Here is a 72089-nt window from a genome sequence, read left to right as displayed (position 1 = left end):
AATATGAATTAGTTTTCATAATAAAACATTTAAGTTAAATTGTACCTTGCCTCATATATACATACTTGAGCTATTTATTGTTGAACAGAATTGTGGACATTTACGTCAAATTCATGTGCTAAATTGCTTTAAATATCTTCTGTAGTTTGATTACAAGTTTTACATGGACGGATAGACGAACGAACAAAGCTAAATCGACTCAGAAATCGACTCTAAGCCGATTGGTATACTTTAAGGTGGGTAGGTAGGAAATTGGAGCATCCGGACTTAATTTCATCAAAAGTAATAATGGTCTCCACCAGAAAAAGTTTTAGAGTTTAAATGGTCTCCACCAGTGTATATTTGAGTTTAAATGGTCTCCACCAGGTTATATCGTGAGTATTTTATGGTCTCCACCAGTTAAAAACATAACCTCAGTTATACGAAGTAGTGCATTAAATTAGTGCGGGGTGAAAAGTAATTCTGTCGAAAGCCCAGCAACAGGCACAGGCCTGACCGTCCTTAAGAAATGAAAACGATGACGCGAGAGTTGTTCCCCAACTCAGACCTGAATTACAACTGTTTAAAAGTCTTATGAATTTTATTTATTGTGTTTACACGATTGGTATAAAACAATAACAAAGTAAGATGGAAACAGCTGTTTCACTTTTTTTGAATGTGTTTACATAAAAATACATCCCTGATCTAATGCTACTTGCTTGATTTTTTTATTTCATTTCAAAAAATTAAGCAAGCCATGTCAAATTTTCTATCCGTATTTTCTCTCATTGTGTGATGGTTTCATTACATATTTCGTTTAGACGATCCCATCCGTATTCTTCTGCACAACATTTTGACAAATCATATTACTTGTGTGCTCGTGTGAAACCGTCTTTATATTGTGGTTTTCTTTTTGGAATGAAATCGATGTGGTATTATGCTAACACACAGCTCATTGTATAAATTTCGGTACTTTTCTACAGCTTTTTTTCCTCTTTGTACAACATGCCCAATAGTACACTAGGAAAATTTCATCGGATTTGATGTAGTATATATGTATTAAAGTCAAAGTAGTAACATATATCACAACCTGTGTCGTGAATAAGATAATTAAGATGATGTTGGGAAAATTTTGTTTGGTGAGAGCTTGGTTCAATAAAGAATCGATTTCTATAGATTTAGAAAGAGTTTTCTAATAACAAGTTATTTTTTCTTAATATCAGCGATGCCTTTTCTTCCCCATAGAATGTTGACTCTCCGCAACAGAATAATCTAATATTATATCACATTCTATCCGAAGTTTTAAGAAAACTATTCCAATATCTCATCCTTTAGTAAACTTTAAGGCAATTCAACTAAAGTGTAGTTTTTAAATGATACGTTTATGACACTATTCCCTCTGAAAACTGTATTACATAATATTTGTCACACACATTAATATAAATATTTTAAATCATAATTCAAAGATGTTAGTTTGTGTTGATAGTTTTGTTACTGTTGTAGTAGTTGTTGTTGCTGCTGCAGCCGCTTTTGTAGTAAATAGTTGCAGTTGTTATCACATTCATTGTTTCGGGATGTCACATATGGGTAACTGTCATTAAAATAATTTAAGTCTAAATTAGACATGGCTTAAATGTGTCGAAAATCATGAGCATGCAACATTTCTACTTAACCATTAAGTGTAACTGACGAAAACATGGTTGCAGTCAGCAACTGAAATTGCAACCAACAAACAACCGTACAAAGATGTAAACAGACAAACTAAACAGATAGTATTCATGTTCGAGTGGCAACATCAGCAGCAGGTTATAAAATAAAATGAGAAAAAAACTGAGACAAAATTTATTTAAAATTCAAAATAAATACTAAAATAAGCGAACTACAAATTTAAGCATATCAAACCAGTAGAGTTTTATATATATGCATACATATACATATACATTTTTTGTAGATAAACTAAAAATTTTTCATACTAAACTTGTAAGAGGTTTTTGTTTTTTGAAGACAGTGGCACTTGGTGAATGTTTTATTGAATAAGAAACATTTGAAGCTGGTAGCCATAATTTTTGGTGTGCAACATTTATTTGATTATAGAGTTGCCAAAAAAAGTTACAGTAACACTTTCTAAGTAGAAGTTAGGTTTCATAGGTCGCTATCGATATTCTTCAAAGGTTAACTGGCACATACGGAGATTAGGAGAAACCTGTAATTGTGTTACATATAGTACTTTTCCGACGGTCCATGTTTTGAAAGAAAATTAAATCTAAATTCATAGAATGTACAAGCTCTTAGGAAGAACACTGGGAGGTAATTTAACTAATTCCTTATTGGTTTTTCTTTGGTCCGAAAGAATTTCTAACAAATTCGATTAGGGTAGAAGGGGTACCATAAACCACTTTTTTTTGAGGCGGCACAATACATATTCTCAATTTTTTCTTGGTTCGGATACTTTAGCTTTAGTTTTATTCCTTTCAATCTTTCCTAAGTCATACATCAATCCTTCAGTAAAGAGTAGTTTCACAACAACCGAAGAAATGCGGCAAATGGACCATCGTTGTCCCAGATTATCCAATGCTCTGATTAGAGATCATGTCAAATCATGTTAAGGCAAAACTGAGGGTACATTTGATCATCAGCATATTTTAGTCCCAACAGATTAGAGATATTTGTGGCACCTCTATACCCCAGGATTGCAATAACATTAAGATGGAGATTTTATTAAGGTAATATGTTGGAACAGAAAGTGAATATAATTGTAAATAATTTTCGACGAGATGCAAGACTTTCAACATATATTGTTATGGCTGACGTTTCGTGATTTAGCTTTCGGTTTTATTGTAACTCAATCTTCGAGCGTGTCAATGTATTTTGGAACCCAAAATTTCTAAGATGGTACAGAAAGTGAATGAAATTTAAAGCACATTTTGGAACAAATGTCATTGAAGATCTAGAACTATACCCAGCAAAAAAAGAACTTCTAAAAAAGCGAAAGAGAATTAGAATTTACTCCATGGATGTACCGGAAAATACCTGAAGAAGTTGTGATTTTAACACAGGCTTATCAAAGGAGGGATGTCCTTTTAATTTGATTCCAAAGTCATTACATCTGATGTCATTCTCAGGAAGTAATTTGTATGTCCTTTTTTGGAAGTTATTTGGAAGTGAAATTGTAGTATTATAGAGTACAACTAATTTTCACTTAGTGCTACATTTAAAGTGGTGATAAATGATATTCTTTTGGAAGTACTCTGTTTTATTTTTGCTGGGATATGTTAAAGATCACAGATTTGCATTAATTAAAATATTTATTTGGGTAGAGATCCCTATTAGTTGATGGGTCTCCCAGAACGATCTCTGGGGGACCAGCACAATTTGTTCGTTATAAGCTAAGTTAGTTTTAAGACGGATAAAGCTTATTGTCTGCCTTTCGGAACTTCGTTCGCCTTATTTTCTCATATGGAGCTGCTAACTAAATTTAGTATTCGATTACTTATTTTAGAAGAAGGAAATAGCGTTTTCCTCTAGTTTCAGGAGTTACAAAGACAAACGATTTCAATCCACCAACTTTCTCAACTTTGACATTGTTTGGCAACTCTAAATTGGATTTTTTTGTTTACAATAAGGCGGAATATATTCCAGTCCATGTGCAACAATTTGCTAAAGCTTTATAAAATGGATCAGTTACGGCAAAGCGATTCAAATTCCCCAGAGTGTATTTATTATACTACAAGGCAGTTAAATTTAAATGTTTATAGGACAATAAACCAAAATGTTTTTCTTTTACTTTTTTTGTGAACTCAGTTTTTGTTTTTCATTTTATTTAGTTTTTACGCTGCTGTTTTATTTAGTATTTTGTTTATTTATTTGGTGGACAGTTAATGACAACAAGTTTCTTTATGAACGGTCGGGACCATTGAACGAAACAGTCGAAGAAGACGAAGACAAATGAAGTTGTTTGCAAATGGCATGTTGTTGAAATCCAAAGAATGAACTGAAAAGGATTTATGAGTATGAGCTTTAGTTTAGTTATGGACAAGGATTTTATGTCTGTAAATGTCAAACGTTTGTTATTTGGCATCAGGCTTAATAAGCAGAAATGATTTAAAATAATTAAACGCAAATGGTGGTATATATGTATGTATTAAATGTGTTTTAATGTTTGCCACAATTTTAATGATATAAAATTAAATTATTTTTATTCAACTCTATAAATCCTTTTAAACACTTTATATGATTTAAAAAGTTATTTAAATATTGTCCATCAGCACTTGTTAACATTGCTAAATTGCAAGTGTTGGCTCTGCTTAAGCTGGGTTACCATTTAAATGCCACAATTTAATTTGCAACAATTCCTTGCCACCAGTTATTTGTTATTTTTTCCTATCCTAAATTCAGTTATTTGATCTGTTTACCATTTTCAAAGTTTATTTAAATTCTGGCATGCAAACGATGTTGCATGTATTTTTTTATTTAGTCTTTACTTCTGGTTTATTTAGCTTTACTTTTAAAATAGGCAAATAAAACTACTTGTATATATTTCATCTATTCCTTGGTAAGCTCTATCAGTATATGTACCCATACAATACCATTCTATTCCACTTCACCATCATCAATCAGTTAACCTTAAATGGCAACTATAATGACATAATTTGTACATATGGCATCACAAATATTCAAAAGATTTAACTTTTTTAACAATTGTTCGCTTGCTAATGCCAAACGTCTGTGGAGAGTAGTTACTGAAGTTGAGGGGAAAAAAACTATTCAAAACATTACATTTGACAAAGTGGATAACAATCAGTTATTTAAACAAGAATTTGTTAGCAATTGTTAGTTTATATATGTAGTATATTTTTTTACTGTAAGCATGTGTGTTTAACGATCAGCTAAAACAACAGGTCAATTAGGGATAGTCACTGTTTGTGAGAAAATTTGATAATATGCTTAACTTATATTGAAATAGATATTAAATAAAACTCAGAAACTATTGCAAATTACTACCGGAAATTATTTCATTCTGAACACTTTGTATCTTCTAATGAAGTTTATCAATAGAAGAAGCTGGTAATCGAGTGAGTAAGGCGATATGTGATCTTCAAAGAAAACCCTCGAATTTTTGGGTTTTAATTAAGTTCGCGGTACACTAAGCACTTATATTGCCAGGTTATCGCACGTTTGTCCGGAGAAAACCCCACCAAACGACCTATACCTTCATCCGAACTTAATATGTAAACCGCAATCAAAATCTGGGACGTTTTCAAGATCACAAGCATATTTTGAAGATGGCAGTGGTCTTTGTCATAACTCAATATATCCAACTAAAGGTGCCCATTTGTGGTCCTGAATGGTGGATTAGCGTTACTTTTTTAATTTAAGTGTAGTGGAGAATATCTCTGGACAGGCGATAGATTTTGAAATCTTCAAGCTAGATTAATAACTTGCAGCGGTTGCAATCCGAGGAAAAAAGATGCTATCAGTACATTTGGTCTGTGGGACTATAAACTGGTGATGATCAAATGGAAAATATAATAAACACACCTTATACCAAATTGACACCGAATTTTTCAATATCATCTTTTGTCAAGTATATATATACGTACGACAACACTATGCAATGTTGACAACGCAACGTTGTCGATGTGGAACCAGACGTGTATAAATTTGTTTCCTCTGTGTTTACATGGCCTTTGTATATAATGATTTGAGGTCGAAACAGAGAACTATAAATTTTGATTACACGAGAACTCGTAGCACACATGACAGATTTTCAGATTTTGTCTTGTCCCGGTTAAGGGAAAGTTCCCTTTGTACATGTAATGGGTAAACCCAAACTCGCGGAAAGAGAATATTGCTTAAAATACTGATACACAGTGAAATCTATATTTCAGGATAAGTTCAGTGTTGTTACCAAAAAGACATAAGATACTCTACCGAGGAGTGAAAGTGGAACAAAGTATTTTTTTAATAAATAATATATAAGTAGAGTGAATCAGGGGTATTTGGATCTACCCACTCGTACACTCGTATGAATGCGTAAGATGTTTTCTCCTGTATGAGTCGGATAAATTAGAAGTTTGTATGATTTGTATGATTATACATATATGATATCTTGTTCGGAGGATACTATATGGTTGCCAGGTATGTTTAGGATCGGCTTTGGTTATATTTGACTTACCACAGTATGTTCTCAGAGAGAAATTGTCTTCAGCTTATTTGGTGGATTCGTATTTCTACTGATTATGTTTCTTTCTACAGTTAACGAATCAATTGAGTAGTATTACCATCTCCAATGTTACTTAATGGAGCATCAATGGTCAAGAAGTCAAGCATCAATGGTATAAAAGTTTCCGCCTGCTTGTAAGACACATAAAGTGGTGGTGAGTCGTCTAACATCTCACCCAGTGGTTGTAAAATAAAATAAAGTCGTCATGGAAGATGTCACGTAAAGCACATAGACTGATGTTTTTTTATCCGGGGTATTTGATACAAATATTTTTCGAAATTTTCTTGTAATATGAATATCCCTATTTTTTAATTTCTTTTTTAGAATTGTTTATCAATAAAGTAAAAAAACTTGAAGATTTGTGTAACAATTTGTAAATGTATATTTTGTTTTTAAAAGGTTGGGGACATATCGGTGTTGTCATTCGATTTGTAACAAATTGTAGTTTTAGTAGTATAATAATGGAAATATAAAAATATTTATATATAAATTCTAGGTCCTTCCAAAATTCCAAAGAAATATCGCTCATTCAAAACAACTTCGATGAGGTACTGGGTCAATTATGACCAAAGATCTTCTGAAATTTTTTAAACATTTTCCATTACACCGACATTCTAAAGCCATTAAGAGCGTTACTAATCGATCTATAATAGATCGATCTTCATGAAATTCGATACCCTGAAACGATATATAATCTCAAGTGGGCCCAAGGGGTAGGGACATTTCTCATAGAATTTAGATACAACACAAATTTAGAAACTTGTGTGTGTTGTAAAAAGCGTTAAAAGTATTTTCTCAAGGGGAGATATATTAAAGGTAAGGTCAAATAAGCACCGATCTCTATAAAATTTGGTGAAACGATTTTTTCCACCATAATTGTTGATTTGTCACATTTCATTTATAAAATGGAATTTTTAAGTCAGCAGAGTTCGTTAAAGTTATTTGGGGGTAAGGTTAATTATGGACCTATGTCCATCATACTGTCATTTTGACAGTTTAAGTTGTATTTAGGTGGACAGTTGTATAGGGACTATGCGAAAACGTGGACCGATATTGGCCATTTTTAATACCAAACTGTGATTAGTTTAAGCTCCTCTTTAGTTTAAGATCTATCGTGCCTACAACAGACGGACAAGCTAGATTATCTTAGAATTTAGTAACGACCCAGAATATATACACTTGTTTAGCTTAACGATTAATATTTTGATGTGTTACAACGGTAATGATAAAAATGGGAATGTGTATAATAATGAGAACCTATAATATGACATTTTTTGGTACTTTTTCGTTTGAATTTTCTACATTATTGAAAACTAAACATAAAGAGTTGTAAAATTGGTTGGAAATTATTAAATAATTCAGACTCAGAGATACTATTTGATGTTAATCACAAGAACTACACATTTTAAGTTATGACTCTTTTATCACAAATGGAAAAAAATTAGCTTGATTAATACCTTAACAAATAATTCCTTTTTTGTTGATCGCAGTCTCCAAATATCTATATACTATATATACGAGTATAACACCTGTATCATGCTGTGGCAAGTAGTATCCATGAAAAAAATTTACAAAATCAACAAACCAAATAAATCATGCCAAAATATTATTGAATCGATAAAACGACAAGAAATTAGGTTATAAGCACCTGGCTACCACTGATATCAACAGCAACATCAAACTACTGCTACTTAACAGCAACAACTACTTACAACATCTTACAGAAAAAGAGAGAGAGAAAAAACAACAACAACAAAAGTGTTACATGTCAACTGATCATGAATAATGGTCAAATGAATATCGAGTGTAAAAATCACAGTCATATTTGTAAATTATTAAAACTAAAATAATCACATAATTAGAAATACGAATTGTATAAAATTTCAGTTATTTCGTTTTTTTTTTATTATTTCTACATCTCTCATTTCGTTGGGTATGTATGTACATTATGTGCAAAATTCAAAAAAACAATGTATTTGTAAATGATTTATAATCATTTATCAATAAATAAAAATCTTTGCAACGCGAAGCAACTAACCAACCAACCAAATATTTGTTGTTTGCTGCTGATGGTAGCTTTTTGAGGTTGTACCAGAGTTGTTTGTGGTGGCATGAACAGAAGCAGAGAGTCAAAGCAATTACAACAAAATAACATTAATGTTTGATAATCTTGATTGATCACTTAATGCCAAGAATCTTATGCTAATTTATACAATTTGTATGAGATTTTAACATGATTAGTTGGAAAAAAGAGAAAAAATTAAAAAAATATTGTCAAATTATTTATTTTTTTCTTAAATGCACCAAATATATTCAGAATGTTAAATTTAGGGTTAAACGTGATATAAAATAAATTATTTTGGACCGAGTTTAACAATTCCTTAAGAGTAAATCGAGATTTATGTATATATTTTTTAAAATGATATTCTACTGACCCTTGACCTTCAATATCTTGTTAATTGTGTTTCTAGCGAGTTTCAGTTCCCCATTTTATTTAATTATGTAAATCTCTGCAAATTAATAATATCTATTCTTGTCTAATATCATCACTTTTCTGTGTTTTTCTTGTTCAAACTATTCCTTTTCTTTTAATGGGATGTTTTTAGTTTTTTTTCGATCTCTATATTCCTCTCATTATTTTTGAAATATTTTTCATAGTGATTATCATATAATCGATTCATCATATATTATCCATCATAATCATAATATGCTCTACGATGTTTATCATTAGTTTTCACGTATATATGTACATTTTTTTGTGAAATTGTCTTACTTCAGTTTAGTTAGTTGGATTTAAGCTGTTTTCATCATTTTACTTTTTTTAATGCATCCGTTCAGATGAGGTGTAAATGTTTCCATTAAATTTGTGCTAAAAATCTTGTTTAAATTTAACTTTTCATTAAAAAAAAACGTTAAACTACCGTAAATATCATATTTTTTGTATGATTAACTATAATCTACTAGATGATGATGGTTAAAAGGAAGCACTATGGGATGTTGTCCTAAAATAAAAAATTTATTAAGAGTAAGAGAGCTTTGTTTAGATAGGCTGAATGTAAACATGAATTAATCATTTGAATTTCATTAATAGTATGAAATTGTTCATATTCTAATTCTATCTTTTTCTTTCAATTTGTCTACTTTTGTTATATTGACAATTTCTATTTTTACTACCTATATAGTGCTTATCAAATTGCTCGGGAACCCACAATAGTATCGATTAAACAGTTAACTTAAATATGTGTAGGGAATTGTTTACCCGTCACTCTTAAAAATTTTAATATTTACGCGGTCCAGTTATTGTTCTTACCTTAGAATTTATTTAGACACATAAGAGCCCGTCGTCGACATATTAAATCTAAGATGCCCTGTATAAAATTAAAAGCATCTAGTCTGCACTGGTGATCGATCAATCAAAATTAAGCCTTGAATTTAAGGTCATCCTGTTTAAAACCAGGTTTGAATATACGGTTTCCAATTGTAAGGCAATATTAGCATTTTTACGGATTGATATTGTATAATGAACACAATTTAAAATGCTAAGGACCTTGACAGGACAGCCGTGGTACAGAAGACATATCGAAACCTTATAATACCTTATTACAAAATGTCACTCCACTTGGACGATGAACTTTTCACACAATTTTGCTCTCATTAGGAAAAACACTTTCAGTTTTTTAACACTTAACCCATTAATGCCCACAGTTACATATGTAACGCAAATTAATTCAAATTTGGACTCGAAATGCACAGAAATGGAAAATGCAAAATTACTTTTTTCTGGTGAATAGGTTAACTTAACATGTTCTAAACGATTATAAATCGAATTTAAGTAATTTTTGCCTATAGAATTGTATTTTTGGGTTATTTTGTAAAGTGCATATTTCGTAAACCTGCAAAAAGTCATATTTTTCGATGAATGAATTCTTAGAATGTTAATAACTTCCATGTAGTTAGTTTTTAAAAAAAATTCTGATGTAAACTTATAAAGAAGTAATTAATGTTTATTACCTAATTGTTTACAAACATATACCATGTCCTTGCGGAGACTTATAAAGAGGATACTAAAGGTGTTACGTTTATGTAACAGTGGGCAGTTCTCAGTACTTTTTATCCCAATCTACATACAATATAAATAATGAACAACTTGCTTACTCTTTTATGAAATTTGCCTTAAAAATAGTTTTCTATCATAGTAATGGGTTTTTTTCTTGAAATATTGATATTTGATGACAAGCAATATATTTTTAATGTAAATGTTTCTATTAAATCGTCCTTTCGTGGATATGTAAAGGATATGTCATTTGACCGCATTAGAAATTGTTCAAGGCATAGTTGGCGAATCTTAAATATATATTTTTACTAGAAAAACGGGATATAATTGCAATTATCCTTTAAAAATTAAACATCGGTTGAAAGTTATTACTATTTTCTTGGGTTATTAGCAAAATTGCAAGGATACTAGTGCCAAGGACCTTTGGTAAATGTATGCAAAATGTGTAACGTTAATCAATATATCTGTTGCTGCAAGAAAATATATACATTTCTTTAAATTCATTAATTGACATTACAGAAATTACAAAATTCCACAAATTAAAATTTTTAACTTTTAAACAATTTTAAATTTTATATGAAAAAATTTTGTATGATACACCAAATTAGCTAATCCAAGCTTAAAACTTAATAATTAACCAATTTTTTCTAGGATTTTTTTGTAAAAATATATAACTTTTACTTAAAATACTTAAGACCCAAAAATTCGTGGGTAATGCCCACTGTTACGTATACGTAACGTCTTTTAAAATCCAAACAAGGCAAGATAAAAAAAATTTTTAATTGAAATCGGTTTATATACACAAGTAAACTGTCATAGCCAAATTTCACATTTCTACCTTACGTAAATCGCCGTGGGCATTAATGGGTTAATAAGAAGACAGATCCAATAAACCAGAAAGCAAGCTCGTAATTAAAAAAATTGTCAATTAGGTATTTGTCAGACATGCAGAAAAATAGATCTGTAAATTACGTTAAGACTAGGTTAAATAGAACTCCTTGCTATGCACTTTCTTTTAATACTTCTTGAAAACACGGTGTCTTATTCAAGCTCTAAGTTCATAGGTTTGTAAGGTTAATAGGAGGATGTATACACCTAGGCCACTATCGGGCCTGTTTTGCGCTCTTTATCATGAAAATGAAAAGGGAGCTGAATAAATTATTTTTCAGTGTTCAGAAACTCAAAATTCCTAAACGTAATTCCTATAAATCTTCAAATTAGTGTTAGTCAGAAATGTTATTTCCGAAATAACATCACTTTCAAGACTCATGGATCTAACTTCGACAAATGCCTGTCAGTGGCAAAAAAGTCCTCCAGAGTTTCACTGTCCTCTCCATATGCTCTACATACGTGTGAATCCGCACGTCCAATTTCGAATAGATGTGCTCGTAATCGTGTCCACTCAGAATACGTACCATCACACTAACTTCAGACTTGTTCATCTTGAGAAGATTTTTCGTCTTCGTCTTTCTACCTACTGTTTCATTACTCCTAGAGGTCTTATTTGATTCTCTCACTCATATTTTTAGTTCAGTTTTTCTTGCGTCAATACAGTCTTAGATTTAGTTCTATCAGCTGATATCGCCCTAAGCGCTGTGGGCGCCATATTTATTCTAATCAAATTTACGCATTCCATTCCGTAGGAAAAACAAGAAAACGGAACCTCCGAGAGCTCTAAGTTCTTCATTGCCTCTACTTTAGGGGAATAGATATGTATATGTTTGTTTACTTAGACCATCCATTAAGATATAAGTGTTGTGTCTAGTAGAAGTTAGTCAGTGATTGTTTATTTGCCTGTCTTTTCAATGAAGGCAAACTTATTAATCTATGTTGCTTTTGTTGTTGTAACAGTGTTAACTATACAATTTAGACTCGGAGTTCTACATTAGGGTAAAAATTGTGAAATTGTGCTACTTCTGCAGTATTAGCGCAGCACTTACATTGGGCTTAGTGAGAAGGGTGGGCTGTATAGTTAAATATGTAGTGGAAATCATGAGAACCCGACTACATGTTAGTCGTGTTTCTGCTATTGCTGAAATACCTTTTTTGTATAGGATTTATGATCCAAATGATTATGCATATATTTTTGTATACTCTGCTGACATGACTCAAAGAAGCATCCAACTGTGTGATGTTGAGGTTAGAATGGCTTCGTTTTCTCGTTTATATAATGATCCGATGTTATTTCAATACAGTCTGTAGAGTTGTATTTCGTAGCCTTGAGTATATCACCACTGGGTATCACTCAACGTAGAGACCACATAATTGACCACTAGCCGGCAAATTGTTTTATAGGATTTGTCCATATCCAAAGTGCAGTCTGCTATCGCTCTGAGAGACGATCTGTACTGTCAAAGGTTTGGGTTGTTCACAGCAGGTATTTAGGCTTCGAAGACCTTAATTCATACTTATATCTTTTGTCCACATGGTGAAAAGCGCTAATAAAGATTTTGCTTGTGATAATTTCAGATTAAATTCCGAGAAGAAATTATATACTTATCTGGTGTTGAATGATTAGAATTCAACAACAGCAACAACTACAACTTATTGGTCTATCTTTTTATCGCTCTAGACCATAGTGCTGACATTTATCCATCACAGATCAACCTAAAAGGAAAACGAACAAACACATTGTAACATAATTTTTCATAACAATATTTAATAATAATGATTTTTAACGCAAAAATTGTTATAATTTTTCATTGGAAACATACAGTTAGTTAGTTAATAACGATAGTTAAACCAAAAGTCTGACAAAGATAGGAGTCAATACAAGCAGTCTGGAAACCAAACTCGCAAACCATTTAACGAGAGATTTTAACAAAACTATAACAGAGTCGTTCAACATCCTTGAAGTGTTGCCAACTACTACAGTTGTTTACAAAAATAGTCAACGATTAGTACGTGAACGTGTCAGTAAACAATTACTCTCTTGTAACGTTGATTACTGGGTTAAGTAAAACATGAAAATTCCAACAACACAAAAAATCACATGAACTATTTTCGCCAAATGAATGATGCAGTTGAAATTTAACTCTTTAATCTACTACTGGTTTTATTTTCTAACTCTTATACAACTGAATATGGAGAGTACAAGTATTACGTACATACAATTGTGTATATAGAAATGTTAAAATAGTAGTTAATTTTATAATTTTGCTAAAAGTACCGCTTTTCTTGAATTATGAATGACTTAAGGCCAAAAATGGCGAATATTGTTGTTAGTTCTTTAGTTTTGTTCAAATTTTATTTTCTTTAACAATCAAATCAGAAATGCGTAATAAAGACGTAGAAGTTTTTTTTTTTTTTTTTCAATGAAGTAATAAAAACAGAAAACCAAAATATAAAATAACAATAATGCCGCAAGACCAAATTTTTATTTTGTTTGCCATCTTTTCTTATTCCAATCTTTACTATAAAAGGAGTTCTTCTATAGGCTTTTAACAATGTCTATAAATTTTATCATAGACAAAAAATTAAAGAACTTCTTAATTCAAACTTAAAACCCAAAAGTTGAATGGATGCTAGTTAACCGTAACAACATCATTATTATATTTGTGTTTTTTTCTATTTCTCAAACATCTGTATGAAGTTTCGTTTTCCACCTTCAACAAATTGTTGCATAAGAAGGAAATGATTTTTTAAGATTTGTTAATAAACGAATTTTATTTACCCTTTTGATTATAATAATTGCTGAAATGTAAAATTCTTTTAAGATTTGAACTCATGCCCGAAATGGAAATAAAATACATTCTATTTGAATTATATTCAAGTTTTTAGTTAATTTATGGCCTTAGTTTCCAATTTAAATTTTCAACCACATGATGAAACAATTAGTCATCATTTCGGTAGTATGGAACAATGCTACTGGACCTATGAAGTTTAAACACATGGCCAAGAGATTTAGTCATCGATTTGGCAGTATTGTCCAACATTACTGGACCCTAGTAATCTAAAAATATTATTTTCTAATCATAGATGGTTGTTCTATTTTGTTAAATATGACTTACATGTGTATATTTTTAAAATAACTTATAATAATGCCCTCTCACGCTCTTTTCGGACAAAAGATTCAGAGCTAGGATTACGAACGATTTATTTTAGAAAAGTTTGAAATAAATACTAATGAAACATGTATGAGGTCTAATGTCTAATACCATTTTGAAGGCTGAGATTTTGTCCAAACTACATTAATGCTAGTCAGCGAATGTAAACCATCTTTTGATGAAATGGAATATCATTCGAACTTATACTTCTTCTATGATGTACATGGAAATATCATTATGGACTAAGAGGAAAACACTTTATGGTAAAGACTTTATGAATTAACAAACACCCCAAGGTGAAATCTATAGGATCCCTATAGGTCTGTTCAGACTAGATTGTCATTATTATTTTCTATATGTCTTTCATGCTAAAATACATAACAATTGGGCAGAGCGACTGTAATTGGTCCCCCTAAAAGAGATAGTTGCGAATGCCATTGGCTGAGTACTTAGGTCCGAGATAAATTAGTCTTAGGTCCAAAATAAATTAGTCCTTAAAATGTCTTTTTATTCTTGATCTAATATCTATTGAACAAAATATGGTTTAAAAAAAATCAATATAGAAGTATTTTCTTTCCTCTTGAGAGACTTAAAAAACACAATTATCTTGAGGGTGGTTCAATGCCCCAAGATTTTTGTTTACTTTTTTCTTGATTTAAATCGTTATTTTGAGTTCACAGCTACAATAATGGTTATTTTTCAAAGAAAAATAGAATAAACTTTTGAGAATTTGATGTCACTATGGCTAAAAATATCCTGTGATATCCTTTAAAAACACTTTTACCTTTTTTCATCAAAAATGATCGGTATATATATCAAAATAAAGTGTGTGGTAAAGTAGTTAGTTAGTTTGAAAGGAGGATGTATACACAACAAATCCGAAGAAATACAACTAGGCCTCTATCGGGCCTAACCAGTGGCACGGGTGGGAGTCGAACCCACCACCTCCGGTCAACCGGTCAACTAGACTTATGAATATTAATTGAAATTAAAGCTCTTTTAAAGTCAACGTAAGTTAATTAATTCATAAGAGTGTTTGTCGTATATGTTAAACCAAATGGGGAATGTAATTAAGAATATATTTCGAGGCAATGAGAGATGCATTAAGTGTCTGATCGACGACTCAAGAAAAACATTGCTAGTGTTAGATAATCTGATGTGGAAAATTCTCGAGTTCCTACCCGTAAGAGTATCGTCAGATTAGATTAAAACTGTTTTTGCCGGGTTGATCCTCAGAAAGTGTTTGCAGCTCAGACTTCACTTCTTGATTTTCAATTATATTTATTAGATTAGTAGGTAGAGTTCATCAGTCAGGAGGTCATGGTTTCGATTCTCGAGTGGTGTTGAGAATCTAAACACCAAGTAGCCTATGTGTATTTCTTAAAACCTAATATAACATTATTTGTATATTTGCAGACAAACTAACTTCTTAAGTTCATTATAGAATATACTATTATCATTGCAACCGCTTATATCTAGCGAATCAAATATGGTAGTACAAGGGTACTGGGTACATTTTAGTACCAGTTAAAAGTCTTGTACATCTAAATAATACTTTTGTGTGGAACCAATAGATTTAATTATATGAGAACTTCATTCCCGGAATATTTAAATTAGTGGCCATTATCGCTATGACATTAAACAAACCTTATATACAGTTATAATTATCAAATTATTATGTAGCAATAGCTATTTTGTCTATTTTTGGACATTATTCCTCTGGACCTAGTAACAAAAGAATACACTTGATTTTATGGTCACAAGTTCTCTTTGTAATATCAGCAAAAGATTTGGTTTTTAGTTCCTGTGTTTTTTTCTTTTGTCCACAAAAAGAAGTTTTATTTATGATGTTGAAAATATTCCACATTTGTGTGAATGTATGCGCATTAAATTGTTGCAACATGTCACCATAATCAAGGTCTCATTTTTCATGCAGCATGACTGGTAGTAGATTTTTTTAAATATTTTTCTTTGGCTTTAAAGCAGTATCTGCTGGAAAATTATATAGACTTCACCCGCTATTTTCTATTTGAAGTTTATAACGAAGTTTTTTTCTGGTTAGTAGCAGGCAACGAATTTAGATGCCAGAAAGTAAAATGTGTCACCAATATGGCCATATAAAATTATTCTCTGTCTATGCCACAGTTATTACATTTAATCAATTTATTTAGTAGCTGAAGATCGGTTAAGGTTTTACTTTTTGAGAAGGTTAATGACATTGATAAGTAATCTAAAAAAATAGACACATGTTATTTATAAGAATATGAAGGAACAGGTTAAGACTGTTTTTGAGAGGATGAATAATTGTTTCTAAATTAAATCCAATTTAAAAACAAGTATGAATGTATAGTCGGGCGTAGCCGACTATATAATACCCTACACCTGTCAGTATGTATGTTAAAAAAGGGGATTATTTAAAAAAATAAAGCATTTGGTTTGTTTTTTTTTTAACTTTATTTCGGAGTATTTTTACTTTTATTTTGGCAAAAAAAGATTTTTTTACAAGAGGGTTCAAAGGGGAGTAGGGCAAAATATGGCCCTATCCTTAAAAATGTTGGTAGGGGGAGTTAAGTCTTCTTCAATAATATTTATGTAGAATTTAAAATTGTTAATAGTGTTTGTAAGTGAATTTTGACCTTTAAGTCATTTTCTGACGGGGAGTTTGTATGGGGGATAGGATCAAATGAAGCCCGATCATTACAAAAATCGGTAGTGTCATTTAAAGTTCTATAAAACTAAGTTTTGTCGACTTTTGTTAACATAATAGATCATTTAAATTAATTATAAGCCAAAAGGCCCTATTTGGGGGGTACGGTTGTATGGGGGCTAGTCGAAATAATGGGCCAAAAGAAGCGTGTGTGCCAAATTTCATCTAATTATCTTCAAAATTGCGGCCTGTACCTTGCGCACAAGGTTTACATGGACAGCCAGCCGGCCAGACGGACGGACATAGCTTAATCGACTCAGAAAATGATTCTAAGCCGATTGGTATACTTTAAGGTGGGTATTGGACGAATATTTTTCTATGTTACAAACATCAGCACAAACCCAATATACCCACCCCACTAAAGTGGTGTAGGGTATAATTAGACTTTTTATTTTAAATAGAAATTTGAGTCACTGCATTTACGGAAGTACTTGAAGTCGGCAATCTTCTTTGAGTAATTGTTTTAGACACAATATCATTCAACTATTTTAACATTAAGTACTTTTTCAGTTATGAATACCTTACAATTCCACTGAAATCATTTAAATTTGTCAATAATTTATGCAAATCTTATTTTGATTTGATAAACTGTTTATTTATACCCATACGGTTCATATTCACACATATGAATGATGACTCACATCCGATTGACTGATTTCAATTTGTTTAAAATCATGTTTTCTATTTGATGCTTTTTTGTTTGTTTAAATTAAATATATTTTTAAATTTAAAATAAAAACATTGTTTATAAAAATTAAAAAGTAAGAAAACAAAAAAAAAAGTAAAGTAAAATTTGCATTAGACTGCTCTCTGCTGGACCTCAACAGACAGGTAACAATGAACAATGTATCGTATGTAAATTGTTGTTGTTTTTTCTTTTATTAATTTAGAATATAAAATTTAAAACAAAATGTGTGTTAATAGTTTATACAGCAACCGAACTGAGAACAGGTTGATTCATCATCATTAACAGCACATTTACTATAATCAGCATCTTTATAATCATTATATTTGGAAGACGTGAAAGCAATTTCATTGAAAAAAATAAATGAATGAAATAAATATTTTGCGCTGATATTTCAATTAAAATTTTAAAATAATAATATTTATATTTTTTTACAATTTACGTTTTGTTTTCGTCGTAAAGATTTATTGCATCTAATTTTAAATTCAACATCTGTTTGAACTTGCAAATGCAAAAATAATTGCACTCTGCGTCTATGGCATCTAAGACAAAATATTATAATAATTTAAGACTTAATTTATCATAGATTTATAATCCGAAGTTGACAAATGAGTTCAGGTTCAATTTTTTAATGTTAGCAAATTTTCTGCATTAACTGTCACAATTATAATTATTATTTATTTTAGTTGTCATTAATTAGACTAGTACAATATTTAAGGATTAAGTATTTATACCCTACGCCACTTTAGTGCGGAGGGTATATTGGGTTTGTGCTGATGTTTGTGACATACAAAAATATTTGTCCTATACCCACCTCAAAGTATACCAATCGGTTTAGAATCATTTTCTGGGTCGATTAAGCTATGTCCGTCCGTCCGTCTGGCTGTCCATGTAAACCTTGTGCGCAAGGTACCGTTCGCAATTTTCAAGATAATTGGATGAAATTTGGCACACACGCCTTTTTGGCGCAAGGACGAAGCCTATTGAAAATGGTTAATATCGGTCCATTATTTCGACTAGCCCTCATACATCATGATCGGGCTTCATTTAACCCAGCCCCCATACAAACTCCCCTTCAGAAAATGACTTAAAAGTCAAAATTCACTTATAAACATTAATGACACTTTTAAATTCTACATAAATAATATTTAAGTAGACTTAACTCCCCTACCAACATTTATAAGGTTAGGGCCATAAATCAAATGCTTTATTTTTTAAATAATCCCCATTTTTAACATACATACTGACTGGTGTAGGGTCTATGGTATGGTATGGTCGGCTATGTCCGACTATACATTCATACCTGTTTTTATTTAAAAATGTTTAATGTTAATAATTTTTTACATTAATATTATTATCAAACTATACCATAGGAATACCGTTTGCTTAAGTTAGGTTAGGTATTAGTTAAAGTTATTGTAAACTGCGAGCGAACAGTCGAGTAGAGTCAAAGAGAATACGTTTTGACAGGAGCACTTCAATCGTCATATGTAGTAATAGATTCATAATTACTCTGTAGCTTGAGAAACCTCAATACGTTATTAAATTTAGAACCAGATATCGCACTCAAATCTTATAGGTAAACGTTGACATCATTGCTTTGCAAAATACGCTTTGACAGACAGACATTTATCAAATACAAGATAGTGACAAAGAAGATTTTCTTTAGTTTCATAATCTTTTTCGAACCCTTTTCCTTTTTTTGAGCTCTTTACAGGTTGGTCCGCTCTTACCATCAAAAAAGATGAGGGGTACATTGATTTTGTCATTCCGTTTGTAATACATCGAAATATTGAGCATAGACCCAGCGTTTTTATTTAATTCTAAGACAATCCACCCATGTCTGTCTGCCCGTCTGTCTGTTAAAAGCACGATAGAGTCCGAACGGAAAGAGCTAAATTTTACACAAATATTTTTTTTATTGAAAATAGGCAATATCGGTCCACGTTTTCGTATAGCCCTCATACAAGTAGCCCGCCGAAAACAGCTTTAATAGTCATAGTATAGCGATGGATTTCGACATAAATACATAATCGCTAAAATTCGATATAAGAAAGTTTCATAAGAGCAAAGATCTATCTACTGAATTTTTTGAGGATCGGTCCATAATTAACCCTAACTAAGGCCCCCCTCAGAAAATGACTTTAACACTCACTACTGGTTTCAAAATACGAGTATAACGCACAACTCTAACGAATTTTATGAGAATCGATAAGATTCGGCATAGTTGAATATAACAATCTTACTTGTTTTATTTGAAAAACGACTGATGCTTCACCGATTACAGTTGTATTCCCTTTACAAGAGGAATGTTTATTTCAAATTTCGCTATAGTTAAGATATCAGCTTTTAGGTTGTGATGTATGACTCCATGTCCAGCTCATGTGATAAATGTTCCTTAAGTATTAAAATATACCAAACATTCTTCAATAATTTTGGAAGTTGTGTTAACGTTCTCAAGCTATATAATTGACGCTTTATTTTTCAAGCGAGAACAGATAATTGCTTTTATGAAGGTTCGCAAGTGGTGTCGCTTTATGTTCGGTTCAGACCAAACTTTCCCAAGAAGCCTTAAACAGTTCCGACAAAAAAGGCATCTATTAAGTATATGAGTTTGATGTGGCTTTGTTACCAGCCCACACCATCGCATTAATGTGGTAAGGTGTGAAAGCCTGAGAGCTATGATTCCAATTTTCAGTTATCTGTAAAAACGGTGCCATCGCTATAATTGCGGTCAATGATAGCCCAAATTAGGTTGTCTTTTGCGATTTTCCTACACAACCAGTTTATTGTCCAGGTAGGATAAAGTTTGGGTCTCTTGGATTCTGGTATGGCAATAACATCATTTCAGACCTTGAAAATACCAGGGTATTGTTTAATCGCTTGTCTTTGATAGCATTAAAATACATAATAACAAAACTCTTAAGTTTGATCGATCCTTATAAACTTGGATGATAGATTTTGATTTCTTTAATGCTGGTTATATGTATTAAATTTCATGGCATTACTGTTAGTTTTAGCCAGTTAAAGGTTATGGGGAAACAGAATTCCTTCTGTGAGATGAGAACATTTTTAATTGGATTACCATATAGACTTAATAAAGTAAAATTTACTTAGCAGACCATACATATTTGTATAACCAATATGGGTGTTAAATTTTATAAAAATTTAAGAAGGTGACCCTATGTTATTTTGGATAAGTCCTATAGGAATTTATAAGTGTTTTTGGTGAATTACATAACATATGTAGACAATAAGTTGTAGTGCTATATTCGACTGTACCGAATCTTAACTACCCTCTACTAGCTACATTAATATTAATACTTTTGTATTAGATCAAATATGAAGATAAGATTTCTCATGTGTTATATATAGAAACTCCCAATATTAAAACAGCTTAAATACGTCCGATCTATCGGAAAAAATTTAACGGTAACATTTCTGCTTACAAAACCAATATAGTATGTGCCAAATTTTTTATCAATATCTTGTATTAAGTAAAGAGTTATGAGCGTTTAAGTCATTTTCGGGAGAGGAGCTTGTATGGGAGCTATAAGTAAATATAGACCGATCGTAAAATTGTTTTCTTTGCAAAATTTTGTGAAGATATCGACATGCTAACGGAAATTATTGACATGGGAGGTATATAAAATTATGAACCGATTCGGGCAATTTTCAACACGTGTCAGACTTTTATGGAGAAACTAAAGTGTGGTGATTTCTATGGAATTATATTGCATAGTTTTTGGGAAAATTACATTAGAAAGTATAAGAACCCGTAATTTTTCAAAGTTTTTTATACTTTGATTCATAACCTTTCCTGATATTAATCGATTTTGCTCATTTTCTATACTACATTGCCTAGGACAAAAGTGAATCTTTTGGCACAATTTGATTATACCCTACACCACTATAATGGGGAGGGTATTATGCGTTTGTGCTGAAGTTTGTAACACCCAAAAAAAGTATACCAATCGCCTTAGAATCACTTTCTGAGTCGATTTAGCTATGTCCGTCTGTCTGTGTGTCCATGAAATTTGGCACATACTCTTTTTTTGGTTCAATGACGAACGCTGTTGAAAATGGTTGAAATCGGTGCATTATTTCTCCTAGCCCCCATACAACCGTACCCCCCCGAATCGGGCCTTTAGGCTCATAATTACGTTAAATGTATTATAATGTCAACAAAAATCAACAAAAATTAGTTTTATAGAACAATAAATGACAATACTAATTTTTATAGTGATCGGGCCTCATTTCACTCCCCTTCAGATAATGACTTGTAGGTCAAAATTTACTTATAATTATGTACTAATAAAACGATTAAAATTCACATAAATGACTTTAAAGTAGACGTTAATTCATCTACCAAAATTTATAAGGATAGGCCCATATTTACCCCTTCTCCCCTATGAGCCCTCTTGCAGAAAATCTCTTTTTTTGTCAACAATAAGTAAAAATATTCCACAATAAAACAAATTAAATACTTTATTTAAAAGAATCCACAATTTTAACATACTGACTGGTATAGGGTATCATATGGTCGGCAATGTCCGACTATAAATTCATACTTGTTAATTAACATGGCTTCCTTTTTACATGTGCGTGTTTTATATAGACAGACAGACGGGCGGACATACTAAATCGATTCAGTATTGAATAAGGACCAAGAGTATATATACTTTGTTGGGCTTCAGATGAATATTTCTAAATAAATATACCCTCTATCACCACTGATGGTAATGGGTATATAATATCCATTAAGATATATAATAACATTAAGAATATTTTTAGAAAAAAAACAATTTAGTATGATTTTGGGCGAATTACGGATCGAATGGTACATATTGAATAATTTCTTAGAATTTTTTAGAACATTTTCTTTAATATGTTACTAACTTTGATAAATTCCATTGATTACCAAATCTTATTGAATAGAAACTAACATTTAGTAAAGAGAAACGATTTTTATTCTTCTATCAGTTATATTTGATCGTTGCCGGTAAATTTATAATTAATTTTTTGCAGCACGTGTTTTTTACATTAACTAATGAATAATGTAAACTACAAACTATTAATGGCTAAATTTGAACACCTATTTATATTTTTGAATGTAGATGTTTAATACAACTGTTTAATTTTTGAGAGAGAATAATGCTTTCTATTGTTATAAACATATTTTTTTCAAACGTGACCATGTACCTGTTTACAAGAAAATTATCATCACATAGAAAAATGTTAATTTGACGACATGTCCATTACAAATTAAATAAAATCAAAGTGTTTGAAATGTGATCATCAAATTGAAATAAAAATATTTCAATAAAAAACACGTTTGCTTTTCTGCATTTGAAAAAAAAAACAAAAACATTTTTAATTATTTTTTTACTTTTAAAAAATATCAAATTTGTTTTAAATCACTTTAAAGGTCTTAACAGATTTCTCCGACGCCTCGTAGCATTAAACGAGAAATGTTTGGCTTTAATTTGTAAAGTATTGGCATTTAGGAATTTAAATTTTATTGAACAAGATCTAATCACTGTATGCACTAAAAACTACATATTTAACGATTCCTTGGGCCACCAAAAGCTGATGATCATCTTTTTGAAGATGACTTTTATGTCGTAGGGAGAAACATATTAAATAAAAGCTAAATAGAGAAAATAAAGGTGAAATAAAAACAGTTTGAGTAGCTTTAAAATAATGTCTTAAATGTTTTATGGACAAACATTAAAATTGTGACTTAAGTTTAGAAAAAAAAATCGTTTTTTTTTACTAGGTTATGATGAAAAGTCTTCTACATGTTGTAGTGTCTTTCCAGATGATCATCAATGTAACATTCCAACGTACTTGCTTTTAAAGTCAATGTGTGGTCTTATCAATTAACAGCTTTTCTAAGTGTTTTGATACTTTTTGAAGGAACTAATTTAATAACATTTATTTTGATTGTCAACTACAAATTTCATTACAATTTTGTTAGATATTTATAATGGAATTTTTATTAAAACTTAAAAATTTTACTTACTTATTTATTTTTAAGATTGTTGTTTTTTTATTTTTTTAACATTATATTTAATTGTGCATAAAATTGTTATTTTCTTTTATGTTTCTAAACACTGAAATTTAACACTTGCATAATTTTTTTAATCGTCTTAAAAGAAACAAGATTTTGTACAGCGTAGACATGTTTCTTCAGCCAGCCAACCAACCAACCATTCATCCATCCATCTATCGATCTGTTAATTTGTCCGTCCTATGGTATGTCTTTTTATTTTATTTGTCTACATGTATCGTAAAATTCAGTTCAATAGTTGGTTGCTTTAGTTACCATTAATTTGTTGCTTGAATATTCATTAAATAAAATCAATTCATTCATAAAATTAGTACACTTAAAAAAAACATGAGTAATTCGATAATGCATTTAATGCTTAAGAACTTTACGCATTACTTTATAAGTGCTATTAGAATCAAGTGCATTAAGATAATGGTTTTATTTTAAGAAAATAAATGAAAGCTTAATGAGCTGTTACGTAGCAATGACTCATTATACGACAGAACTTGTCGTTTTAATACATGTAAAACATCTACCTTTAGGGCTCTGGAAGGAGTGTTAAGATTATGAAAAGAGTTCAACATATAGACTTTATCTGATAGACTGTCAGTCCAAAATCTTCAATGAATGAAAGGATGTATGTATATCGGGATTGTTGTGTGATGCTTTTGCATGTAGCTGGTAAACATTCTTAAGTATCTGAGCATCATGAGGAATGAAATATTTCTACTAAAATTACTCTCCAATATATATTAGGATCTAATTTTACAGAGTTTGGTTAGGTCGTATCATGTATGCCAAGTAAAATCCAAAAATATACTATTAGGCGTTCCTTTTTATGGAAGAAAAATCACTGAATGTATTTTGTCTTTTAATGTTTAGAAACTCGATTTCTTTGACATAATTCCTAATAATTTCCTAATCAGTGTTTGGAAGGAATGTTATTTTCGGAATAATATCACTCCCAAGATACTTGGATCTAACTACGATGAATGCCTAACATTGGCGAACAAAGTGCTCCAGAATTTTACTGTTCTCTCCATATGATCTACATTCGTCTGAATCCACAAGTTTAATTTTGTATAGGTGTGCCAATTAGTTTGCTTACTATGATACTAATCTCAGACTATCTCATTTTGAACAGATTTCTTGACATGCTTCCAACAGGGTCACCTCATAGGATCTTTGTGATTCTACCCACCGTTTCAGTATTCTAAGAGGCCTCACATATATTTTTAATCAACGTCAAATGGTTTTGCGTTCATCTTGTTATCTACCTCGAGCTCCCTTCCTTTTAAAGGTAATTAATTCGCTTTTTCATTGCCGACTACTTCCGAGTGGTCTGTTACCCATATGATGTAAGTATTACCTGTGGGATAGTATTCAGCTAAAGCTTTCTTATAATCCTAAACGGTCATATCTCTAACTTTATCACCCGATATCGCTCAAATTGCTTTCTGGCTGTCGTTAAACGCTGTTGCTCGGACGTCTTTGGATTCATCAGATTACCTTCATTACTCTCTCTTCCCTTTATATCAAGAACATTCGATATTTCATTATCATTTATCCGCGATTGATCTGGTACCATCATATAGACTTTACTACTTATCGTTCTTTTAAAGTCTAAAACGGTCTTAGTTTTTACCTTTACAGCAGAGTGGGGCTTCAACTTTTTTCCCATAGCAGTCAGCCAAATTATAGATGCTAAAGTTGTTGGAACAAACTAGAATTGGTATTATTAAGGTCAATGTAACATGCATGGATTAAGCCACATTTTGGGCCTATGGTTATCCACATAACAAACAGCATTCGGGCCTATTGTTGTCCCACATATAACTCAGCGTCTATAAGCTTTATTGGTTCTACCCTCTATGTAATTTTTTCTTTTAGTCTGTAATCAGTATTTACGCCTTGGTAATAAATGTTGTCGGTCACTGATATCGCCCTGTCTAAGAACTGTAGATATTTGGATTGACATTAAGTCCATTATTTTCGAATTAAACCTCCATACTTACTTGTTTATTAATAAATATGAATTCATTCGTTAGTGACACAATCTTGAGACAATTTAAATCAATTTAGATGCAACATCAAACTAATGTCTGTCAAGATGCTATAAAGTCAAGGTCTTTTTCAGTAAAATACTAGACAATACGAATATTTCATTACCTTTCACCGAATGTCTTTATGTCCTGAATCTATTAATTTAAAAAAGTGTTTTGTGGGTCAGAATTTCGACTTTATAATATAGATGTTGAGTGTTTCTTCCGAATGAAAAAGTCATTAAGCAATCTAAAATTCCTTTGAACTGGCAATGTTGTCCTGAATAGCAGTATGTGCAGCATTATCTTATCTTGTATTCGGAAGCTTGGTTTGAATCAACTAGATCTAAGATGTAATATAAAATATTCTAGGGGTTCAATATGCAAAATAAGGTGTGATATTGTCGATAGGCGTTTGTGGTAATGTGAGAATGAAAACTTTCTTTCAAATCCTAGAAATCGATAAGCTTATAACTGGTTGATCTTACAAGAATGCAGCAATATTTTTTTCAGTGCATTCTTTGTAATACACAAACTGGATTACGTTTTGTTTGTTTTTAAATGTATTTATTTAGTATAAACTACACAAAATGTAATATATTTTTTGCATTTTATGCTTTTCGTGTTAATAATATTTAAATTAACCACAAAGTCTATGAAACACGTACTATAAAATACTAGTATAATCGAAAAAATCTAAAACAAAATTATTAAATCTTGATGCAGTTGCCGTATGTTTGTTTGTCTGTCTGGTGTAAAAAGTCACATCGCGTTGTATAGAGAGTGGAACCAGAAAGTAGATTTATATATAACATACAACTATATACTATATATTAAGTATTAGTATCGTGTGGGTTTGTTTATGTTTTTAATTAATTAATGTCGAATGAATGAAATTGAACGTTAATGAATGAAATGATAAAAACTAGACATTTAGATACACAATTTTTTTTTGTGCTATCGGATTTTGTAGTTTTGCTTCGAGCCTAATAGGCTGTGACATTTTTATATTTTAATGCGAATTTTATGTGTTTGTTAAATAGTAATATTATTGTTTAAAACAATTTTTTTAATTAAATTGATATAATAATTTTAATTTGTTAATTCTTTTGCAATTAATATACCAAAATATTGATGATGAAAAGCTTGACACTACGTAATTAGTACAATTTTGAAATATGTATGTCTAATATACAGGTTTAGTATACTCTATAATCTAGTTTATAGTCTAGTATAATTATAATTTCCACTAAAGTTTGTTCAAGAGTATAGATTATCTGCTTTAGTCTTGACTAAGTTCTAGTTTGTTGTCTCTACTATATTATGCTCTATAATTTCTCTTTTAGTCTGGTCTATAGTTCGCTAGAATATAGTTTAGTCTAAACCATAATAGCTTTGCTTTATGGTATCGAATTTAGTTTTGTTTGGTTTTGACTATGGTCTGATTTAGCCTAGACTATAATATATTCTGTTGCCTCGAATTTAGTCTTCTCATTCTACTTCATAGCACCCCAGCAAAAACTGTGTAATGGCTTTTAATTGTAATTACTTACCTAAGAACATACTTTTCAATGACTACTACATATGGTCTGGATTACATAGATTTAAGTAGTCTAATAAGGTCTTACTAAAGATTTATTATATAAATACTTTCTAATTCATTAGTCATCTTCCCATCAAAGATATATACGTTTTTTTCATGCGAATTACAATGACAACTTTTTCTTATTTCTTGTAATTGTTTGTGGTAAGTACTTGCTTCCAATTATATCACAGTGTTAAAATAATGACTTAAAATGCTATCGTGTAAGTGAATTTTAGCATTTTTACCCCTTACATGTGGCCTCCGGTAGATTAATGGTTAGTGGTTGCCTCGAATTTAGTCTTCTCATTCTACTTCATAGCACCCCAGCAAAAACTGTGTAATGGCTTTTAATTGTAATTACTTACCTAAGAACATACTTTTCAATGACTACTACATATGGTCTGGATTACATAGATTTAAGTAGTCTAATAAGGTCTTACTAAAGATTTATTATATAAATACTTTCTAATTCATTAGTCATCTTCCCATCAAAGATATATACGTTTTTTCATGCGAATTACAATGACAACTTTTTCTTATTTCTTGTAATTGTTTGTGGTAAGTACTTGCTTCCAATTATATCACAGTGTTAAAATAATGACTTAAAATGCTATCGTGTAAGTGAATTTTAGCATTTTTACCCCTTACATGTGGCCTCCGGTAGATTAGTGGTTAGTGTTCTAGTCTGGTAGACCGGAGGTGGTGGGTTCGATTCCCACCCGTGGCACTGGTTAAGGAGCGCACAACAGGCCCGATAGAGGCCTAGGTGTATTTCTTCGGATTTGATGTGTATACATCCTTCTTTCAAACTAACTAACTAACTACCCCTTACATGGTAATGAAATTTTTTACTGGGACCTTATACTTTATAGTATCGACTTTAGTCAGGTTTAGTTTTGACTATGGGGTAATTTAGCCTAGATTATAGTTTATTTTGTTACCTCAAATATAATCTTCTCCTAAGTCTTTAGCCCTGAATATAGTCGGGTCTGTATTTTCATATATAGTATGGTTTATAATCTAGTCTATAGTCTTCTTTATATTGTGGTCTATAGTAGCTACTGTTGTATGATCTATAGTCTCGGCTATGTCTGCTCCTATGTAAATTAGAGAGAATAATGTCTGCTCTATAATCTTAACTAGTGTTTTTATGTATGCACTAAGGAATGTTATATATTATTCTATAGTCCCGACTATAGTTTGCTTTATAGTTTTGACGTATGTCTACATTTAAGTCTCAACTCGAATCTATTATTTTGACGTGTTTTCTAAACATTAATACAAATCCACCCACCGAAGACATGCAACAACAAATTATGTATGAATAATATATTTTACAACAATTTCATATATAATGTATGTATTTATAAACAAATTGCTAAATGCAGAAATAACAAAAGTTTCATTAATTTAATAATATTCACATCAGTATATTATATGCTATAGATATATAACTCTCCATCAGCAAAAACAAAAAACAAATACCGCCAGTTAACAACTAAACTCAGGATTGTATCACTTACTGCTAATATCACAAATGCTGCTGCTGTGCTACTACTTTAGTCCGTCCATTGCCTTTAAAATACTGTCATTATTTGAAACATTCAAAATCGTTTTTCTTTCTGTTAATGACTCCATCATGTTGTACAAGTTCTGCTGTTTCAATTTTCAAGCGTATAAATTTAATAGTTTCAGTTTATTATGGCTCGTGCTTTATTTTTGTTCTTCAAATTAAATGGATCCCAACACTGCGTAATTATTTGCGGGATTTGAGAAAAAAAAACTAAACAAAGAACATTGAAAATAAAATTTTATAATTTTATTAAAAAAGCTTCAACAACTGCAAAAACAAAATTGTGCTATAAATTGTACATATTTAAAGACAGACATTTAAAAGTTTGATGTATTTTGTTAGTCACCTGTTGTAGTGTGTTGAATGAATTAAAAATTGTTATGAGGGCTAATTGATAAGTAAATAAAACTTTTATGTTGTTACCTGCTATCTGTTTAATAGTTTCATCATATAGTCTCGCCAGTTTCATGAAATAGTTTAGAAGTACTGGTAATCAAGATAACATGCCCGATGGATCTTAAAATCTGCAAGATGTCGATGTGTTGGCCTATGTTCACGATGTTATCTTCAACATGGGTGAGCTGAATAGAAGACTTACCACCGCCCCTTTGTGTACATGGGTCTGGAAGTCCATGAACAAACACTCAAGCAGTCAAGTACACGAGCTATCTTAACCACACAGATGAGTCGGCATAATCAAATCAGTCAAATTCTGTAGACCGAAACACGAATCCATTAAATAATCCGAGGACTTTGTTCATACTTGCAGAGAGAACAACATTCGTTACACTCGCTCTAGATATATGTATAGGCAGGGGAAGATCCGTGTTACCCTACATTCAACCTGTATCATACAAATTTAATTGCTACACATTTCTAACGCTTGGACCGACAGTTACTGCCCTGGGTTATCTGTTGATTTCGGAAACAATTTCTTCCCTCGAATTTGGGTTTACACCACAGCCGCCATGTGCACCCCAAAGACGCCTCTTCAATAACCGGAACAAAACAAAGTCCGAAAATCTGCCAGTTTCCGGTGGTAGCAGGTTATGTGATTGTCTAGTTTGACCTCATATTAAATTATTCCAAAGAAATTCCGATGTACTAGCAGCATCTCTCTTTCCAGGATTGTGATCACAATACCCTTCACCCAGGGTATTTGGAAAATTATGTCATATCATTCCAAGGAAAGACCCGTGTTGCATTTGATCATCACCACTTTATAGTCCATGCAGACAAGAATTGCATTCACAATAAGATAGGATCTTCAAAGAAGAATGCCAGATAGTGGCTATGAAAGTGCTCCAAAGTTTCACTGTCCTCTCCACATGAACCACATTCGTCTCAATCCGCTCGGTCAATTTTGTATAAACGTGCTTGTGTGTGTCCACTCAGAATACGTACCATCACATTAACTTCAGACTTGCTCATTTTGAGGAGATTTCTCGTCTTGTTCTTATAAGGGTCACTCCATGGCATATTTGTCTTATACCCACTTTTTCATTATTCCAAAATGACTTATGGGATTCTCTCACCCATATTTTTATTGAGCTTTTGTTGCATCGAATAGTTTAGCATTTGACATGTTAACTACCTCGAGCTCCCTTCCCTTTAAAGCTATTACAGTCGCCTTTTCGTTTACGACTACTCCCGACTGGCCTGGTAACCATACGATGTAAACCTTACCTCTAGAAGAATATTTAGTTAAAGTTTTCTTACAATCCAATACGATCTTAGATTTAATTCTATCACCTGATATCGCCCTCAGTGCCTTCTGGCTGTCGGTTTATGTATCAAAGACTGTGGGCGTCATATTTATTCTAATCCAATTTACATATTCCCTTATTGCTCGGACTTCTGCCTGGAAGCATGTGTTATAATCAGATAAACGGTGGTATATTTTTGCTTCTGGGTCTTCAATATAGAACCCCCCAATCTGTGTAACAACGGATTCCTGCAGGTATTTCATCTAGTTTTCCGCTTGAACAAGAAATTCTATCTGGGATCAGCATTTTAAGGATTCTGTGTCTGGTATGCGATAAGGCAAGACCGATGATTGTGTATAACCATCCAGTGTTTCAATATAAACATATATAGCCGATTTTGTCCAGTTCGCCTAAATTAAAGAGTCATTCGGCTGTAAGCACCATCTCATATCTTAACAAGTAAGAACTTATAGTCGGGCGAGGCGACCATATATACCCTTTATCTGTTACAAAAATCAATAACATTGTGGAATTTTGAAGGGAGAGACTAGAGACTAGCGTTAAATGAGACTCTTTAGTTATTAAATTCATGAGGGTCATCAAAGCTAGTATAGAACTTGGTTTTGCAACTTTTTATCAAGATACGAGTATATTAAACATAATTATGAACTTAAAAGCCCTATTCGGCGGTTTCAGGTTTAATGGGTGTTAGGTGAAATAATGGACCGATGTTAACCATTTTCGTCTACGGTACCATTTTATTTATTGAATTATTTCCATAGTTGTTCCTGTTGTTTGATTACAGATTACGGACATAGCTAAATCGACTCAGAAAATGGTTCTGAGCCAATTGATATACTGAGGACCAATATTATTGTGCATTACAAACATCAGCAAAAACCTAATATACCCTTCCCACTAAAGTGGTGTAGTATATAAATATGTTTCGATGGGTGGAATATCTAGCAACGTTTCCAGAGTTTTGGTTGAAATAGTACACATGGCACCTCTTATTCCCAAGTAGCATGTGCGCTGAATTCCCTGTACCTGCTATAATAGTCACATTAACTAATTCTAACACAATGTTCATTCCACCGCCAAATTTTTATTCAATTATCAATTTACCTTCCGCCAAAAAGGAGATATTACTAAGTCACGACAATATTAGATTTGCGGTTGATTTCATTTGAAACGACATGCACAGATATTTTCTTTTTTCACGTCTAACTAAATATTTCTAATGTTCATTTGTTGTAGCTTTTTTTCTAAGATTTTTTTATTGTTGTGTTTTAATAAAAACTATGAAGTCATTTATTGTTTATTCAAACACGCTTAAATACGTTACAAATTTGTGTTAATTGAAAGGTGTTATCATGATTAATAAATATGGATTATTTTCAATAAAATAACTGTAGAAATCGAAATAAACTTACAAAAAATAACTATTTAAGCGCCAAACCCATTGTCTTGTATTCCAATTGTTTCCAATCAATTTGTTACGATTTCTAATACAACACATTAAATTTAGATCAATGTAAATGAAGTCAGTTTAATTAAGATATTCATTTAAGCTTCAATTAATACTTGAAATTTATTATAAAAAAATTTTGGAACTTTGTAAAAAATGAATTCTTTTATTTTTGGGTAGAGCTTACGAAATTTTAATTGAGGTAATAAATACAAATTTTCTCTTACGATTTCTGTTTTTTCAAAACTTTGTTTTTATTAAATTCAATCTAATTTTTGATTTCTTTTAACAGGGTTTAACATTATCGTATTTGTATCTTATAAGATTTCTGGTTTATATTTAATATTATAAAAATTTGCCTTAATCCATCTTTATGAAGCAATCGATTTTAATGTTTAACGTTTTATTTTCATTATAATTAAAATTATTTTTATAACCTGTCCATACATCAACTATAATTTAGATTTTATAGCTTAAAGCATAATTTTTATTTATTTTTGCAAATTATTAACATTAATATAATGGTCCGGCTTGTTTAATTAATTGTATGTCTTAAAGAAATCGTTAATTAATTTTTATTTTGCAAGTGAGTTGTACAAATAATCAAGAAACATGCAAGTAAAGCCGAACATTTCATAATGTCAGACAGACCCTGGAATACACTACGTCAACAGAAGGGGGACTTGTAAGTCAATTATTTTGGGAATTCTTACAATGTCAGAGAGGGACAGATCCTGGGATATTGCACATCAATAGAAAGGGGTCGGGATTTTTATAGATGAATAAATTCGTTCTCACGTCCTAAGGAATTGAAGTATAAGATAAGAGATGTGCTATATAACCAATAGGCTCATGAGGACCCTCATCGAAAATCCACTTTGATAAGTCTGCTATGTTAATGATGTCCTAATGCTACTGAAGAAAGATGATCCAAATTACTTGGGAAGAATTACAAAGGATTCTCTGTATATTGCCCTACAATGAGGTCGAAATGTTAACTCGGCGACGGCTTGAATCTGTCCTTTCAAAAGAAAATCGAAATTTTCTGAGTATATTTAACCCTTTTATTTCAAGAGACCCATAGTCTTGAAATTGGGTCTTAGGCTTACTGACTTTATAAAATCACGATTACACGATCGTATACCGAAGATAGAATATGTCGGAAACATATTAGCAAATAAAAGGAATCGGTTGTGGGAGATGCACATTGAAAACTAAGAAAATAAATTATACTATACGTTTTCCTAATCGCAACACTAGCCTCTGGGCAACAGCGAATGAGTAAACTGTATAAGAATTGGGCTAGCTTATAAGATCGCATTGGACTACAAAAAAGTCCCAGCCATATATTCTTACGTAGGAAAGCGAAGAGAGAATGATGAGAAACTTTCTCAGAATGAGAAACTTTCTCAGAATGAGAAAGTTCGAGATTAACACTGGAGTACAGGTACAACTATATAGAATTGGATCGTGTTCAGACAAATGTTATTAAAACCTGCAGAGAGGACAATGAAATTTAGAAGCACTTTTCTAAATATTACAACCCTAAGAAACACTGATTAAAAGATTCAAAGCAATAATGTTCAGGAAGCAAAATTTTTGACCATCGGAGGAGGATTTACAGAGCAAGTGCACTGCAGATTCGATAGCGGCCAGAGTGTTGGATCTCATCTTATTGCGAACCGGTCAACAATATTAGAATTCTCTCAAATGTCACCTTAAATACTGCCGGTGTTACTTATGGAGTACTGTTTATGTTATACATAAGATAAGAAGGGTTTTCCCGACCCTATAGCTACTGTAGATCGAATCTAACGGGTTTATAAAAAACTATATTTTCTTACTATAAATAATTTATATTATATTTTAAGCTGATTTTCTAAAGGTACTGTATTGTAGACACCTTAAATACCTTTAATTTTTTCATTTATTTTTTTTTGCCTTTTTCCTTATTATCATATTTTTAATGAATAATTTTCGGGCGAATTGAACTTCCCTTTTCCCTCGTGGATCCCCGCATGTAGACTGGTCATAATTAATTTGTTATAATATAACTAACTACAATTTTACACATTCCTTCCAAATAAGTCTAAAAGCCGTTTAAATTTTTAATAAATATTTAAAATTTTATTAAACTCGTTTATTAAGGATTTTGATATAATTTCTTCTTTAAAGGCACTGAAAACAATTTAATAATAAAATAAAAATTAATAATAATTTATTTAATATAATACTTATAATGTTCGTAATTTGTGTAAAAATTAACTTAAATAATTAAGCAATAAACTTATATTAAATTATAATAACAATAAAATAAAATATTTTATTTTAAACTTATGTATATTTGATATGTTTTGTATTCCGAAAAGGCACTTTTTATATATAATTGTTAAAAGTATAAAAGTCATTAAATACTAAAGCATCATAAAATATATTAAATGCTTAACTGAGTAATTAATTGTTTAATTACTTATTAATTTTTATTTATTTTAATAGCAAAGATTATTGTATAGGATAAATCCAAGTATTTTTAATCGGAGTAAAACTTTAAAGTATTCACATTCGTGGTATATTCGATCAATGTATTTATGATTGAACTGTATAGAACTGAACTTGATCCGATTTAAAATTGATTTAGAACTGAATTAGAACTGAACTAGAACTGAAGTAGAACTGAACTAGAACTGAACTAGAACTGAACTAGAACTGAACTAGAACTGAACTAGAACTGAACTAGAACTGAACTAGAACTGAACTAGAACTGAACTAGAACTGAACTAGAACTGAACTAGAACTGAACTAGAACTGAACTAGAACTGAACTAGAACTGAACTAGAACTGAACTAGAACTGAACTAGAACTGAACTAGACCTGAACTAGAACTGAAGTAGAACTGAAACAGATCTAAACTAAACTATAACTAATCTCGAACTGAACTTGAGAATACTTTATTATTTTAAATAAATTTTATTATTTTCGTTATGACAGTTCAGAAAGAAGATAGTGCTAAAATAAAACTATATATGCTCTTGTAGAGCATCTGAATAAAAGATGTTTACCGGTCCTTTTTCGCTTAAAAAACTTCTGGCACGCCAAAAATGAATCGAAAAAAGTATAATTCTATTAAATTATATGGTTTCTTAAAGCTTTATAATTTTGTATTAGTTTCAGCTTAGATTCAATTACAAACATAGTACATCTATGTATATTTTCAGCTCAATATTTAGTGGGCCTGGGAACAAATCTGCAATTTGCTTTGCCAGAATAGGAATACATATATGTTTTAGATTCCGAAAAAATAGTTTTTAGATAAATAATATATTTTTATATGTATAAAATAGTATATTTTAATTTATTGTATTTTAATATTATAAAAAATAAAATCTTAATATCTAATTAATAATTTACATAATTATAATTAAGAGTATTTATACATTAATATTTTATTTAGAAAATTTTTTGGTACTAAATCTTTGGAAAAATATTATACAGACTTTTTGGTTTTGAAGGAAAAAACTAAAAAAAGTTATTAACTTAAAATTATACATCTTTGGATTTTTTAGCTGGTTTACGAAAAGTTTTACTACAAGATAAACTTTTTGAGAGGGAAATTAGTAATAAAAAAATTAAAAGAAAATATTTACAGATTTTAAATAAAAATAAAATAAAACTTTAGTTATTTATGATTATATCTTTCTTAAATTGTTTTTAAAAAAATATTGTTAATTAGTACATAACTAGTTTAAGTTTGTATTTTAAATTCAATAAATTATATTTTAGTTAACAAATTTTCACTATTTACACTCTTCAAACTAATTAACGATATACATACATACAAACAACCATAAAATATCATATTAACTCTTAAATCTTAACCTACCGATAATCTCGTTACTTATAATGATAACGCAAGGACTCCTCATCGGAATCCTCTTCATCACTGGAAGAGGGTGGTGTTTCTAGATTCGCCACTGCTACATCGAGATAATCTTCATTCGTTAGCAGTAGTTTATCTAAATTCTCTACTATTTCGGTAAATGTAGGTCTAGCTGTACCATCGAAATGCCAACACTGACGCATTAACATATAAATATTAAGCGAACATTTGGCGGGTTTCTCCATACGCTGACCAGACATCAGATAACTGTATAACTCCTCAGCCGACATAATGGTGGGATAGGGCTGGGCACCAAATGTCATTATTTCCCACAGTAATATGCCGTAGGACCAGACATCACTTTGAGAATCGTAGAATTTCTCTTGTAGAGATTCCGGAGCCATCCATTTGATGGGCAGACGACCATTGGTATTTTTACGATAATAGTCGGTATCTTGTATGTCACGAGCTAAACCAAAATCGGCTATTTTCATGACATAGTCATCGGATACAAGAACATTACGCGCCGCCAAATCACGATGTATACAACGACGTGAAGCCAAATACTCCATGCCACGGGCAATTTGAAAGGCAAAAGAGATTAAATGTTTTTCAGTGAGATGATGTTGAGGAGAGGTAAGATTACCGTCTTTATCGTATTCCTTGCCAGGCCTGTTTTTATTCAAAAAATCTTTGAGATTACCATGAGGAGCGAATTCTACTATAACATAGAGAGGGCCACTCTGGGAGCAACAACCCAAAAGATTGATAATGTTAATATGTTTGCCTATAATTTTCATAACCTCCATTTCACGCACTAAACTGGCAATATCATCATCGGTGTGGCCCTCTTTGACCATTTTAACTGCCACTATAGCATTATTTACCTCTGCCATTACCACCCGACCAAAGGCACCTTCACCCAAGGTGGCTCCCAGTATCAGCTGGTTGCGTGGTATTTCCCAATGTGAATCTAAAGGAAATTCATATTCATTAAAAGGCACAGGCTCTGAGTTGGAACTTTGCAAGACGGTAGTACGCTGTTTTTCAATTTTCACCACTGGCATAATCATGGCATCCATGGAACCTGAGGAATCACCACTGGCAGGTTTGTATACTATAACTTTCTTAGTCCATTGATGCACGGTTTCGATGCGCTGTTTCAGCAACTTTTCATGCTTCATTTTACGCCACACATAGTAAATGAAAATGGCCAATAGCAATAACATTAAAATAATCACCGTGGCCACCACTACTTCCCATAAAGTTTGTGATCTTATTACTTTAGTAACTTTAGTTTCACTGGGATCTTTTACTCTAAGATAGGCACTTTTTAGGGATTTACCCAAACCATTTATTTCCATGCAGGTATACCAGCCCTCTTGATCTTTAGTAACATTTTCAAATTTCAAAACATCTTGTACATCTTGTAGTACCGTGCTATTGGGCGAACAACCGTGTGTATGATTGCATGGTGTAAAGGTCCAACTTTTCGAACTGAATAGATCAGATAGATAGGTACAATTCATTTCACCACTTTCATTTATAAATAATGTTAAATTGGCCGGTGATATTAGACTAATAGGTTTGTGATTGACGCGATCACTGATATGCAGACTTGTGGTGTGATTTATACAACCATAGGGATTGCAAACTTTACATGTATATAAACCTGAATCAGTGGGTAATAGATCCTCCATAAAAAGTGACCATTTGGTACGGCGTATTTTACTGCCATTGAGTAATATTTTTGTGCCATTTACAAGCCAGGTAATATTGGGATCTGGTTTGCCTATGGAGGGGCAAGAGAGTTGTATAAAACTGCCAGAGGGTTTGGAATAAATATTACGTAGATTTTTGGGATTTTTAAATTTCGGTAATTTATCCGATTGCTGAGGCTGTTGTTGATGATTGTCCTCTTCCTCTTCGGCATCATCATTACGATCACGTTCTTGAGCTCTCTCCTCATCTGTATCTGTATCATCAAATTGATATGGAGACATGCTAGCATTTGTATTACTTCCACTAGCACCACCACTACGTTTCCTTACTTCCACTTGCGAAGTGTAGCCACCATAGTCATAATCATTCGCATCCGAGGGTGAAAATCGTCTAGCCATAGCCGTTACTGGTGTTGTTGTAATGACGGTAATGTATATTAACGCGACGGCCAATATTAAAAAGTAATTAATGCATCCTAAAGGATTTTTATGTCTTGCACTTTGCGATCTTAACACCATGATGTTTGTTTAGAAAATGAATGCAACAATCTGTGATATATGTGGCAATAGACCTTTTTACTAAGTTCACTCAATCAGTGATAGTTCTGCTCTCTTTTTTATTCCTTGCGCACTCTTTGTTGTCACGCGTTCTCACACTCTCTCTCTCGATTTCTCTCAATTTGATTTTGAGTAAAATTTAATTGGGTTTGTTTAAGGGTTTTTTGGTTGTGCCTCTTTTAATGACAACATGGTATTTTTGTTGCCGTTTTCATTTATGACACATGTGTTGCAAGTATGTTGCTTTAAGTTTCACTTTTCTTTTAATGATCCTCAAAATAAATGTTTTTCTATTAGTTTTTTTTTTGGGTTGTTGTTTTTGTTATTGTGTCGTGTTGTGGTGTGTTGTACCGGAAATCCACTTAAAAGCAAAAAGATTGAAAATCCATTCAAAACTCAAATACACTGTGCCCAAGGAGAAATGCAAATGATGCGCCTCTTTTGCTGTTCAGCCGAAGGAGAAGAAGATGAAATCTTAAAACTTTATTTCTAGTTAAAAATCTCTATTGTTGCAGTTGTTGTTGTTGTGACTGTTACTGTTGCTTTTTGATTTGTTAGTCTAATGATCTGTAGCAACATGTGTTTCTTTTGGGGCTACAAATCTAAAAATATAATACATACATATGTATATGTGTGTGTATGTATATTTTTGTCTTTATATTTAAATTTCTATTTTAAATGTTTGATGTTAAAATCATTAAAATCCATAAATGTTTGTATGTCTCATTTGCCGCCTTGTTGTACAATCGATCGAACTCCTGCCTTAGAATTTCCCAGTGATGATTGATGTGGCAAGCGTAAAGAATTTCTGTGATTTTAATAATACAAATGATACTTTTGGGCGGGTGATGATGTTATTACAAGATAATGATCACCTTTCGTTTTACGTTAAAGGTAAATATTTCGTTTTGTTTTCTTGATAACGGAAATGTTCTTATTTCATTCTGTGTTGATCTCTAAAATGTGATATTTATTTATGTGTTTTAATTAGGTTTTGTGTCATTTTTAGCATAATATCTTCATCAATCTTCATCATCTTTCCCATAATACTCGGGAGCATATATATAAATAGAGTTTTTGTTTTTACTTTTCTAGACGCTGATAAATTTATTAGGCCCACATTTTGCTTTCTTAATTTTCTTTTTGTTTAAAACTTTTAAAGGTGTTAGTTTGGTTTGTTGTTCTTTTTTTCTTCGATAATAATTTCAGATGTTTTATTCTGTTGTTGGTAGTTTTATGTGATTTATATCTACAGCATCGTTTGTCCAATTTCAAATCTGTAAAAGAAAAGGGAAAACAAAAGAATATTTATTATATATATTTTGAAATTCTTATAATTCTATATGATAAAAAAATGTTTCTTCTTTTGGATTATATAGTTTATGTTATTTTGACATATTTTTGTTGTAAATTTCTTTAATTATTTGAAGTAGAAAATTCAAGGGAATTCGTTAATATCCCCTTAATGTTTATATTTAATCGAGTGAATAAATATATCTTTAACACCTTTTCACCATTTCATAAATATGAATACATAACTTAATGAAATGTTTTTTTGGGGTTCATAAATTAGCTGAGTGTTTATCTAAAAGATCATAAACTAAAAATTAATTCGGTTCAATAGAAAAAACAATATCAAAATTTTATAATTGAAATGAATACTTATTTTAAAAATATCGATATTTTATTTTGTGGTCAAAAGTATATAAAGGTGGCAGATCGTTATAATTTACAAAACTCTTTCAAATGTGAAGTTATTCGCCTCGTGAAAAATATATAATTTGTACGTTTTAAGACAAAAAGCTTAAATTAAAATGAAAGTCGAACAAAGAGGACAATCGCTAACAGTTAAAAAAGTGAATAACATTAATCTGAAGAATCACTAAACATTACACACTTCTTTTGTCCCCACTATTGCTAAACTTAACAATAACTATTTGCTCAGGAACTTGCCACTTGGTACTATTCAAGAACATACGTTTCAATGACTACTACATATTGCCTGCAGTACTTATAAGGAATCTAGTAATGACTGACTAACAACTATATACATACGTAAGTAATTACTATTTAGTATGGATATTTTACTCTTGAATTATGTTTTATTACAAAGGCAAAAGAAACATATATTTCGTGTCATAACTAATAGTAGAGAGAGAGAGAGTGGACATCTACTCAAAGGTTGTAAGTACTTATATACCTCCCTTTTTGTAAGCGAGCATTGTAAGTACTTGTCACGATATTGTGTAATAATATTAGTCGTATTAGTTAATACTGATGACATGCTAAGTGAATTTCTCTGAATACGATATCACAATGTTGATTAAACGTAAATTTGAGTACACTAAACTTTCTTTATCTCGAAAGTCAAATATTGACCTATTCTCATTGTCCTTTTTTATGATGTAGAACTTTCACAATTTTCCAGTAATATAACATAAATATTTGTACAACTTAAGAGAAACCTCAATTTGTAAATTAAATTTTTGAAGTAAATACGAATCCTTACATATAACAAAATACTAGAGAATTCTTTCATACAAAACTAACCAGAAAAAACTTGGTAATGAGTTCTACTTCCATAACCACTTATTTACTTATTAGACGTACAATAAAATAGCTAAGCAGCGGTGCAGTGAGTAGAACATTTGACTAACAAACCGAAGTCCCTGATTCGTATTTTCGCTGGTACATTTTATTATTAAAAACAGAACAACTTACTCAATAACTTCTTTGTAAGCGAAATTAATAGGAGGTTTTATTAGCTTTTTAACTCATTACTTTTCAATGTAAATTTTTCCTGGATATAATTAAATATCTTGAACCGGGCATTGTTGATTTGATATCCATGCAAAAATACCGTTCTAATGCTATGTATACACGGTTGTTAGATCTAACAACGTTGGCAGTAAAATGTGCAGAAAAGGTCTAAAAATACTGTCAACTTTTGTTTTGCCATATTTTCGGTAATGCCTTTTTCTGACATTGTTGCAAAAGAAAAGTTGTAATTTCAGACGATTACTAGACATTTTACTGATAACATTGTAAGATCTGACAACAGTGTATCACGGCTTTAAGTCATTTACTGTCATATACAAAAAGATATGTGTAATTTTTCATGATCTGGCAAAAGGTTAGATAGCTTCTACGCCTGTAATTGGTTAGAAATTTGTAACTACTGCTACTAACTTATATGTGTTTACCTTCTACACCTTACACGATTAGTCATACTCTTTAATTTTTAGTATATCGATTGTATTTTTTGTCTATTACAAACAGTAAACATCTAATTTTAACAAGTATGAATGTATAGTCGGGCGTAGCCGACCATATGATATCCTACACCAGTCAGTATGTATGTTAAAAATGGGGATTATTTAAAAAAATAAAGCATTTGGTTTGTTTTTTTAAATTTATTTCGGAATATTTTTACCTTTTCAAAGGGGAGTAGGGCAAAATATGGCCCTATCTTTAAAAATTTTGGTAGGGGGAGCTAAGTCTTCTTCAATATTATTTATGTAGAATTTAAAAGTGTTATTAGTGTTTGTAAGTGAATTTTGACCTTTAAGTCATTTTCTGAAGGGGAGTTTGTATGGGGGATAGGGTCAAATGAAGCCCGATCATTACAAAAATCGGTAGTGTCATTTAAAGTTCTATAAAACTAAGTTTTGTTAACATAATAGATCATTTAAATTAATTATAAGCCAAAAGGCCTAATTTAGGGGGTTCGGTTATATGGGGGCTAGTCGAAATAATGGACCGATTTTAACCATTTTCAATAGGCTTTGTCCTTGGGCCAAAAGAAGCGTGTGTGCAAAATTTCATTCAATTATCAACAAAATTGCGACCTGTACCTTGCGCACAAGGTTTACATGGACAGCCAGCCAGACGGACATAGCTTAATCGACTCAGAAAATGATTCTAAGCCGATTGGTATACTTTAAGGTGGGTATAGGACGAATATTTTTGTATGTTACAAACATCAACACAAACCCAATATACCCTCCCCACTAAAGTGGTGTAGGGTATAAAAATGGAGTTTATAATTACAAACTCACATACTACAAATCTATTTTCCTAACAAAACAGCTTGACAAGGCTAGAGCCATATATGTTCTTTAGTTTACAGTGGAATCTAGTACTAAATAGTGTCCTCTATATTTATTTAACTTTCAGAAATCCTACAATAGTTTGTTATGTTATAGTGAAGGCTCTTATCGATAAATGATTTGGTAATAACTTATTAAAGTTAATGTTTAAAAGCAATCCCACTATTCTTTTTGTTTCTTTCGCGTCAAGTTTTTGTGCTTGGACACCTTGCAATCAATATTCAGAAATCGGTCATTAGAATCTGATCAATAGGGTGAAAATCCCAGAAGCTCATCATTAAGAAATAAATATAAAAATATATTTTTACATTTTACCAAAACTACCCAGTAAATTATTTTCAAATTTTGGTAATGAGTAGTGCATGTAATGCACTTATTTCACACATTACACGTATGTCTAATAAGAAATTACTTAGTGTTTTGGAATTTCTTTCAAGAAATGTTGATATTTACATTTGTGTTGAAACCATTTTAGGTAAAATGATAAAATTACTTTATCATTATTTATCATAGACTAGCAAACATAAAAAATAACTGTAAAACTAGTTTAAAATTCGGAAAAGTCGGGTAAGCAGTTTTGTAACCAGTTATTTTTTTTTTTGGACATCGTCGAACAAAAATAAGTAGTTATTCACATAAAAAGTAACAAATTACATTTTTATCCAATATTACTTGCCTACTTACCGGGAATGTAAAGATTTTGCTGGGTAATATGATTTCAAAAGTTTTTAACAAATGTTTTCCAATAGCAAATATATTTTTCCAAAATTATTTATCCCTCCTTTCAAAAATTTCCTTGAAATTTCACTTTGAAAAACACTCGTACTTGAAAAGATTTATGGACTTTTTTAAGGTTTTGTTGTGTTATTATTACCATACTTAATTTCAAATAGCCACTCAAATGTTCATAAACATACATAGATATTTTAGAGTCAGGTAGTTTTGTTTTTTGTGTATTTTTAGCACGAGGCTTTGTCTCAAGTGTTTCCCTCCCTCCTTTTTTTCCATTCATAAATACATTTTAAGTGTTTCTTAAATATAAACTCGAGTTCTTAAAATCACAAGTGTTTCAATTGTAAACTGTTGCAGTGATTTTAATTACAATTTTATGCTGTAAGGGCGTAATGCAACTTAAAGTAGTTAAAAATTAATTAAAAACTCTAGACGGTGCATTTTCTGTAAATATATGAATAGTGGCTTATCAAGCCCTTAATGTATTTAACAAATTGATTTAGCTTTATTTTAAGTGATCCTGTCCTCTAATAAAGGTTAATAATATTTTCTTATACATATAAATATAAATTAAATTTCTAGCACTTATAAAACTAAAATTTGAATAAAATCATTCCAAATAAAAATATTCAACAAAATTGCGCTTCACTTTAGAACACGCGTTATGCTAAAAAAATATTTTTAATAGAAAACGCAAAAATTATGAAAGAAAAATTTGCACTATATTAGCAAAATAAATGTATGTATATGAAAGAAATTAAATTGCGAAAATAGATTTGTGTACAATAAAACATTTTTTTAAACGAATAAATGTACTTGTTTGCAACAACCGATTTTATTGATGATTTCTATATAAGATCTCTTATATGTTCTCTAGCTTGTTCTCTACCGTAACTAAAGTCAATGATGACGATCACAATGATAATAATAACAACGAAGGCAATGTTGACGATTATAATGATGATGATGATGCGAGTGCTACTGATGATCATGATGGCGCGTAGATGGTGTACACTTCCGGCGTGTTATAAAATTTTAAACATAAATCCATTTGTATGTTTATACGTAGTCAATTCATTCATTCATTCAAGTATAAGTGCTTGATCATATATGTTTATTTAAAATATTTTTTTTTTTTTTATTTTATTCATAAATATGTTTTTTTTTCTATTATGTACTATTACAGCGCTACAAATATTCAAATAATAATGATCGCAATTCATACATACATACATATGTATATGTACTTAGAGAGAGCAACAACAAAACAAGTAAAATTGACCATAAAAAATTATAAAATTATTTTTATTAAATGTTCTTTTTTCTCCATTTAGAAAAAAAATTATATTTTTACTTAATGTGATGATTTATAATAAAAATGTAATTTAATTCTTAAAATTGTTGTTAATTAGTATTAAACAAATATTTTTTTAAAGGCACGTACTTGTTTTAAAATTTTATTTAGCTTGTAATTAAAAATATATATTTAACCCTCAAATGCAAAGTGAGTTTTGATAAACAAATTCATGAACAATTAAGAGTTTTTCATATTTTTTTGCTATAACGGTTTCTTTATTTATTAAAGTACGTTTAGACCTATCAAATATTTAACGAAAAAGACGTAACCACTATTTTTTGTAAATTTATTTTTGATTCTGCATGATTTTTGTAATTACCCTGATGAATTTTGTAGCCAATATTGAAAATGGTTAAAATTGGCCCCTATTTTTTTACCTAGCGCTATTCTAGAGTGGTGCAATACTGACTTTTATTTCTCTTCGTCTAAATATAGTTTTGCAATAAATGTTACTTGGGTTAGTTAATCCAACGATACTCCAAAGGAAAAAAGATCAGGTCTCCCGAACTGGACAACTGAGAATAAACCTATAAAGAAAAAGAGCTCCCCATCTTCTAGTGCACAGTCGAAGCCATACTTCACTCAAAGGAACCTCAAGTCAAAATCCTGAGAGTAAGAGTGACAACATCAAGAAAGATATTCCGAAGACGAAATCAATTTCGAAGGTACGGGTATCTCAAAAGAACCCTGGGAAAACGAGAAAAGAGAGGCTAGACAGTAGAAAAGAAAGAGAGCCGCTATATTACGGTAATCTGACAGACAAAATTCCAATAGACCAACAAAGTAAGGTAAAAGGCCTGGTGAACAATAATGACCACGCAATCCCTTCATAGGGCAAAAAAAAACCAGTAGAAGGCGTGAGATGCGAGTTCAGCATGGGCATGATGTTGATGAGGTTGGGATCTCACCAATGTGTTAGCACCGTATAGAACTTGGTGGAAAGTATCCCTCCTCCCTGAGACGGCGCTAAGCTGGGACTGGCACATAATAAAGATAGGGATTACTTCCCTTTAGAGCTGACATATTCAAAATTGGAAAGGTACCGATTAGAAGGGCTCTTACAACAAGTCTCGAAAAGGACACTTAAATACCTAAGACCTACTGATAACGTTAAGGAGTCTAATCCTAAAAGCGAGGAAGGTACCAATAACTCGCCAAAAGAAGGTGCAGCTGCCCTTTCCAAAATTGGCGAGGTGCCGATTGAAAGGGCTGTCAAAACCGGTCCCGATAAGTACACTAAAATGCCTAAGATGATACGTAAAGCATCATTAAAAAATTTGTAATTTTTTTTGTAATTTTGAGGAGTCTAATCCTAAAAGCGATGAGGAAATCACACACTCGTCAGAAGACAGAACAGCATTGCTGTCTAAAATTGGGAAAGTGTCGATTTAAACGACTGCTAGACCTGATAAGGACACGCCAGTGCCATCAATGGTACATATTGACAGGCATAAAAATTTTAGTTATAATCCAGGAATATTGGACGATTCGCAACAAGGTTTCTGGATTTATAAACGTGTAATAAAACCAATTCTAGCTTATGCTTCAATAATCTATTGGACTGCTTTAGACATAAAGTGCAAATGAGGGAAAAAGTGGGGCAATAACGGTATGCGGCAATTAGGGCGATATTAGGTGATAGAACTAAATCTAATACCGTATTGGATTGTAAGAAAGCTTTAACTGAATACTCTCCCAGAGGTAAGGTTCACATCATATGGGAGTAGTCGGTAACGAAAAGGCGAATGTAATAGCTTTAAAGTAATAGCTTTAATCTGATAAATGCAAAACCATTTGACGCAGCAAAAGCTAAACTAAAAAAATCGGCGAGAGAACCCCATAAGTAAGTAGAGCCACGAAGATCCTATAGGATGACCCTGATGAGAGCAAGATGGAAAATCTCCTCAAAATGAGCAAGTAAACAAGAAAACGAACAGTGAAACTCTGGAGCACTTTCTTTGTCACTGCCAGGTATCTGTCGAAGTTATATCCAAGTAACTTGGAGTGATGTTATTCAGGAAATAACATTCCTGACTAACACTGATTGGAAGATTTTTAGGAATTACATTCTGGAAACTGAGTTTGAAAAATAATTCATTCAGTTCCCTTTTTTTCATGATAAGGAGCGCACAACAGGCCCGATAGTGGGCTAGATGTATTTCTTCGGATTTGATGTAGTATACAACCTCCTATAAACATAACCTACTTGAGTATTCTATATGATCTGACATTAATACGTTAATAAACCTTGAACAATTATATTAAAGACCAAGGGAATCAATAACTTTTCCATAGAAGACTGGGACAGGGGATTCCGATATTCTGCGAGTCAGTTCCAGTACAATTTAATATAAAGAATCGTGCGAATGACAGAGCTAGCACCAAAGTCTTCTATTGTTGTTATTCTAATATGGAATATTTAAGAATGTTTATTGCAGGTAATATGTATATTAAATTCTGTCTATCTACCATCATATTTCTGTGCGCTTTACTCTCTGAGTGTAATTGTTGATTTAAACAAAATATATTTAATAGATGTTTCTAGTATATGTGAGTATGTGTTCATATTACACGATTTAGCACGACTTGTGTGTAAAGCACGAATAGTTTGTGTAATCACCAAAAATTAGTATATTAAACATTACACAGTGAGCAAGATAAAATTCGTTATAGGCGTAGCGAAGGAGTATTCGAGTTTAGGGTTTGAAAATTAATCCTTGAAATTCTCCAGAAGCGGGGGTTCAAAATGACGTACCTTCTACATGTTAAATTTTTAATTGCGTGAAGTTAACCCACCCATTTAAAATATAAGAGGCCCATTTTCAGAATTTATATTTCTTGGCGACGTCAATGTCAAATTTTATCCTAATTAAAGAAGATATTTAGAAATCCATTCTTTCTTCTCTGTGCATTGCTTATTTCTCGGACATGTTACCTTGCTAGCATTTTTGTGGTGATCAAATGTATCCTCAACTTTCTTGGAATAATTTGCCATGAGTTCGAACCAGAGAACCAGACAATGTTATAAAGTTGACCTCAGGACTTTGTCCTGATTGGTCAGTTGGTTGAGGTTTCTTCGAAATCTTCATAGAGCCTATGATTTAAAACGAAATTTGTGGAAAGGTACACCTTGTAATTTAGTAGATTAATAACGTTTTGGATTTGGGTAATTCAGTAGATTAATAACGTTTTCGATTTGGACTGATAATGCAAAAAATGGGTATTAGCTGATGTACCATGAGATAAAATGTGATGTTAGATTTGATGGTTGTGAGCTGGATGGTAGAGTAGATAATACCGGGGAATTAATTGGGGGTTTTCCCTCGTTCTTCATAGCATCACTAGGGAATTTTCATCTGATGATTGGTGCGCTTTTCTATTGGCTCTAAACCAGTGATGGCCTTTTCTTGTTGGGGTATGTATTGCACTTGATTCATGATCCAACGTTCTGCAATGAGGCTACTATGACAAGAGATTAGATAGCTCGTGCACTTGAGAAAAGTGCTTGCAAGCACAAAGGCTAGATAAGACCATAGGACTATAGGTCAAACGTTTTCTTAAGAATATGAGTTTTCTTAAGACTTTTTATACATTGGTGTTATTACAAGGCAGAGAGAAAAAGTCTGGCGGGACTATAAACTGGTGGTGATCAAATGTATCCTCAACTTTTCTTGGAATAATTTACCATGAGTTCGAACCAGAGCACCAGATAATGTTGTAAATTTGACCTCAGGACTTGGTCCTGACTGGCCAGTTGGTTGAGGTTTCTTCGACATGATTTTAACCGAAATTTTCGGAAAGGTACTCAAGGTTATTTAGTAGATTAATAACGTTTTGGATTTGGACTGATAATGCATTAGCTGATGTACCACAAGATAAAATGTAATGTTAGAGATGATGGTTGTTTTCGATTTGGACTGATAATGCAAAAAAAAAATGGGTATTAGCTGATGTACCATGAGATAAAATGTGATATTAGATTTGATGGTTGTGAGCTGGATGGTAGAGTAGATAATACCGGGGAATTAATTGGGGGTTTTCCCTCATTCTTCATAGCATCACTAGGGAATTTATATCTGATGATTGGTGCGCTTTTCTATTAGCTCTAAACCAGTGATTGCCTTTTCTTGTTGGGGTATGTATTGGACTTGATTTATGATACCACATTCTGCAATGGGGCTACTATGATAAGAGATTAGATAGCTCGTGCACTTGAGAAAAGTACTTGATATCTAGAAAAGGGCTAGATATCTAGATGAGATTTGAGTTTCGCTACCTTCTATCAGACCATAGGTCAAAAATTTTCTTAAGAATATTAGTTTTCTTAAGATTATGAGGGATATAGCGCCATTATCTTTCAAGTAAGGCGCTGACTTTGCAGGAATTAAATTGAGTGAAACTACATAGCCATAACTAAATAGCAGTTTTGATATTCCATTTATTCCCTACACCAATATAGTGACGTTTGTAAGGCACAGAAATATTCTTCCTATACCCACATTAAAGTATACATTGACTTTGAATCAGTAGACCCATACAAAACTCTCTTTTTAAAAGGTGTTAAAAATGGTTTACATTTCCAAAATTGGCCATTATTAACGTAATGAAATTCTTTATAATCGCCCCTTTTTACCCTAACTTCCATCAATAAATTACTTAAATCATTGGAATTAACATAAAATTCAACATCAAAGTTTTATTTTTATGATAAATAATTGTGAAATATACTCATGGTCATATGGTCAGCCATGCCCGACTTTTCTTTCCTACTTATTTATACCTAGATATTTTCCAGTTGCCCTTTTTGATTTAACAAATCAGTCAGTTAGGCATGGCTATTTATTACGCAAAATACATTTTCACAAAGCATGATCTATATACCTTACTAGTTTATTTTGCAAAATATGTCCATTTATTTTCGTCATACCCTGTATAGCATATGAGATATTTCATTCACAAATAAATATTTATAATTTATTTACTAAAAAATTCTTAAATTTTGTTAAAAGTGAAACAAGCCAAAAGATATTCGTAGTGTATTTTCTTGGAAATTGATTTATAATACATACAAATAGAAATATTCTTCGTTTGGACTAGAATAGAAAAAAAAACAATAATATTTTTCGAGTGTGATATACTAGATAGAAAATTCGAAAGATATAAAACACAAGTAAATATATGTATATATGTAGTAGATACAAACGAAGAGAGTGAATGAATGAACGGACGGAAGAAAAAGTTTGAAAATTTTTAAAATCTTTTTGTACTCGATACATTTTGTATAAACAATTCATCATCATTGTTTGGGGGCAAGCAGTACGTACGAAATGAAAAAATCTAAAGAAAAATCACTCATTAATGATTTAAACAAGTTGTAGTTGTTTGTATCTTTTTTTTTAATTTTATTATTTTCGTATTTCGGATACATATTTGTTTATTTGTATCTTTTAAATGTTATTTCCTTCCTTATGGTGTTTATCAGTTTCAATACTGTTTTTCTTTTATATTTATTTCGATTGCAAATTTTTAAGAAAAAAAATGTATTTAATTTGAACTGTAGAGTGTGTGTTGCCATTGTGTTGCATGGTCAAATTAAAATTTATTTATTTTTATTATTTATTTTGGTTTTATTGTGGCATTTTTTTTTCAGGATAATTTCATATTAATAGTTTGCAGAATATTTATTTTTCCATGGCATTTGTATCTTGAAGATTCGTTGAGTGTGTGTGTTTTTATTGTAGTTTTTCTCTTTTTTTTGGTTAATTGAACAAAACAGTAATTTATAAAATTTTATTTTTTAACTTGACATTAATTAAAAATGTCGCACAGATTTCCGGCTTTAGTTGTGTTGTGTTTCTGTTTGTCTGAGAGTTTTTAAGTTATTAAATCATTTAATAAAAAAATTACTGTGATTTAAGGAATTTTTTTGTGTTTAAGCACAAGTTGTATTGTTTTGTTGCAGTCAATGTTGAATTTTTTATAGAGAGTAATTCACTTTAGAATGCCAATGACATTTTAAGCGTTTTCAAATCGTTTAAAGAATAAAATTTTAATTTGTTTCTTTTTTTAAGATAGTAATGAAATTTACAGGGTGATAAGGTCTTGATTGCCGGATAGTTATAACATCATTATACTCTGCACCACTATGAAGGGGTGGGTAATTGGATCATCAACAAAAACGCATAGCAATCGACTCAGAATAACTTTCGGAATTGATTAAGCTGTGTCCGTCTGTCTGTGTGTCTGAATCCGAATAGGGCTTTTGAGCTCATAATTATCTTGATTTTAGTAGCTTTCCAAACTTACTCTCCCAAATATCGAGAGGCATTACCTTTTTTAAAGGACCAAAATATTTTTCTCGCCATCATTTTCATAATACTAGTATATTATCCTAAAATTTAGAAACCTAAGTTTTTGACATATTTGGAACGCTATAACAGCATGACACCGTGCAAAGTACCATAAATAAGCTCTGTTATATACTATAATTCATACTTTTGATATCAAATCTGTTTATAGATGAATATTATTATTAAAAACACAACACTAAATGTGAGAATATAAACAACATAAGGTTGCATGATAAGATGCAACTTATTTTCGATTTATCCCCAAACTTCAGAAATTTGCAAAATATTCGTTAATTAAATAGATACAAGGCGAATATTTCTCTTTAAAAATTTTATAATTTCCTTTTCCTTAAAAAGATGAATAGTGAAATGAATCTCCAAACTCCAGAAATGATGCATCTGCTTTGCCGAGCTATCAATAAACTTTTCGACAATCTTAGGAGCAATGAGTTTTATTAAATGAAAAGATTTGAAAGTTATGTACATAAATGTTTACATAACTAACTAACTAACTAACTAACTAACTAACTTACTAACTAACTAACTAACTAACTAACTAACTAACTAACTAACTAACTAATTACCTAACTAACTAACTAACTGACTGACTAACTAACTAAGTGACTAACTAACTAACTTGCTTACAAACTAAGCAGCTAACCATTTCTCCCATGGACTAAATTACAAGTCCCTCGTGGATCCGAGTTTGCTTTATAGTAAGCATGTTCGGTCTTTCAATGCAAATTATCCCCGTGTGACCTGAGACTCATATAATGCAGAGCTTAATGCTGAAGCTGTGAAAGAACTTTCTCTCTAACAGATCAATATTTAGACTTTCGTCTAGAAATTAATCTTGTGATTAGTATTCCTCCCAGTTTAAAAATAAATGTTTGGAAATAAAAAACTATAGCTGAAGTATAAATCTGCAGCTGATTGGTTTAGATCGAGATCGATACGTCCCTTGGCGATGCAAAATTTATTGGATAGTGATTGAACACTATTTTATGCATCGGTGATAAATCGCTGATTTACTACTTTTTCATAAAATATACGTACATGTTCATGAAAATGGTATATATAAAACGTGATGTACCCACTCAGTTAGAATGTTGTATTCTTACATTATAGTGAAGAAGTGCAGAATTCTTTATCATAATATAACTCAGTAACTCGCTTATTACCTGATCGTAGCACATTTCGAAATCATGAAATTCCATATTACATATTTATAATCAGTAATTAAGTTTTGTCGAGAGAAGTCGAATATTAGAAAAACTGAAAGGACTTTAATATGTCATTATGTATAGACCTAGATATCTCACCAAGGTTGGAAATGAATTAAATTCCAAGAAAACTGATTTTCTTCGTGACTACAGTACGGCATTCACAGAGACCGTTTCTCCTTTTCCCCTGTCTTTGCAACTGCGGCGAAACCATTTAAGTAAAGCTCAAGCCGAGTTGTACCCAATGGGTTGTTATTTCTCGATATATCCCCCCAACTTCGGGTTATAAGGTGTCTTATACGTTTCTCATGAAAGATAATAACATGACCTTTTACATGTGCCTAGGTTATTGATAAAACCTAACGGAGTTGCTAATAAAAAGGCTCTTTAGATATAGGTTTATGAAGAGCAAATCCCGTTCTGGCAAAAGCAAATTTGCGACCATATGTATACCCGATTTCTTATTCGATTTAAAATAGATATTTTACAATACCATTTCCGAGCGTTTTGTTTGTAAAGAAAATTTTATATTAAAAAAAACTTAAAGATTTGCTTTATAAACATTTGCAAAAATAAACATTATATTATGAATGAATTTTAAATTAAATTGCTTTCAACTATTGTAAGAATTATTAACTGTTACATTATTTCCATGACGTAATAAGAACGATCCAAAAACATATTTTACCTTTGTTTGAATTTGAAAACAAAGAAACTATTGTTGTTTGATTGGAGATTAAGGGGTGTGTCTTAAATAAGAAAAAAGTGTCATTCTGTTAAAAAAAATGCAAATCATTTTCTATATATACCTTGTAAATGTGTCAATTATTCCATATCACACTGCTGTTAGCACTAAGATAAATTTAAATATTTTACCGAAATTTTTTAATAATAATTTTCTTTAATTATATTATTTTTCTTATCCAAATATTAGTTATAAGATATTTTTCTTTTAATGTTATTTACGATTTGTTTTGTTTATAATTTTTTTAAATTATTTTAAATTTGTTTTTATTTATGAATATTTTCTTTCTTTCGTGTATATACCTTTAAAACGTATTTGAAAATTTCCATATAATTTCGATATAAATCACTGTTTTACACATACACTCGGTGTTAGAGACCCACAAATCCAGATGGGAAAAATTTTTTACGTTTTTATATATAAACGTATTTTTTCTCTTTTTCTTGCCTTTGAAAATAGAAAAATTCTCTCGTTTTTTTTTGGTTTGTTTATTTAATTAAACAATTTGAGCATTTAAAATTTTATATTAGAATTTTCATTTATTAAATAAAATAGCAACACTGTGTTACACGTTACAAAACGAAATTCGCGTTGTTAATATGTTCAGAGCAAAATAGATACTGTTTTAAATTGATCATTTATAGTGGCCTCCTACTCAAAACGGCGAGATCTTTTAGAACATCGTCAATATTTCACATCCCCATATGAAATTGTGAGATACGCATCTTTTATGTTTTTTTTTTTCACTTTTTTTAAATTTATTATACTCTTGTACTCAATTGTAATGAAAAAAAGTACAAAAATTCAAAAAAAAAAAGATACAAAACAACCAGCAGCATTTGCTCACAATGCGAGTCGAAATAAACATAAATGAATGTTCATTTAAAAACATATGTATGGACAGACAGACATACAGAATACCGAATACAAACAATTTTAATGTAGAGCAAAACATCAGGGAAATTCTACAAAAAGATCTGAAACAATTTCACTCAACAAAAATAATTTGTAAAAATATAACGGCGAAAAATCATACAAATTCTCATTTAAATTATTCATTTATATTCACTCATTCATTCACTCGTTTGATCTCGTTCTCTTATTGTATATAGAATAATAAAATAAAATAATTTCTGTTATTTATTTTTACCCGCATCTCTTTTTAAATACGGGGGGAGGCAAATATATATATTTGAGTCCCACAATAGTACTTGAGCACATCTGCCTTTAACAAACTCAGTTTTTCCCCCAAAATGTTTGTTGCTGTTGTTGTTTTTTTTTGCGTACAATTTTCTATGTCGTCCTCAAACCCATATTAATTTAAAAATGTTTTTTTATGATTTTATGTTTTTTATGTATTTTAAACTGGAGAAGAAATAAAAAACTAATAACACACCACAAAACTAAATAAATAATAAACTATAACATTAAAGAAAATTAAGGCCAGTCAAATTTGATCAAAGGATACCCTACACTAAAGTGTAAACATCTTTAAATTTTACCTTATCGTTTAAATTTTACTTTTATACCTTTTGTTACAAATAGTGATCGTAGACCCACCAAAGTATATATATGTGTTCCATGTTCATATTAAAGCCTTGAATGATCTCCAATAGTCCTGAAAATGGTTAATATTGGTCTATGCCTTCATCAAGTGAATGTTAAAATTCCACATTCCATTATACAATCTAAATCCTCTCAACTTAGAATGAGGATCCATAATTGACTCTACACAGGTTTAGATTAGATTAAAAAGACACAAACTCTGCGACCCGTTTCAGCCCGTTAGTTCATCATATTAATTCTAGTTCAGGCATTAAGGTAACTGATTTAGTTGTTAAGAGTTTGACATTTTCTTTTGGGGTTAGTATGGCATCCCGCCAAAAGCTCTACCCAGCAAAAAAAAGAACTTCAAAAGAAGCGAATTTAACCCATGTAAGTACTGAAAAAGATCTGAAGAAGCGATGATTTTAACAGTACCACAGTATCCACATTGATTCATTCTAGAGCTGCCAAGTGAACACGATGTCCAGTAAGTTATCTCGTTACTAATTTAAGTTCGATTTTATTTCGTGCTAGTAGTTTTTGGGATTTTGTTTTCTTTGACATTCCTAGCAAAAATAAAACTAAGTACTTCCAAAAGAATAACATTCATAATTACTTCAAAAGTAGCACTAAGTAATTTGTTTTAGGATATCCCTCCTATAACAAGCCTGTGTTAAAATCATAACTTCTTCAGGTCTTTTTCAGTATTTCCATGAAGTAAATTCCACTTCTTTTTCGCTTCTTTGGAAGTTCATTTTTTTCAGGGTTGATGTAAAGCAATTTGATGGTATTTCTTACCAATGGTGAACGAATTCAGAATTCACCCAAGAATCATATTTAGCTTTGGCAAATCCTCGGGAAATACCAAAGAAGGGCTCAGGACCTATAAATTGGCGACGAGCACCCCTTTCGCCAGGACAGACCTTTTCCTTGCCAGAGTGTCCCTTATGGTTAGATATCCAACATAAAGTCAGTATGTTATGTCTAGGTAATTCATTAAGTGTAGTCAAGCGGACCACTACAACACTCGACCAAGCCTCGTATAGCATTAAGGCCTTAAGTGATGCTTGGTTATACGAAATTAAATTCTTAATCCCTTTGTTCTAATCCTTACACACTCGCAAGCAACAATAAAGATGACGTACATTTCTGCTTGAAAGATTGAAGAGTGGTATTCTATGGGTCTGGTCTATTGGAAATTGAAACCATAAATGCGCACTGTTCGGCATTTATTTGTATTTTCTTACCTACCCCATAAAAGTTATCTTTAAGATATTAACTTTCAAAAATTTCAAAAGGATTAGTCGAAAACTGAATTTACCTGCCTATATAAGGCCGCCTTCAAAAATTACTTAAATGATCATGTAAGGTTCCCTTCAGAAATTGAATCTAACACTCATTACATTTCCTTTCTGTATTTATATGTTATCTAGTTATTACTATTTTCTCCGACATAACCAGTTACCATAACAGATAAGAGATCAACATGACTCAAAGCCATAATGGCACCAATCGAAATGACTTATATTACAGTCCCCGTAGAGGTAATAATGCTGTCAGGTTTCCGTCCTTAGGAAATCCATATTTAATTCGACTCAATTCTCCAAATTTAGAGAAATTTTTAACGATTAGTCTCGTTGTGTTATCGGAAATTGTAGGATTGTCATTTTTATTTCTGCGACAATGAGTCTTAAAGATATTATAACGCAGAATATTTTACACGATCATGGCTTTCTTATCGTAGTTCTTAAGTCAAGTAAGGTTGAGAGAAGGATGATTACCACAAGCGAATAAAAAGAATACATCTAGAACACATTCAGGTCCACTTTGCCTTACTATGTCAAACGTCTTGGAAATTAGTTCACTTTCAGAAATATATTTTCCTCCAAAACCAAATGTTTACCTCAAACATTAAAGACCACTGTAGAGTGTAGTGTATTATTAAAGAAAAACTAAATTAACAGAAAAATAAACAATAAACAAAACAACATAAAATTACTTTTTATTTAGTTTGTCTACCTCGCAATTCATTGACATCAGAATTATATAAAAAAAACTTTAAAAACATTTGAATCAAGAAGAAAAAATACAGATAAAAACGGTAAACATAATTCTAAATGAATAATATTTCTCTGTTGCAAACAACTTGTTGGGGTAGATACTTGCTATAAATGTGTATTTGGTTGATTTAGGTGATGGACATGTATGTAAGTATAAGCATATTTGAATATATAATTTGAAAAAATACCCTACAATTGGTGTTTTTGTGAAAAAATAAATGTTATTTGCAATATTTACTATGTTGAACGTTCAGAGAATGCTGAAAAATCCACAGAAATAGTATTTGAAGTGTAGCAGCTTTCTGGAAGACTTCAGAAGACATATATTCACCCGCACATTCTAAGATTAATATGTAAAAATTTTGCTTCATCATCATTTCAGAAATCTACTTAGGTTAGGATATATGAGCTGCTTGCCCGTTAGCGAGTCCACTTGGAGCACTTGTGACCCATTATGAGACCCTCATAGTTACCATTCCCTTATGTTGAGAGTTTCTACATAAGGGAGAGTGGAATCTCTCCATAATTTCGTTGACTATATATTGCCTGTGATTAAGTTTACTAGTGACGCATCTTTGAGATAGTTCAATCATGAAAAAGAGAAGTCTGATTGAGGTGTTGTACCGATTCCCTTTCTTCCTCATCTATACAACAGTTTGGATGCGGCTAATCCATACCTTCCGATATCTGCTCCACCATAAAGTGGCCAGTAATAATAACCGTGAGAAGACTAAGAGAAATGAGAATCATATTTATATTCTTTGGACCAGACCAGTCTCTATATTATACACGTGATGTTATTTGAGGATCACCAGGTAGAGTATGAATGTCTAGGGACTGTCCTTTGAATGTCCTTTCACCAGATATTTCATTTCTCCAGATGCTGTCATGTCCAGCAACCCATTTTAACTCAACATAATGCTGTCTCAGTAGTGCACATGATTGAACACAATTGAGAAGACAGTTCGACTTTAGAGTTGCGTTAGATGCAGGACTGTCCAATTAGATATGTATATGTAGTCGAATTTTCAAGATTCAATTCCCAGATTCTGCTCGCGGCTGTAACGATTTTTCGGAGAATATTCTCGAGCTCATTACTTTTTCAGTCTTTCAAAAATTAGTGTAGATTGAGATTAAGTCACAGGGTTCATGGCCCAATCATCCTTTGTCGGTATTCTGGACTTCAATGACCTATTTAAATTTAGTGTATATACTATTTAGTCCGTTTTCTGTCCCATGGCGTTAAATTTTATAGGATGGTGCCGTGACCAATACGATAATGCTTTTAACTGTTTGAATGTTTAGAATTCTATTTAAGAGCTATATCTTTGTTTGCATTTAACCTAAAAATTCTGAATGCTTTGCTTTATATAGGCTCCACTTTAAAACGAACGATGAACTCTCTTTAGTCGTATGTCACAAAATTTTACAAAAGAATTCCATTAAAATACTAAAGTGTAAGTCTAAATTTTCCTGTATGTCAGTGAGATTAAGAACCCATGACGAGCCTAGGGCTTTCCTATACTTCTCCCATATAAGAGTAAGGGTCTTTAGCATCATCCCTTAAATGACTTTAGGTCAAGGGTTATACTAAATTACTTAACTCTGTCGGTCAGCGTTATCATCATTTGCAGAAACAATTCCAATATTCCACAATGCCGACGTTCTTTACACTTAGTCACTTTTATTTGAGTAAGTGTAGAAGTTTTTTTGTTTGGTTCCACATTCATTATGGCACAAGACACAAGGGCAAATATTATTTTATGTTTGTCTACCGTTCCTCAGTACATTTTTCTAAATACGAAAAACATACAATAAAACAAGAACAAAAACAAAACATAAATAAAAAGTAATTTAATGTGAATGTACTTGTAAGTAATTCCACATACATATGTAGTTGTTAGATGTGTAAAAACGTACTTTAGTGTAAATTTAGTACTTTGTTAGTGATCCTATATTCCATTTCTTTAGGGTCTTGTCTTCCTCTAGTTGACTAGTTCATAAATACATTGTATATTTCAGACTTACATATTTATCTGCTTACGCATAGTTGAATGAACAATCTAGTGTGAGAGTGTTAATGGCAAAACGGACTAAAAGACAGATAGACCAAACCGTTTTGTATACATATGTACATATGGTATGTATGTATGTACGTATGTGGGTACAGTGAATTAAACGCACTCGTTTTTTATTTGAAAATTTTCATTTTATAAATACCTACACTAGTTCATGTAAAGAAAAAAAGAACTACATTTTATATGTTCTCATATAGTTTTAGTTTACATTTAATTTTAGTTTTACCGTTTATTTTATTTTATTGTCCGCATTTATTTATATGAAAAATACTCTCTACAGATGATTCTCGATATTCGAATGGGCGAAAGTACAGCCGTGATTAAATAAATAGTGTTCTATATGTATTTTACTGTTTAAGAAGAATCCGCTAGGAATTGCTTGAATAAAAGGAACACTTTAAAAGACGAAAATGTACCAAAGAGCCCCGTTTAAAGTTTTCCATTTCCTGGCTCTACATGCTTTATGTTGTACTAGATTTTTCTATCCGGCTTTGGCCGGGATTTTAAATGGTTTCATAACATTGTACTTAAATTTTTTTTCATTCAAAATTTTTTAAGGAAATTGATGAATATTGAATGGAATATATTTTAGTTATATTTAAGTTAAGAAAATATTTGGTATTTATGCTCATATGTACCAATTTTAACCGCGTTTCACCCATTTTACGCCCCTTTTTGCACGCTTCTAGTAACAAATAATTACACTTTTATTCCTTAAATTTAAATTACCCAAAAATATGTTATTTTTTCGTCTTTTGTTCCATTAAAATATTAATATTTAAAATTCGGTGCCTTTAGAATATTTATTAAAGCAAATATAGATTTCCCTTTTTTACCCGTTTTTGCCCCTTTGGGTGGGCTATTAAAATATGCATATTTCCGACATTATAAAAACGCGTCGTTGATTTAGAACAGAAAAATTGGTCTCAAAGCATGAAATTAGTTTTTTCCCCTTTTGTCCTATTTTTTGTCCCCTTTTAGTTCAACTTTCGCAACAGTACTATGCTCTCCTAGTCCACGTTTTGAATAACACCCTACAAGAATAGATCTACCATTGTTCCAAATTTCAAGAAAATCGGTTCAGCCGTTCAGTTCAAACAAAAAAACTTACAAAGAGATTTATAATACATATTAGGATATTAGGATTATCTGGGGCCTTAAAAAAATTGATTATAACAAATATAAAGACGGACAGATTGACTCAGCTAAATGGATCTAAGAAGACTCGGCATATACATATTTATATGTATTTTACATAAGATTGGATAATTGCTGAATAGTTTCTGGATTATTCGCTTAATATCGGTCTTTGAAGGTGCAACTCGAGCTAAATTGCCGCTTCGTTTGTAGCAGAGATATATGATGACACAATTAACATAACTAGTGCATTAAAGATCCGTTGTTGATTTTATGATATGGTACGTAAACCTGCTGAAAAGAAGGATTATCCAAGCTATCACTTTTTTAAACTTAGTTGGAAAGGAGGGTGTATATACATCAAATCCGAAGAAATACACCTAGGCCTCTATCGGACTTGTTATGCGCTCCTTAACCAGTGACTTAGGTGGGAATCAAACCCACCACCTACGGTCTACCAGAACATTAACCACTTACCTATTCCTTTAAATTTACAAAAGTCAATAATTATAGCTCTGTCTTGCTGAGTTTGTTAAGATTGGTGGCGATTAGATGTTTTTGGATTAAGTTGTGTTCTTTCTGTAATAACTTTTACATGCTCATAGGTACACACTGTACGACGACGAGAATTAAGGATGTTGTCCACTAGCTTAAACTTCCGTACACGTTATTTGCGCGGAAAGCGACTCATTTTTATCCATGCAACCTCAAATTTTCAAAAAAAGAAAAAATCTGTAGTTGTTAATATTACATTAGACTTGAAAGATATCGGGCTCTGTAAAATTGAACATACTTGGACTTTATTGGAGTTATAAATTCAAAATTTTTATATCAATTTGTATAACATAGAAGTCCAAATCTCACAAATAGATCAGTATTGCGTTTCCACACTATAAATAATAGTTCATATGACCTAAAAAGATTCTAAAATTCTACCCAGAACCGTTTGGTTATTTTTCATCAGAACGAATTATTACAGCATTTATATCAATGTTAAAATATCTTCGTAGAATAGCAGACTTGTATGCCGCAGTTCTTAACATCTGGAATATAATTCAAAATAGGCCTTAAGTTGTAATTCAGGTCTGAGTTGAGTAACAACTCTTGCGTCATCGTTTTTATCTCTTCGGCATCAAGCTTTTGCTTGATGCCGAACTTTTGACAACTCTGTCAAAAGTTCGGCATCAAGCAAAAGCCTGACCGTGCTTAAGAGATAAAAACGATGACGCAAGAGTAGGCCTTTCTGCTTACTTGATTATTGATGCTTGATTCCAGACGAACTATAATTATGAAAAATAAATAAACAATTCAGAAAATATCACAACTTTAGTAGAAAAACGAAATCTTAAGAACTTTTCATGATGATTAATGATTAAACCTATTTTCTGGAATCAGAAAGGCTGTCGCTATTCTCAAAACCTCGTCTTTTGTTTTAAAATAAAACAATTTCAGTTAAATGTGTTCATCTTTAAAGTAGTGATTAGTCCTTAGCTCAAACATATATTAAAGTGCTACTTCTTTAACCCCTGCTGTAAGTGTATTTATACATGTGTTGAGCAGACTTCTTAAGTTTAAAAGAATCCTAGTTCTTATTAATTTTTTATTATTCCGAATTTAACCCATCTTATTACACATTGTTTTTATTTTTAATATTTTTATTTTTGTTGTCTACTTTTTTCTTATTTCACTTTGTTTTGAATACAAATTTATATTTTCATTAGCGAGAGTGAATGTGTCTGTGTGTGTATGTGCGTACGTGCGTATGTTTGTTGTTTTAAGCGAAAAAGTGTGGTTTATACCGAGTTGTTTTCATTTTCGTTTTCAAATTTAAATATTCACTTGTGGTAAATGTCAAAAAGTTGTCATATTTTTGTTTTATGGCCATATGTAGAATCTTTTTACCCCTTTTTAAAAAACAATTTATTTTATTTTTAAATTCGTTTTTTTTTTGTCAAATTTATTTTTAAATTTTATTTCATACATACATACTCAGTTTTATGCTACTGATGTACAGTTTGACATTTTAGTAGACGTTGTTTTTTTTAGGAGCGTAATTTTCACACTTTTAAGTACGAAATGGTGGATGTCATAAATCGTTTTGATAAAAAAAGGGAAAAAACATGAAAGATGTCATTCTAGTATAATTTTCTGTGATAAAACAAAAATTTCATGCGAATTTGAAAAATTTTAATTGATTTAATTTTTTAAAATTATTAATTTAAAATTTAGCATATTATCTGGAAAAGGTAGAACAATATTTCAGAATACCGTATGCTTAAGATTGTCTATATTCTTCATTCATTATAAACACACATTTTTTGAATTAAAAAAACTTTCTCACATTATTTATCGTTTCTCTAGTAAATAAAATAAATATTTATATAAATTTCAACATTTACTATTTTCATTAAGTAGCTAACACCAACTGACCTCCACAACTGACACTTGTCAATCTGTCTTTTTTTTAGTATATTCTGCCCTTCATTCTTTACAGCCTCAACGACGTCAATTAAAAAGTTTACACAAAAAATAATGAAAAGATCGACAAAGAACTTTACCAAATCATTTAGACAAAAAAAATCATAAGATATAAAGCTAAAGAAATTGTTTTACTCAATATCGAAAATTGAGTTGCTTTCGATGCCATTCAATTCACTTCAATTCATTTCGAAACGTTTAGGTTCCATTTAACTGAAAAGTTTATATGGCGTTGATATGCTGTGAGTATGTATGGAACTTTGTACTGATTAACAACAGCAAATTTCTTGTTAAATAAACAAATAAATATCTTTCATTGTTATTGTCGAAGATGTAGAAGCACAAGCAGACAATACCCATGAGGATGATTCTATCATAGAAAGATATTTTTCTTAAAGACTTTTAAATTAAACAAATGTGAGCATTGCAAGTTAAAGGTGGGGTCGAATTCTCAATACTCTTCAAAGAAAAATGCATAAAAGAGGTCTGCTGGACAAAAGAAATGATAACGAACTATATAACGATTCAAACTCTGTAATACCATTGGAGCTACTAGTAGGCACTCTGGAATTGATTATTGACAAATTACCTGACAGCTTATTCTTGAACGCTAAGAAAAACTATTAAAATCGGAATATGGACTCAGAGTTTTGGCAGAAATGTTATGATTCAATAAAGCTTTCAGAATATGGTGATTTTTCAAACCAATGTACGTTTATGGTTTTTCCAAAAGTATACTTTTTCCATAAAGTACAAAAACGACTTGACTTAAAACCCCAGGCCAATGTTTAGAAAGTCGAGCTAATAAAGCTTTCACATTCCGTATCAGAACAACAATAGGATAAGACTGATATCTGACGTTTTGAAGAACTGATAAGAAACAGAGATTTTACCAGATATATAAACTTCAATGTAATTAGATCAAAATGTACTTTCAATTTGATTCATATAGTTTTATTTAATTTAAGCTTTTGTCTTGACCGCAAGAATAATTCTACAATTTAGTATTAAAAATTATTTGGACAGTAATGCATCTATCAGAGATCTCAACTTCAATGTCATAATGTTGCTGAAAAAATTATTTTAGATTGTATTGATACCCTCGGGCGACATTTTCTCGAGTTACATAAATGCATAAGAATATATATATATTAATATAAATATAATATATATCATAAATATATAAATATATATAATAAATATATATATATATAAATATAAAAATAGATATAAATATATATATATATATATATATATATATAATAATATAATATTAATTATAAATATATATATATATATAATTCTTAATAAATGTGCTTTAACGGACCAACTTTTAGAAAATATTTTCAAAAGTAATTATACCCATATAAGGTATTTAACATGAATGATTCCAGACACTCTCGAAGATAACAAAATGCTGACGCTTTTTCAATTCGTTTATATAGGGTAGAAGGGGGACCAAACGCCACTTTTTTTGAGGCAGCCACAAATTAAAACCACAATACATATTCTTATTTTTTTTTTTTTTGGTTCGGATACTTAGATATATTGGCTTTAGTTTTATTCCTTTCAATCTTTTCTAAGTCATCCTCATGTACATATTTTTTTAACTTTTCCGCGGTAAATGCGCCAAGGGGATGGGGCAGGTTTGTCATTAGTAAAATTAATAAAAGAAAAAAAGAAAAAATTACAAAAATAAAAACTTATTTTGCTGTTTTATACTTTAATTCATTAAACAAGGTATAATAAACCAGATATTTATTGTTTATTTCACAGAACTTAACAAAAAAATTAACACAAATTATTACTGATTTTTTTCAATATTCTAACCAATTTTGTTCTACATCACAAGCTTTACATATATTTGGCGCATGTGCCCCACGGGCAGTTCTGGGGTTTAGTTTCAATTTTTTCGGGCTTCAAATTATATTATCGAAAATATTATTATGTCTTATTGTTCAATATTATTGACGTTCTAATACTGACCAATATATTTTTTCTATCACAAAAACTTAAAAAGTTAGCATAAAAATTTCACACAGTGAAATATTTTCACAGCCCTTTGAAAAACAATTAATCATTTCTGCCTCCCATCATATGTAAAGTTAATATTTCACATTTTCGGGGATGATAGATAATCGATAAACGAAAACAAAATTTGATAATGCGATAAAATCGATTACTCAGTTTTCAAGTTATTCGCATTGACAGATGTGTCCCTATGGCGAATGATCCCCCTTCTACCCTAACGAAATGTACTCTTGGCATATTTTTTAATAAATCTTTCTTCCCGAGGTAAATAGTAACTATCAGTAACTATCTAGTCTACTGCGACTATAAACTAAAGGAAATGAATATCATAGTCGTTTAAGTAACGATTTGGCCGGATGATTAATAGTAACTTATTTTCTACTACGAGAGGTAGTTAGTTGTTAAAATTAACCAATATTTGCTATTGGTAAGGTCTCATAGAGACCCTACTCAAATCATAGAAAGAATATGTTGGTTTAAAATCCAAAGCACTCCACAATGGAGTGCATATAGATAATATATAATATTGAGATGACAGACATTGGATAGAGAAGAGATTTCCAGTGTCTGGAGTGGGGGAATGTGTTGAAGTGGCGTTGGTGATCTGAAATATAATATCAAAGAAACCTTTATATAATCGATAAGTGTCTCCACTTAATAGCGGTATGTTCGTTCACTGATATAAAATGGTGGCGACATTAATCAAAATTTGTGAATAAGATCCGAAATCTGATTCTTTGTATATCCTTATTGATGTCTGTGAAATCTTTGTTGAACCAATCTCTACTAAAAGAGATTGAGAATATCACCTCCACATTAGATAAATAAGTGCTAATTTTGAAGTGGTGATAAATGTTATTTTTTGGAAGTACTTCGTTTTATTTTTGCTTTAGTTAGTTAGTTAGTTTGAAAGGTGGATGTATACACATCAAATCCGAAGAAATACAGCTAGGCCTCTATCGGGCCTGTTGTGCGCTCCTTAACCAGTGCCACGGGTGGGAATCGAACCCACCACGGTATACCAGACTAGAACACTAACCTACCGGAGGCCACTATTTTTGCTTTGCATATATGTTTTGTTTCATGGTCTGGTGTCATTAACATTACTCAAGTCAACCCAAAAGCAGCCAATTTTTTTTTGTGAAAAGACTAATATTTACTTTATTTACGGAATTGCATTCGTAAATAAGTTTTAATTAACCTTGCCTAATGTAGAGTATCATTTGACTGATCAAACTATACTTTCTTACATGTAACTATTTCACTGTATCTCACTCTGGTTACCATTTTTCTAAAAAATAAAGGGGTAAAAGAAAACGAAGAATTATATTCAGACAAATCAATTCGTTATAAACGATTTGCCTCTTTATTGTAGTTAGACAAAACAGAAAGAACTACATAAATGCAGACATACATACATATGTACATATGTATGTATGTTTGTTACTCAATTACAAGTCTATTAAGCATTTAGTCTATTAGACCTATAAATTTATTTATTTATTTATTCTCATCGTTTAGCAAATATTTAATTTGTATTTCATTTCTTTATTGTTATTATTAGATGTTCGTGTTAATATTTAATTAATAGAAAAGCCAATAACAATAACGATCAAGAAATTGTTTTTTTTTTATAAATTTATTATGTCGCAAATCGTTGACAAATGGTCTTATTCTTTGCTTTTTTTTGCGAACTAAATATAAAAGAGAGAGAATCTAGAAATCTTTAATATGTTTAATTTATTTGAATAGAAATATTTCATTATAACTTGTTCATCACGTGAGTTGTGAGTATTAAAATTAGAAATAGTAAAAAATTGAAACCATCATCGAAATGTGCACGTCATTTGTTGTTTATAATTAAATTAAGAAAGAAATTAAATTTAAATAGAAAATTATATACAATACAAATGACAATTTTGTTGTTGTTGTTGTATTTATTCATAAATCTATTTTTTTTTTTTTGTTTTAATTGAAAATTTCTTTTTGTCTGTGACGTCAAAAAGTTTGTTTTGTCTTCATTCGCATATTCACTTTCTGTGGGTCAATTCAATTATTGGCATGTTTATTGTTTAAAGTGGATTATAGGAATTATATGTTGCGATTAGTTTTGCGATGCCATTCATAAAAAGATATATACACTGAAAATAATCCATGCTCTACTTTACGAAAAAAAAATTTCGTAACTTCTATTTTCGTAATATTTACAAAAATTTCGTGTATAATACGAAACATTATTTAATAAAACCCTTTTCTATTTTTACGAAAGTACGAAAACCTTTCGTAATATTTTTTCTTAAATTTTAGCGAAATTAAACATAATGATATTAATTATTTTATGATTAAATAAAACTACAACACTTTTATAAAATTTAAGAAATTATTTTCATAAAAAAATTTAAAATTCGTGTGGAGAATAATTTTGAACTAAAATTAGAAAAATTATTTTAAAATGAACAAAAATGTTTGAATAAATATTTCGTAAATTTTACCATATTTATTTAAAACTCCATTTTTTCAATTTATGTAAATTAATTTTTCGTATATATTAGGCATGGATTTTTTTCAGTGTATGTATCTCCTACAGATATTGTACATACCGAAATGTGACTTTGTGGATTGGATTTTTTAAACCGTTAACATTAAACTCGCTAAAGCTATGTTTAATTCCGTATTCGATTTTTGTTTAATCTATCTATCTATCTATCTATCTATCTATCTATCTATCTATCTATCTATCTATCTATCTATCTATCTATCTATCTATCTATCTATCTATCTATCTATCTATCTATCTATCTATCTATCTATCTATCTATCTATCTATCTATCTATCTATCTATCTATCTATCTATCTATCTATCTATCTATCTATCTATCTATCTATCTATCTATCTATCTATCTATCTATCTATCTATCTATCTATCTATCTATCTGTCTACTTATATATAAAATTCTAACGTTGCTGACTGACTGATTCAACATCTCACAGCCTATACGGTTGAAGCTAAAGAGCTAAAAGAAATTTGGACAGGAGATTGGTCCTACACCAAATAGATCCACTAAGACGGGATTTTTGGAAACTCGAATGTTTAAGGGGTAAAAAGGGTAAAAACGGGTAAATTCGGTAACTTCATATCTCCTAAACTAGATAGGATACAAAAGCAGTTAAAAGCTTATCGTCGTTCACTTAAAAAATGAGTGGACAGGTGTCTGGTATTTTTTTCAAATTCGGTCCGGAAAAATGGGTAAAATGGTGGTACTTTTTTTGCATCTCATGTATCTTTTAAACCAAAGAACATACAAAAAATATTTTTGGCTAATTCATAACTTAACGAAAAAATAAAAATACGAATAAAATGAAATTAAGCATGTATGGCCCGGATTAAGTGAGGACCCATAAAAGGGGACTTTTTGATAATTTTTCGTTCCTCAAAAAGTATTTTGTGAAATTTGTATAATATTGAACCTAGAAGCATGAAAAGTGTACTTTTTAATTTTTTGTATAAAATTGAACCTATTGAACTTTTTGGTAGTTTTTTGTTCTTAAAAAGGTACTTTTTGAAATTTCTATAATATTGAATCTAGAAACATGAAAGAGTCCGGATTAAATGAGAACCTATAAAAGTGGACCTTTTAGTACTTTATCGTTTTTGAAAATGTACTTTTTGAAATTTCTATAATACTGAACCTAGAAAAATAAAATTAAGCAATTAAATGAGATGTTTGCAAAGTACATTGATACTCCGTAGTCGTTTTCTTCTGACTAAACTAATTTTTCAACCCTCATTTTATAGGCCATGGTCATGATACCCATATCGACCATATCCGTTAATCAGTAATCGAGATATATTCAATTATGTATCAACAATTTAGAGACCCACAATTCCCGAATACTTTTTATCTTTATTAAAGTTACAAGAAAAATGACTATCATGTGGTGTAAAGAAATGTTTTAAAAGCAGGTGGATAAAAATCCCAGATTTATGAGTTAAATTTACATGTACTTAAGGAGTGACCAACATGATCAACGTAGAAAAATGTTTATTTTAATTTGCAGAGCAAAAACGATTTTAGTACTCTGAAGGTCAAAAAAGTAACAACTGAAATATTTTGTGATACTGAAAGATCTGGAAAATACACTTAGGTTTCCACCGATTCTGTTGTGTGATACCTTTTTAGTGGAATGTTTTCTTTTGATGTAGTTGCTCAAGAAGTTTCCAAGCAGTATTTCTAAGGGACGTAATATGTAGAATAACATCGGTTTCAAGTTTCTGGAATCAAATTTTGTTGTCAATTCCAGCATTTCAATGTCTTCTCCATATGTTTTACATTTGTCTGAATCTGTTTATGTCCATTAAAAATGCATACTATCAAACTAACCTTGGACTTACAATTACTAACAAAGCTTGTGGTCGGTGTTACCCAATAGTGTTTTTGTAAACCCGTCCAAGGTTTTTTTAATACAAGTTGCCAAGTGTTTCTTATACCTGTTGAGTCTTACTAAAGTCGAGTGCTTTTCGTCAACTCCTGCCAAGCGGCATATTTTATGTTATACTTTTACAAACATCGGGTGAGCTACAGATGACTCGCTAACGTACCTTTATGTACCACTTTTTTGGACTTATAGTTCGTTGCTTAACTTCCGAGATGAAACAAAACATCACTTCGGTTTTAAACCACGAATCCATCAAATAAGCTAAAACAAGTTCTTTGCCCAGGGGACACACTCTGATAAACAATAACCTGATATGGAAGAGAAATACAAAGGTGTCACTTGTATAAGATACAGTACATCCATCACCATTCAATTCTGCACACTTCTCATTTATCTGTCACACACGGATCGACGATGTCCTTAAACCTCCTCATTCATTCTGCCCTACGCTTAGCCCCACAGTCACTACTCCGAAGGTTATCTGTAGTCTCTTTCAAAACTTATACAGAAATATAAATTTCACCGTGTGTCAGTATTGTAACCAACATTCTCTTTCTGAAGGCACCTCTCCAATAAATGGAACAAAACAAAGTCTGCAACTCTATCCTGGGGACAACCTCTAAATTAATGTCATAGTTCTTCATGTAAAATTTGAAGATTCTATCTTCCATAGTTTCTTATATTAAACAAATTTTCTATTCAAATCATATGTGTGTTCCCCATATCGTCCTCATAAAAGTCCGCAATTTTGATGACCAATACAAAGAACTTATATAAATATAGGAAATAACTGATCCATGTAATCCATACATACATGACATCAGACTAATTCCAAACACGTTCCTGTATAAATGCGTTTAAAAAAATTAAGAAGTCCACGATTGCATTTCCCTATTAGTTAGAGAATGCAAGAAGGATCTGTTAAGATCGTCTGTCTGAACTGGCAGATGAGCTTGCCAGAACGGGATATGCTCTTGATATTTCCAACGCAACTGCATTAGGTTTTATCAAGAGCAGTGTCCTCGCATTTTTTCTTCAAAAAGATTTGTTGCAAAGCGTCCAAGCTATTGTGTCCCTTCTTTAACAGGACACTGGTTGATAGGCAGACATGCAATTACGCTTGGGCTCCCTTCAACGATCACAGTCGCAGTTGCAAACACAAGAAAGGGGAAAAACGGTCTTCCATCTTCTCTGTAAATGCCCTGTTCTGTTCGTAAAGAGAAGCCGCTTACGCAATTACTTCATATCGAACCTTGATAATGTGATCATAACTCTACTTACCGAAATTTATTCATCGATCTTCGTTATAGCATTTATCATGTTATTAATATCCAATGTAATGTATCGAATGCAATTATGCCCACATTTGTTATAAGTTTAATAAAATATTAAAATTTTATTGTACGTGTTTTATGCACTTTTCACTTTTACTTTATGATAAAAAATTTACATATACATTTTTCACTGAAATATCAATTTCAAAATTTGTTTGTATTTTTTCGCATTTTTTTTCGAAACCATAAAAATTCCAGAACAAGTGCTAAATAAATTTTATTATTTGTTTATTTTATTAATTTAATGAAAAATTGAAATAATTATTTGTTGTAAAATTATTTATAAAACACATGTAGAACGAAATTAAATTTAGAAACAAAAAATTTTGTTAAACGAAAAAACACTGCAATTTACGAAATTTATTTAGAATAAAAATAAAATTTTTAACAGAATTCACTTATTAAAATCAATTCATTTGAATTGTTTGTTGTAGAACACAAATTTGATATCATTAAAACAAAACAAGCAAAAAATATAATTGTTAACCCTTAAATGCTTTTAAAAATTTATTGGCAGCGTACTACGCGTAGACTTGATTAGATGTGACTGCTGTTTAGCTGCTGACTATAGAGACACTCGATACAAAATGTTGCAATTGAAATCAGAAATAAACTCTCTGAATCCCCCACTGTAATGTGTAAAGAGTGTGTGGTGGTGGCGGCTGCCTTAAATTGTTCTAAATGAGTTGCGTTTGATCATGGGATGGAATGATTTGGATTATAAGAATATGTTGGCTTGATGCTTGAATGGATAAAAACAAAAATGATGCTCTGATTCTGTATAATGTGTGTATATTTGAATAAATATTAAAAACCAACAAACTCATATACACAAAATAAAATTAACACAATTTATTTGAATCCAAATCTATTTAAAAGAAAAACATTTGCAAAAACAATCATTATTATCTTCACCAGTAGCATCCATTTAACAAGAACAATAAGATGATAACTTATTAGTAAAGAACGAACTTGAATAAGCTGTACATTACATGTGACCAAAATTTATATATATTTTTTTAATTCCGCATACTTCTTGACTCAATTTTAGGGCATTGATTCAAATTCTAGGGGATCCAAATAAAGGAAGTTTAATAACTAATATTACTACGCACAAACTGAAGAGTTGCAATGAGCTAGATGTATCGTAGCCTATATTAATGTAGTATTAGATCCAGTCTTTATCTGTAAGATATCTTAATAGGCCGTTAGTTCTGAATCCAGAAAGTTCTCCGAAATTTGGAGAACTTTCTTTAATAGATTGTTCTCTTAATCCCAGTCATGTTAAAAAACTTTAATACTGTCATTCCTATAAAATCGTTGAATGGCAGATCAAGACGACTGGGATGTTTGCTTATTACTCACAGCCCAGTTATTACTGACGAAATTCTCAATATATCCCCTATGTTTTGGGTTATATTAACTTAACGACACTACACGTGTCTAGAATCTAGACTTTAGAAACGGCAATGGAGCTATGTAGAGCAAATGTCGTTCGTTCTAACTGTTCATTTTAATGGTATTCCCTATGAGCAGGGACCGAAACTAGATTCTTCTTGCATTCTGTGACTAGTAAGGAAGTGGTAGTGTAAAAGTTAAAATAATAGAATGGCTCTAGGCTATCGACTAAATTTCCTTATTTGACATAAGTATTGATGCCGTATGGTGCATAGTTGTTAGGAATACAATGGATATACCTTTCCCAGCTTCTTCGTAAAAGACTCTGGAACCAATTTAGAACTATCTGTACAAATTCTCCTTTTGTATATGCTCAGTAAGTTATAGATTCCTTCATGTTACCCATTCACTACTAATTTCTGCGATCATTTCTGAAAACTCTATCAAAGTCCATGAGCTATATAGTCTGACGGATCAAGATTTGTAGCGATAGATTTATTATGAACATATCTTATAAATCTTATATAAATGAGCTTCTGTATGTCTTGTTATATAGTTGGATGGTTGATGGTTGGGGACAGTTGATTAACTGTAAAGATCTTTATGTAGAATGTTCAATATAGAAGTTCCAATATAGTGTTTAAAGCTGCTAAAGGACTAGTTAAAGCCATATTACTCCAATGCATGCTGATTTCTGAACATAGTTGAGTTTAGTTCTCCGTACCAGAGTTCCGAATTTCATTCCTAACATCTTACGATAGCTGCAGCAGACGACCGTTACTATTTTTAAGTGTATG

At 31.1% G+C, this 72089-nt stretch overlaps 1 protein-coding gene across 3 annotated transcripts; it reads right to left on the bottom strand.

Annotated features, from left to right (window-relative positions):
* Nucleotides 1-35916: 35916 nt before the first annotated feature.
* LOC111674841 (fibroblast growth factor receptor homolog 1) lies at nt 35917-70505 on the bottom strand. 3 transcript variants are annotated; one of them, XM_046949468.1, is made up of 2 exons: nt 69842-70505; nt 35917-39553 (listed from the first exon to the last, which is right to left on the bottom strand). In XM_046949468.1, exon 2 carries the CDS (start codon nt 38235-38237, stop codon nt 36012-36014), a length of 2226 nt encoding a protein of 741 aa, XP_046805424.1. In that variant the 5' UTR covers nt 38238-39553; nt 69842-70505; the 3' UTR covers nt 35917-36011. The 3 variants fall into 3 exon arrangements, with proteins under 3 accessions (XP_046805424.1, XP_023291281.2, XP_023291280.2); XM_023435513.2 differs by lacking the exon at nt 69842-70505 and adding an exon at nt 52857-53391; XM_023435512.2 differs by lacking the exon at nt 69842-70505 and adding an exon at nt 53095-53391.
* Nucleotides 70506-72089: the final 1584 nt, after the last annotated feature.

The sequence above is a fragment of the Lucilia cuprina genome, chromosome 4, assembly GCF_022045245.1.
Source record: "Lucilia cuprina isolate Lc7/37 chromosome 4, ASM2204524v1, whole genome shotgun sequence".
In the NCBI taxonomy this organism is placed as follows: Eukaryota; Metazoa; Arthropoda; class Insecta; order Diptera; family Calliphoridae; genus Lucilia; species Lucilia cuprina.
Note: the sequence above shows the minus strand (reverse complement) of the source record. Positions and strands in the feature narration are given on the sequence as shown.

Excerpts from the sequence above, each read along its gene's own strand:
- LOC111674841 (XM_046949468.1), bottom strand. The coding sequence starts at position 38,237 with ATGGTGTTAAGATCGCAAAGTGCAAGACATAAAAATCCTTTAGGATGC.